Below are 72,089 nucleotides of genomic sequence, written 5' to 3'. Positions count from 1 at the left end.
TCCCAGAGTGTGATAATTTCACTGCTTACCATCGTCAAGGAAACCATACAAATGTAAATAAAAAAAAATACAATCAGGGAGAAATTATGATTTTAAACAAGGAGAAAAATGAAAGACATTTAACTTCAGCTTTGTGTTCCCATCATCACAGCTATTCCAGCAGGTGGGGGTGGGGAGGGAGTGGGATGGGAGAGTGGGGAAGAATTGTCTTCATTCAGACAGAGGTCTTCGCTGAGCTCCTTGCTAAAGTGGAGCAGGGCGTTTCGACGCGTTGCTCTTGCCGTAGTGAATTCTGAACGTCTCTTTTTCTCATCGCTCTTCCCAGACTCTGATTATTTCACAGCTTACTATCATCATGGAAACAATACAAGCTTAGAGGAAATAAATACAATCAACTGCAAAGTCTAAACCACTAAATATTTGAGAGTATACATAGTTGAATGCTGTTGAATGCAATTCTCTCTTTCCTCTAAAAGCTAATAAGCAAACTATGACAAACTATTATAACAGAGATCAATGCTAGTGTTAAACAATTTTTCAGGACTCAAAAAAGCTATTTGTTTAGCTCGCAATACTTCGAGGGTGGCAATTAAGTTTCACTTCAGCAGCTTATTTACATGTTTTCTACAACAGTACTTGGACTTTTCTTTTGTTTAGATGTGGTCTGGCATACAAAATGATTGTATCATCGTTGTTTTTTCTCTCTGTGCAGAATAATCTTAAAACACAGAGGAATAACATTCTGTTAAAACTCATCTTCACACCTCCTCTGTCACTCACAACCGCCTCTCTTGTCCACTAAGTGCTGTTTCACTCCCTCTTCCTCTCTGTTGGTATACTACATTACCTCAAGCTATGTCTGCTAACAATCAAAGCATTTAGCTCCTTGTTGGGCATCATCACAGCGCCCCCAGGTCATGGCACGAGCGGGACTTCTGCCTCAGGAACTTGCTTACTTCTCGCTCCCGTGGGTACCGAGGCACCAAGCTTGACAGGAAACGTTTGGCACGTGAGGTGATGCTTTCACGTTGGCCCCCTCCGATCATGTCCTCTGCACAGGTCCCCGGAGGCCATGGGGGTTGACCCCTGGCTAGCCGTACTGCACACTCCAGGAGTTCTGGGGTACGATGATCCAGGGAGGCGGAGATCTCCAGATACAGACAGTTGAAGAGGGCAGCGCTGGACATGGCTTCTGATGGAGGAGTTGGAGAGATGGGGAACAAATGAAAATGTCAGAACTGTAGGTTTAGATCTGTGGGGTCGTTGGAACCTCAAACATGTTGCAAAAACAACACGTAACACGTGCTGTTTAAACATGTACACATTATCCATCTTTTTAAAATGTGTAATTCTAAAAGAAAAGAACTGGCAAAACTTCATAAGTCAGTACAAAAGGCTTTAAAATGAACATCATGGAAGTTTCCAAAAAAGTGATATTAAGGGGGGATGCTGTACCACTCTGTTAAAGTCTTATGCCTCATTTCCATTATTATCAGCTTATCTCAACTCGTCTCAGCTTGGTCCTGTTTCTTTTCCATTACAATTTAGTACCAGGTCTAAAATGGGCGGGGTTTGTGCGAAATCACTGTGATGTCAGTGTTGTGGATGACAAGCTCTATAACAACACAGGACCAAGAGGCAATCTGTTACTTGGTCTGTGGCTCACCGGTCGCCGACCATAAATTGTATCCATTTGTTGGAACCACTTCCAGTCTCGTCTGTTTGATCCACTCAGACTATTGTGGTCCTTGACCTGCCGATAGTCACTTTGGAGCTTTTTCAGCTTCTCTCCACACTGCTGAAAACTCCGTTACTTGCCGTAGCCATTGATACGGAAAGCTCTTGATAGATTTTTTTCATTTTGTGTCGCTCCATCTAGTTTCCTCTGTATCCTTTCCTCAGCAACCAAGCAAAGAAATGTCTCCACCTCAATGTTGGACCATGGAACAGACTTTTGTTGCACCATTGCTTGTCACGTAATATAATCTTGCGAGTTGGAGACGCTCTTCCAGCGATATCACTCCCTGACCTCTGATTGGCTGCGCCCCTGACCAATAGCGGTATGCAGTCTGGCGACGCCACACACAACCCGACTCAGCTTGCTTAGAACCTGGGTTGATCAGTTACATAAAAAGTACCGGTAAACGGGTACAGAAGCCAAGGCGAGTTCAGTTGAGACGAGCTGATACTAATGGGAAAGGGCTATTAGTGGACCAAATAGTTCCACATAAGAATACAACATTGAAGAATGAATGGATATAAGAAAATGAGGAGAAATGTCTTTGGCAAAGCTATTTTGCATTTTGATCTTGCAGCATGCAGCATTTTAAGAGATCAAACAGTAGTGGCCATCTTGCCTTTGAATAAGGAGGAATTTCAATGGCTTGTGGACCACTACTCCTTGCTCTCTAACACAAAAAAAAAGGCAACAGACCAACTAGCAAAAATGAAAAATAGAGAGATCTCTGCACAAGAGATCAGAGCCACTGTTTGAGCCAAAAATCTTCTAGCCGTGCGCTGACAGTTTTAACCACTGCAGAAATAAAAAAATATTATATATAGAAACAGGATGGAGAAACACTGCCACCAGTCAGCCAGCACATAAGATGCCTGGTATGAAAAGATGTCACGATTTTGATAAACAGAACTGTGTATATACAGAACAAATACACAACTGAATCAAAAAGAAGCAGAGTGGGTGGATGGGGTGTTTGCCAGCTGAGCTTAAAGCGGCTTATGTTGAAATTCGGTATGCAGTTGTTTAATGTTTTGAGCCACACAATTCATTTACTTAAATGGAAAATGTCACGTCAATTTAATGTAACTCTGCAAACAGCGGGTATCTGGACATTAGCTCACCTTAACAAGGCACAAACAGAGCAATGTAATGACTCCAAAACACTTTAAAGATCCAGAAAACACTAAAATACCACGTGCAGGCTCAGTTACACATTCTGGACGCGGTTAAAACTGTATGAATGTGGAGAGGCAGTGCAGTCACAGTGAATACTCTCCAGCTTGAACTGTAATTGTGGCACCCTTCATACTCCCACGCTGCAATTTACATTTACGACAGTGTTTACTGACAGAAAAAGGGCCGAAAACAGCGGCGCCATCGGTGAAAGTGGCAACAAAGCATAAAAGAGGTGAGAGAAAAGGGAATATGAAGAAGATGAAAACAGGAACTTCATCTCACCTTGCGAAGTGACCTCACGCGTGCGAACGAGGTCGCTCTTGTTACCAACAAGGATTATGGGAGTCTGGGGCTGATTCTCTCTCAGGAGAAGTCGGAGTTGAGCGGTGCGGTGAAAACTGCGCCTGTCAGTCACCGAAAACACCAGGACACACACCTCACACTGGAGAGACGACAGGTCCTGTGGGACAAGTGGGGGCAAATATACAGCAAAACGTGATGGCTCAGACTATGTGAGCAGAAGGATTGGTGTGAAATACCTTCAACGGCTATAAAATGTGTCAGAATAAGTACATGAGGAGTATTGCGGTGATGCTGTTAGAAATAAAAGTCTTTTAGAAAAAAAAAAAAAAAGACTTCATCTTCAAATCCTACAGAAAAACAGCAGATTTGCTGCTCGAGAAATTCTAACATTTCCTGATCTAAACTCTGGAAAATGAGAAAACAATGTCGGAGATTACAGAGACTGCAGCAAAGTCTCAGCGGCACACACACACACACACACACACAACCTCAGCCTTTCCAAGCAGTAACAAGTAGCCAACCTCTAAAAATAACTATGCACGAATATATTCCTGAAGAATCCTTCTTAGAAAACAGAATAAACATGAGCCTGCCTTTAGTTGGTGATGCCATCATCCACTGACTTTTAAACTCATAAAATTCACTTAGCTAATGTTCCTAATAAAGCAGAAACTAAAAATGAGCTCTGACAAGACACATTATTATTATCCAGGAATCACATGAGCAAATTCCTCATGGTGCCTCATCAAATATAGTTTGTAGAGTCAAAAGTCACATTTTAGAATCACGACAAAGATGACTGTCGGTGTCATGATGATATCTACAGCCTTTTTACATATTCACCTAAATCAGATACACTTATGCAGTCATGTGGACCACCCACTCTGTGGGCGACTCCAGCTTACATCTAAACAGATGCCTTTAAACTAGACTCAAGGGAAAGAGGAAGAAGCGTGAAAGACAACCTAGAGCTCTCCCAAGAGATGCACATGCAGCAGATTTACTATTTCCTTTCTGTCAGTGTTTCTCTGAGCAAGTCATCATGACTGGCCTTTGCTGTCAGATACGGTGCAGTAAGGATCTGTAATGACAAATTTTCTTTTCTCATTTATTCTTGATGCTTGATACAAATTGTAGATTCATAGACATACTTGTCAAGTATTCTATTTTGGATGGGAAACTCACATTTTTTTTAGCTGTTTTTCCGCATCTTTCTCACACTTTTATTTTCCCGTAAATCTCCCCGATTATGATACGAGCAGAAAAATAAACTGACATGAAGAGACAAACCTCCCGCCCCTGCGAACAATAAACATGTGGCAACCATATCACTTCCATCACCCAGACACACAATAACGCCCCCGCCGGAGCCCGTGACCGACACCTCTCCTTCTCCCACTGCGATCCTCTTGGCGTTTGCCAGAGAATTTCCCTTGTTTAAAAATCCATAACTTGACAAGTATGTTCATGGATGCTTTAAGATTATTGCTTTTCTGCAAATAAAATGAGACAGTCTTAAGCTTCTCTCAAAAAAAAAAAAAAGTCTAAGTCTTCAGCCAAAATATATAAATATCCCACAGTGAAATAGTAAAAAAAAAAAAAAAAAGGGAAAAAAAGTTGCTGAGCATACAGTGAACAGCTGCACAGAGGGCTTAGTGGACTAATGAGGGAGCAGGGAGCAAGGAGAGGGTTGTTTGGCTCACCTGTCTCCAGTTGTCATAGATAATGATGGTGCTCTCCTCGTCATCCATGGTGACTGTGCGAACATAACCCTCCCCTAAGGACCAGGACAGGAGCAGATAGGTCTCAGATGGGAGACGAACGCTGTTATGTATTTACTCACTTCTCATTGCACTATCACCATGCACACCACACCTTCCATCTGCACTTATTCTACCAAAGACACGGTTTTGTACCATCAGAATCCACAGACGCAGTTCTGTCCATGTCCCCGGCAAGGGCGATGGCCAGAGAGGATTTCCCCACACCGTTCTGCCCCAATAGGGCGATTCTTAACGGCCCATCGGGTCGGCCTTCTACAGCCACAATTGGAGTGGCATCCAAGATGGAACTGAAGCTGTTTGGTGAAACCGAAGGTCCAGCTGCACCTGACGTCCAGTCACAGTCATCATGGACAGCTTCTTCTCGCCTGAGTTGGTGCTTTATTGGCAGAGGAGTGCTTCCTCTGCGAACTGTCGGGGTGCTGGACAGAGTCATACTATCACACTAAAGAGAGGAACACGGATGGACTGTCTCATCATTATGCAACACTAAAAGCCACTTTCATTTGATTGAAGTGTTTCCCATAACTTACACTCTCATACAGCTGAGGCATAAAGATGATTACTTTTATAAGACCAAACTATGTTTTTAGAAAATGTGTGATTCACACATTTAAATAAAGTAAATGTTGTCCAAGGTGCTACACAAATAAAACTTGTATTAATTTTATTTACATTATAAATGGAAGAAAAAACACGTGTTTTTCTTAAAAGAGCAAAGTTTTCCATGTAGCCTCTGATTTAAAAAAGCAAAACAAACAACAAAAAACAAAACAAAAAACAACTAGCAGTCACAAATTTCACAATGGAAACAACATCCAGGATGACAATGAATAAATACACATAGCATGTCAGGGTCTGTGCCAATATAATGTGTATCTGTGCCAGTTGTTGGCATAACTTGATCTGAGTCATTTTAAGTAGTGAATTGTGTTTTACTTGTGCTGATTTTGTGTTTAGAGGGGAAAAAAAACTGTGTCAATGGCCAAATTTCTTGTGGTTGCATCTATTTATTAGGGTTAATAAATCCATGTGTAAAATTAAACTGAACCAACATTCTGTTTAGATTAATTTCAAATAATTAAATTACTACAATGGATTATGTTAACTATGAAATAACATAGTTATGACCAGGTTTAAAAGTAATCTGAGCTAGTAATCTGCTATCACCAGAGCTAACACCAGAGATGTTGGCAGAGTTAACCAGAATGATCAAATAAAAGTTAGTAAATAATCAATAATAAACACCAAGTCCACTGAATAAAAAAACAAAACAAAAAAAACATACATATACATCATGCTAATATACAGAATATATATTTTCTGCTTTACAGCTACGGATTCATATAGATTTATATAAAAAATGTCATATTATTATGTTATCTTATTATGAATGCAGTTTCAGATTATGTGGTACCATAAAGTATACACAAAGAAGTACTATTTAAAAAATTCAAGTGAATTTAAAACATCTGCATTATTGAGTCACTGAAACTGATGGGACACAACATTTGACGTTACACCTAGCGAACACAACTATGACAACTTCTGTCATTTTTATTTACAACAAAGTGGAGCTATTTAGGACTAAATACGTTCTTTACATAGATAAGTGTTTGAAATTTGCTTTAAAAACGTCAAACATTACACTAAAGAGAAAAAGAAAACCAGTTTGGGGCTATCTGTGCTAACAGGAGCCGTTAGCTAACTTGTGTCTAACGGTTCCTTTCCACTAAATGCAGGGCCGGATTAAAAGTGCACAGGCCCCTGGGCCCAGAGTGTTCCAGGGGCCCCGCTAAACACCATAATATTGGAAATTATGAATTGTGAAACGACATTTCTAACATCTCTTAGCCAGTGGTTCCAATAGCAATGTGGTGTAACTATCTGGCTTTTATGTACATTTTGTTTCATGGCCAAACCGTTGGTGTATGCCCTACGTGATCCCCACATGGGCCCCAAGAGGGTGTGGGCCCCTGGGCCTGTGTCCATAACGCCCATTGGATAATAATTGGCTTGACTAATTGGCGCGAGCAGACATTGAGCTATTTTTTAAAAAACAGTTTGTAGCAGGGAGGGATGACCACAAACTTAAAGTACAATTTAACAGTGGCGGTGGCTGTGGGGTTCATAATAAAGTTAATAAGTTATTTATTTTTTGCATTCCACATTGTAATAACATGAATCTATTATACATTAGAACCAACACCCAAATGGTTATTTATTTAATTTATTTATACTAAGAAACTCCAGTTCTACTATTTTGTTATGCAGGACACCCACATCCTGCACCACCACCCACCTTCAACACACACATTCATGCACACTGACAATATACAACACTACAAATCACCAGAAACTACAGCAATGCCGCATATTTGCCTGTATTATTCTATTACAAAGGGTTTAACATCTTCCATACCTTGTTCGCATTCTCCTCTTTGCCGAGTCTGTCTTCGGGCACATCTGTCGGCATCTGCAAACTAAAATCAATCATTGCCAACAAAGAATACACAGATTAAACCAAGACTACCTCTCTGTTTAAACCCACCCCACTCACTTTGTGAGCCCCAGCTGAAGTAGTCCGACACGGTCTCTCACCTGTCAGGTGTCTGTCGGCAACTACAAAGTAAGCACGGTATTTCTCCCTCGCGCGCGCTCTCTATGTTCCCTTCCAGGCGTGCTCTCCACCTCTTTCTCCCTCTCTCTCTCTCTTTGCCTGAGTGTATGTCTCTTTCTCTCTCCTACTCTGTGTCCTCAGGTTAGGGCCCAAGTCCAGCTCTGCAGTCAGCACAGTCATTCATCACTCCAGACTAACAGCTGTGTGACTCACTGACTTGACACCTTAATGCTGTCCAGATCCGGATTTTTTTTTTTTTTTCCATGCACAGAAAAGATGAGATTGCACAGCACGAGGACTCGCTACATGTAAGTGTTTGCTGCAGGTGTATGCAGCTCATTATGAAAAATAGAGCAATTAATGCAGACAGACAACGTGAAGTAGTGCTGTAGAAAGATGCTGAATGCCACGAAGCTCTTTTTTTCTTTTAACCTCTTAGATATTGGGGGGGGGCAATTATAGAAAGTGTCCTCTAGGGGGCAGTATAATACAAGCATTCTCCTTACCAATTTGTTAAGCTGAGAAAATGTGCATATCATTGGGGTGATATATGTTTAAATGGTTTCATTAGTGTACCCCCCGCAACCCCCCACTGCAGGATAGTGCTTTGACAAACCATCTACTTGTTAATAAAGACTATCCTGTCATATCCTTTTGGATTCTCCAATAGACACCAATAAGGAACCAAACCTTTTCATAACACTCATTTAAATTGTGTTAAATGAAGTATTTTTCTTTCCAATGGTCCAAAAGGTGTATTTGGATGCATTTTCTGTCAGAATGTGAGTATGAGCACGAGCGGTGGTGTGGCCCTCCCACACAAAGCCACAATAGAGTCCGGCAGTGAGCAGCCAGGGCGCTATTATAGCCCTAATCCTGCTCTTATTATACAGGCCAGAGAGAGAGCGAGAGACACAGGGAGGGAGGTAGAGATGAAGATGAGGTCATCCCAAACAGCGCACACCCAGGGTCACTGCCTCACTATAGAGGCACAGGGGATAAAGAGAGGGATGGAGCCGGGCATGTGGCTGCAGAGAAAAGGAGACTGAACATGGGAGATGCTCAGATAGGGGGATGGAGGAAAAAGAGAGTTAAAACGTACATGCAAAAGGTGTACAAAAACAAAGTGACCCATGACAAAGATGTTAAAGAACTTTGTTTATTTCATAGGCATATGAAACCACACTACAACAGGAGCAGGAAACCATGACAATGGCCATAATTTTTTGTGATAATGTTAATTCTAATCAAAATTGGATAAAAGAATAAAACTGTAGGAAAGTAAAAATACACGCTAATGGAATAAAATCAGTAAAATAATTAGAACCAGTACATAAATAAATGATAAATACTGAATAAATAGGTGAATAAATAAAAGAACAGTTTATTTAACCTACAACCAAACAAAATAAATAGCTCTAATGCATGAAATCTGGCAATAATTTCATGGTACAGTTAAGAAAGTGTCTCCATGAAGTTTTTTTTCTTTTCTTTTTTTTAATCGTTTTGCATTTTTATTTAATCCCTGCAGTGGTCATTTATCATTGAAAGCCCACAGTAACCAAGTCCACAGTGACCAGCTCTGTGGTTCTGCCTTTTACATCAGATATGGTGATTGTCCAGGAAAAAAAAGGAGGTGTTCAATCTGCCCAGAAAAAGCTTTTTTACTCTGGAGAGCTGGACACAACCACACAAATCATGCCACACTTTTTTTTTCCCCCTCTTCTCTATCGTGTCTTTTTTTGGAAATAGCTTCTTAGCTTCTTTCACCAAATGCAGTCACTTTAGTTAAGCACACTACCAGCCGCTTGTCTCTGCGTCAAATGCCAAAACCCACATTTGAGAGCAAATAGCAAGTCTATTCTGTCACTGTTATTGGCTAAAAGTCACCATTTACAACTAGCAAAACGTTTCTTTGCCAAAACACAAGATCAATATCCCGACTATCCATTTAGCACAATCACTGGAAGATCCCTGTGAAAGGTATCCTTGTACATTCTTTCATCTATGATTATTCATTTATTTTACAAAGAATAACAAGTTTTGGTGAGCTTAAACACTTTGGTAGGCAACTGTGAAATATTAGCTGGCAAATATTTAACTGCATGCCATGGACACTTTATCCAAGCCCATACCACTCCACATATCACCACTGCACTACTCAGACTTCTGCAGCTTTAGCAGCTTATTGTAAAAAAAAAAAAAAAGAAAGAAAAAAACTACAGTGAGCCTCAACACTCATTTGGAGAGTACAGTCCAGATATAGTATAATATTGCATAGATAGAATGCTCAGCTGTGCGAGGGACTATGATAGTTTTATTGCAAGATAAAGAGTTTTTGGTGTTTTGTTTTTTAACAGTCATGCATGTTAACTGTTGCATTGATATCACTAGCATTAGAGCTCTTAGTCTTTTTAAAGTATTTTTGCATTCACAGTCAAGTAAATCTGAGTCTTTAAAGCATCCTAGGGGTTAAATCCAACCCCATAAATGAAGTCATTTCCCCTTCGATCACTCAAAGGATGTTTTTTTTTTTCACAGTTGCATAGCCCCAAATAATGACCTGCCAAAACCTCTCTTTCACCTTTTTCTCTCACAACAAACACAAACACGAGTGCACACACATACACATCCTTATTTTCCTCCCAAGTCTGATTACTTGTCAATTATTGCTCCATGTTGGCTGTTTTTTTGTTTTTTTTTCTCCCTCACTTTGTGTATTAAACTCAGAGGAAGTAATCAGGAGGCGGGGAAGGTGGGTTGCTGGTGCGTGTTGGAGGGGCGTCACTGCCAGTGCTGTGGTTTGAGCTGAGGAGCTTCTCGTAGCGAGCCTTGTAGGCGTCTCTCTCCCTCAGCACTCGTGTCAGTTCACACTGTAACTGTTCCAGCTGAAGGGAAGGAGCAGGAAAGAAGAAGAATATCACTGTAGTTTTGTTTTTGTGCTTCGCTGTGCAGCACTGCAGAGAAGATGACTTGGTATGGCATATTTTGGCAGGAATGTGAGCTCAATGTGTCAACAGCAATGTCAGATACTACATGGCTTTCTCTCACCTCATTAAGATTATGATTTATAAATAGTTATGACTGACGTTAGATTTTAAGTAAGTATGAATAAGGACAAATAACACAAATTGTGTGTGTGTGTGTGTGTGTGTGTGTATGTGCTTACCTGTTGTGTGAGGACATGTTTTTCTGACTCCAGAGCATGGCGGTGCTGCAAACGTTTGTACCGGCAGGACTGGGCATAGCCACGGTTCTTTAGCGTGCGGCGTTTCTGCTTCAGGCGCACAACCTCATCCTTGCTCACTCCACGCAGGTGTCGGTTCAGCTCGCGCACCGACAGGCTCACCAGCTGCTCATCAGAAAAGCGCTCGTTCACCCCACACTGCTGAGCAGATGGAGAAAACACACAGAGAGAATATGCTGTTTGTCACCGTTAATTGGCAATGAGACACATGCAGGAAATGACTGGAGGTGTTTGGGGTGTGTGTGTTTGTGTGTGTGTGTGTGTGTGTGTAGTAAAAGGAGTGTGAAGTGAATCTGTCCAACATTCAGATTTATATATGCATGTATATAGAATTGTGATGTGACAACTGTGCATATGATGTGTCAAACTGAGTGTGGGTGTGTGAGCATGTCGGTCTGTCAAGGGGCACATTTCAGCACCACATGTCCATAATCTCTCATGTAATCTGACTAAGTGTGGGTGACAGTTATCAGGATTACACACAGCAATAATAGCAGATATTATCATAAGCTCACACTGTGCTCTATATAAAGAACTATCCAGACATCTTGATCGCCCGGAAGACAGATTACAAACTTTATTTACTCTTTTAAATGATATACATTTAAGGCTGAATTATTACTGATTTACTGAATGTAGCTGCAAGTATAAATACATGGATGTGTTTATCAATGACTCTTTATATTTCTGTGGGTATCAATAAGGAAGCTGCTTTACAACAGCTACTAAATGCTAATGCAGTGAAGGACAGCTAGAAAAATGTTGAATGACATGTCAAATGGTTTCACCATTGTAACACTAAGCATGTGGTTCAAATCTTGTGTGATCAACTACTAAACAATATATTTATATAACATTTGCAAATGTTAATACAGGGTATACTCGGGTAACTTCACAGTATAATTATAAGACTTTGTAATCTAAACTTGTAGCATTACTTGTTTCCCTTTGTTGAAAGCAAAGCTTAAAAAGGTACTTTAGATAGATGCACACTTAAATGACTATGTTCAACTGTCCTAATCCTAATCCTTCATTACACGATCCCTCTCTCCTTCAGACCAGCCCTCACATGCAGCGCTGTCTTCCACTCCACATATTCGCCATTCTTTCCGGATTAAAGCTACTTGTTGATCATGATCATCATCATAAGTTTATCTCATCTAATCTGGATTCATTTGTACCTGACTGACTTGTTGGTGGTGATGATGGTGATGGTTGCCATGCATGGGGTGGTGCGGATGATGCTGGTGATGGTGATGCTGGTGGTGATGAAGGCGGCCCTGAGGGCTGAGGGGTTGAGGGTAGGGACCCGATGCAGGGTTGCTGTTGGGGAGCGAGGGTGGGGCAGATGACAGGAAGACGAGTGGGCGATGGCACATATCTGCTGCCTTGGTGCAGGAGATGTCGCCCCCGCTGTCGCTGCTTGAGTCTCCCAGGTTGCTGCTAGAACTTTGAGAAAGACCTGGGAACTGAAGACGGGGCAGGGAAGAAAACATTGTCAACTCTTCAATGTCTATATTTGGAAGAAAATAGAAAATAGCCTTCATACAGGGATGATTGTCACCTGTGAGCTGACAGCTGCAGCAGCCGAGTTCAGCAAAGCCTCCACAGCATCCTCACAGCCCAGGAAGCCGTTCACTGGCCCCCTCTCTCTGTCCCCTCTCTCTGGCACTCCTCCTAAGGCCCCCAGCAACGTGGCGGGCCCTGTTACCTCACCTCCGAACTGTTGTTGCAGCGCCGCCAGCCAGATCAAGTCCTCCAGCGAGGCAGGAGTGGGACCCTGAGGGCCTCCGTGGGCCGGGCTGCCCTCCATGTTCCCCTGAGAGCCGGAGCTGATGCCAGATGTGAAGCTGTTGGATATGGAGAGCGGGAAGGAGATGGAGGAAGACGATGAGGAGAGGGAGGAAGAGCCTGAGGGCGGTGGGTGGGCATCACTGAGCGTTGGCGAAGGTGGCAACGAATTGTAAGGACTGGAGCTCAAACTGGAATCTTGTGGAGGGTGACTGGTGTACGGAGAGCTGGAAGGGTCATGGGAGAGGCCAGTTTTGGGATATGCGCATGGAGGAGGGAGCGGAGGAGTGTCAGATTTCACCTCAAACTTGAGGAGGTCAAAGTCATTTAGGTACTCCATGGCCAGAGGGCTGGGGGGTAGAGAGGGCATGGGGAGGGAAGGAGAGGACATCGTGTTTGCTGCTGGCAGTGGGAGCTTCAACAGGGTTTTTCCGTATGTCAGGATTGTTGGAAAGCCCACTCTCCTGCCTCAGTGTGGCTCATAGACAGCAGCAGTGGAGATATCAAGAAGTTGAATGGTTTGTTAGTTTCCTCCTTGAGAAACTGAACGTCCACTTTTCCCTCTGTTTGTTTCTTTTGTCCTGAAGAAAGAAATAAAAAGAAAAGTTTTGGATACAAGGTCAATAGGTAGGGATAATCAAATCAGTCACCAGAGAGCTTTATTTGTATTACTTTATGATCAGATTACACTGAGCTGGTAGCTGTACATAACACCTCATCATCAGATTTATCATGTTGTTTTTGGGTGCCCAATTGTAGAACAACTAATTTCATGTGTACTTTTTGGGGGCTACATTACCCAGAATGCATTGCTATTTAGTGTGAAATTGTCCTGACCCAATCTATAACTCTAACAACCTGTCCCCCAACATACTCAGTCCATAACCACCAATAACAAGACTGTCTTTCCCATTTCATTTCGGTTTTCAATCCAATTTAACCTCTGCCTCGTAAGATTAATTTTCCATGCTAACGTTGCCTTAAGCTGCTAGCCTGCCACAGAGATAAGAAGTGGGTTCTGAAGATATAAGAAATTTATCTTCTAGTTTATGAATGTGGTTTTGTTTTATCATAAAATTGTTCTTTTAGTCAGAATTGATGCCTAATCTTACATCTCTTCCAATCTTTTTATATGTGACTTTGAACTGTTTATTCTGAAGCTGCTAAAGGTTTAATACAACTGTTTCGTCACATACAGCTGGACTCTCCACTGCCTTTTATGAGATCAAAAGCCCCTTAAATCCACTGCAGGACCACAATAACTGATTAATAATCAATATATTGATCCAAACTTTCCACAGGCTATACAACTCAAAACAGTAATCTGGAAAGCAACCCTTTAACTTTCAGTAAAAACCTTTATTCATTGCTTTTGACCTTTAAATTATTAAAAAGTGCAACATAATTGTTATAATTTTGTTTGAGTTAGTATCTTAGACCTGTTTGGTTTTGCATTATTGGCAAATTACATTTGAATGCACTTATCTGAAACACACTCCCTCAACCCTCTGTCTTAATGCACACATTTATAGGACTTTACACACATGCACACTCCCATACACGTGCATGTGTACTAAAGTACTACAACGCTATTGTAAAGTCCTGTGGTTTATAACTAAAATATGTTGTTTTTTAATTATTTTGTCAGTGGCAAATCATCATCCCATTTTTACCAAGTAATATAAATTGTAATCTGTTAATCTGTAAATGAAAAATAATTCAAAAATACTTCTAAAGAATGGCCTCTTTGGCCTGTCAGGTGTTACATTTCATACATTTTTATAACAGATTAAGAGTAAATTACATTAACAAAACCATGCATCAATACCTTTAACATTAAATATTTGAAGTAAATAATTTCAATGAACTCATAACTAGCCAAAGGACAAAAACTGAGAAGCGTTGATCATTTTTAATGTCTCAAGAGACTCAATCCAATTACCAAGAAGTTCAGACTTTAATCCAGAGCCAGAGACTTTCTGTAATCAAAATATTTCTATACAGCTAGAAAATAAACATCTATTTTCAGTGACAATTGTTTTTAACTTAGAAGTTACATATAAAGTCTTCGAACTTAGTATTAGAATGGTAAAGACTTGCAGGTGAATTAAAAGTAGAAGAAATGTAGCATTAATCTCACAAGTCCAAAAAACTCAAAGAAAGCTGCACAAGCTGAAACAAACAAGTGTTTCTGACATTGAAAGTCTGTTTCCAGCTATACCGGTAACTACTTCAAAGTACGCTGTGGACGAACAAAGCCTTTTCCACCAACACTAATTACAGGCCTTCAGACTTAATTGTTACTATTATCAAAATCAGCTCCTAATTAAAAATCCACCTTCAACTGCCTCTGCTGCACAACTCATTAGTTTTGCCCCCTGTGGCTCAAAATGGACTGTAAAAGAAAGCAAACAGTGACAGGGCTCCATGGAGGCCTCAGCCTGGCTCTGGAACCAGAGTCACGGCAAAAACACGATTGAGAGAGGAAAAAAAAACGTAGAATGAAAGCAGACAGAGATGAATGTCTGAAATGAAAGACACTCAAACAGTTAGAGTGAATGAAATGATCCTACCGTCGGTCATAGAGATGAAGGATGGTTATAAGTTCCTTTCAACATCCCCACCAGACACACACACGCACACAAAAATAATCGACTGACTGGTTGACTGACACGTTTGGAAAGAGACACAGAGGAAACACAGTGTGTGTGTGTGTGTGTGTGTGTGTGTGTGTGTGCGCATGTGAATGTAGATAGCTCTCTGTCACTGAGTGCCACTGCCCCCTTTCTTTCTCTCCCCTCTGCTGCAAATCCCTGTTTGCAACAATCCCCTCCTCTCTCTGTCTCCCCCCCTCATCCCTCTCTCATGGTTCACAGGCATGTTCACACTCTCTGGCAACGTCTCGCTCGCTCTCTCACTGATGTCTGTCAGTCTGTCTTTATTCTTTTCCTCTTGTCTTGTTTCTTTTCTCTTTTTGTATTGCTCACACTCACACCCACACATCCCCATCCCTCTCCTTTTGTTGCTGCATATTATCTCCTGCACAGAAAACGGAGAATATTTGACAGAGATGTGCTATTTGTGATCAATCTGACTCTTACAATATGCAATTTCTTCACCCCCCCTACACACACACAGACACACACAGACACACACCTCCATAGCATGTTACACTGACAAATTAGATTCTGCTTGTCATTTATAGATTTCTGATTACTCACTCACGGCTGAGTTAAAAAAAATATGTTGTGTTGCCACAAGTTGAACTTTAGACTCTGTGCTGCCTCACTGTGGACGTTCACAACTGGGCTGTGAGGAAATAGATGAGGATATAATGAAGAGGGGTTAAACTATTTGTAACAAAGTGCCCAAAATGACACAAATGTAAACTACATTTTTATATTCCTTCGTTTGTATCAGAGATTTATGTTTCAAATGAGGATTTTAACACACAACATGTACAGACAGGTGGGAAACTATGATAAAACTCAATTAATTAATTAATAAGATAGCTGACCTCCACATGATGCCATGGTGTTCGCTACTTGAGTTGGGGATTTATACTGAGAAAGATGTTCCTTCACATGCAGCGTTTACCGTGGTAGTGGAGAACAGTGTTTAATGCTGCCCCAAAACCTCCTACAGATTTAAAACCAGATTGAAATCCAGTTACTGTGACTTCTGAATCATTTTCCTACTCACCTAACATGTCACCATGTAGCAAACCTTTGTATTTATTTGTAAAACACCTTTCATGTACAAGACAATTCAAAGTGCTTTAAATGACAGATGGCGTAAAAAAAAGAAAAGAAAAGAAAAGAAAAAAATAAAGCAATAAAGTATATAAAACTATGTTCTTTCTTTTCTTGTTAGCTTTTCATAGATTTATACACTCATTATGGAGTTAGGATTCCTTTCTGATCAAAATGAATAATAAACTCTGGGAATCAAGATTGTCTGTCCACACAAACTTTTGTCTTTTGGTCTAAATGCTCTGGATGTCGTTACTAATTGTGATTTGTATTGGCTGTCCCTCCAGCACCCTTTTTATGTCTTGGATGACAGACTTTACTTCCTGAAAGAGTAAAACAGTGAACTCACACCAGGATAGAAATATTTGATCATGGTAGACATCTTATCCCTTGAGCAACATAGTATTGATTTGCAATAACTCTTCTTTATAAAGGAACCAGTGAACCAAAAAAGGAGCAACATCCAACCTTAGGATAGCAAATAAATCTAATCGGTTTCTATAAGTGAAGGATTCAGTGGAGGTTTTTCTTTATTATATATTTGCCATTTAGTGTCATAATGAACTCATAAAGAGTTTGATTATTAATCAAATCAGTGTTTAAAACTACAAATGAATGTACAGCAAATAATTAAACTTTTGTGAGGCATTTTCAGCTAAATATTTTCAAAGTATCATAATTAAAATCTGTGGTGAAATTATGTGCGGGTAAATTCACAGAAATCCAAATATCTCTCGAAATCTATATTTAACTGAATTTAATTACATGCACTCAGTATAGTGGTGAAAAAAAAAAAGAATCATTGTGTTTTTTTATAGGTATTTTTCATATTTCTATTGTATTCTTATGACAATTAATCGAACTTTTGAATATAAGCAAGGCAGCTAAAGCGTCTGTGCTTTTATCACAGTTTTAGGTATTTAATGTGTTTAATATGTGTCAATATAAATTTGATGGATGAATAATTATTATATTACATTTTTTCCTAAATGTCTAATAATGGTGCTACAAACTAAAACATTGCCCCAAAAGAGTAAACATTTTCTCACAAATTAGCTGCCCCCTTTGTGTCCACACCACTCTGCCTCTCACTTCGGGCCCAAAATTGTTCAAATAATTCTGCTTTTTTTCCTCTGTTTTTCTTTTCTTTTTTGACCGTTTAAGTCTGGCAAACAGAGAAATGCACAACAAGCATTTCTCAATGCTCCTTAAAAGCTAAACTTGTTAATCCTGAGTCTCTCCATGTATTAATAGTGTCTCGTTAAGGAATCAGTGAGTTAATAGTGCCTTCACAAATCTGATTTAGATGGTAAACAAAACCTTTAAGGCAAGCAGACATGCTGAGTCATGGAAAAAAAAACACAGAAGAGACAAACAAAAGTTTTATTTCTGAATTTGAAGTAATTTTTTTAATGACATTTACACATTCTGTAATGTTTGCATATATTTGTAGATCTAAAAAAGAATAAATCTTATGGACACACAAATGAAAGAATAATCAATAAAAGGAAGAAAAAAACCTCCTCTCTTTTTTTGTTACCTCTGCTCTCTGTTTTAACCTCTCTATCTGACCGTCATTTGTGTTTCCAGAGAAAGCTTAGCAGCTAAACCAACAGGGCCTCCCGTGAGGGTGAGGGACAAAGAGAGGGAGCGACACAGAGGAACTTACCTCATACTTCATGGCAAACACACCACCACCTCATCTCTAGCATCTACAGCCACACACACACATTTATGCTGCAGCTTCTCAGTGCATCACACATTAAGCTAGGCCGCATGAATCGACTCTTGACAGAATTTAGGTCCCACTTACATAGGTACTCTAGCAATTAGATCTTTTAATAATACAGTACTGTGATTACAATGGGTGCAGATAATAGCAGCAGTAGTGGTTAAATTGATTGAATAAAAATGTATTATTATTATTATTAATTCACTCCCATTCATGAGATTGTGAGACTTGTTCTTAGTAGATGTCATAGACTGTAAGGAATGAAAACTACATGCAGGTAGAAAAGCCAATGCACCAACACTTCTAATCTGCAGGTTGTCTAACAGTTGTAGGTGTCTTCTGTGATTGTACAAAGAAATGATCAGAATTTGGTTCATGACCTGGCTTGTTGAGTGTCACTTTCAGAACTTTTGCAGACTGTCTCACTGACCCCATTGATGGCTAATTTCTTGAATCTTCCCCGTACTGCAAGCTCTTCGACCAGTAAAAGATAGTTTCTGTGTTTATATATATATATATATATATATATATATATATATATATATATATATATATATATATATATATGTATATATATATATATATATATATATATATATATATATATATATATATATATATATATATATATATATATATATATATATATATGTATATGCCAGTTATATATATATATGTATATACATATATATATATATATATATATATATATATATATATATATATATGTATATATATATATATATATATATATATATATATATATATATATATATATATATATATATATATATATATATATATATATATATATATATGTATATATATATATATATATGTATGTATATATATATATATATATATATATATATATATATATATATATATATATATATATATATATATATATATATATATATATATATATATATATATATACATATTCACAAATGCAACAACACAAATTTCCATATGGTTGCAACATTTATTAACCATTCTGAAAGTGGTAGCAGCCAGTGCCTGACTGTTCAGATCTAATAACTTTGATCAGTAGCAGACTGTGTCCAGCTGTTCGGACAGTAACGATGACGACTCCAAGAGCAGCCGCAACTACAGCCTCTCAGGGATCTCTGTGTCAAATGAACCTGCACCTTACTTGTGAGTTCGGGAAGTGTATGTAAATAAACGTCATTTAGATTAAAATAGTTCATAAAAGCAGGGTATGAAGTGTGGAAATACCACTTGAACGAACAGCAGCTATGTGATGTTTATTATACAAACTGAAAGAGCTTTGAATGTAGTTTGCTGCGGTGTAAGACCCAAACAACAAAGATGTTCTTAATTCAGTTCTATGTATGAAATTAAATAAAATAAACAAGCAAACAGAAGATCCTACAGATATTTTGGCTTTGTTTAGTTTTAAAAGTTCTTAGTCAACTGTGCTGGATCCTTGTCTCATTTATAATTTATTTAAAACAACAACCAAAAACACACTTCACAAACCTCCCGTGTATAAGTAAAAAATGCCTTTAAAACCAGTCAGTGAAATCACAAAGCGATGCAATAGCTGCTTTATCAATCTTTTATACCCAGACTTTGGGACATTGACAAAAATCTTCTAGTAAAGTTATTATATTTTGCTTCCTTGTTTCTTTTTGTAACAGGCAACACACACACTTTACTGCATCCAGATAAACACCAGTTCAGCTAACACCCTTCCAATGCTACCCTATTTTTCCACTCAATTTCACAACTCTTAAAACAAAAGATATTAATGAATATTTGACAACATCAGTGAATGTTTTGAACATGCTGTTAGCTAGCTTTATAGCCACTAAAGGCTAACATTCTTTCATTTGTTGATGTTAAGTTAACTGGGAACTGGCATTAGTTTGCATCAAACTGGAAACAAGAACACAAAAAATGACGATGTGCAACTATTTGTATAAATATATATTTTAGTTTCAAGTCTTCATGTTCAGCCATGTTCAGCGTAACAAGATTTGCCATAGACACATGAAAAATGTATTAATCTTGTATTACAAATGAATATACCTTTTCACAAACTAATAAAATCTTGTTTGACCGAGTCACTTAATAGTTCAATAACAGTGCCTTATTTATGCATTAAAAATCTAAGAATGATCTTCAACTTAAGATAAATGAGAAAATATGTTGTGTTAATTTGACTGAACTGACCTTTTAAGCCTCAGCATCTCCCATTATTGCCCAAAACCCCATGAATGGGACGCTGACCCCTCATTCACCCGCTTAACCCTGGTGTCATATCCTTCAGCATTTATCCTCTGACAGGCTCTTGAGGACAAATGAGGACATGAGCCCTCAAAGTAGGAGAAATTCAAAGTGAGGGTGAAATGCAGAACTTTGTCTCTTAGGGTAAAAGAATGGCATGTCAATGATGGCTGAACAAAAAGAATGAGCTGTAATTGAGAGAATGAAGGCCAGAGAGAATGAGAGTGACAGAGCTGAGGGCAGTCCTGTGCTGTTTGGACAGATGGTGTGAGGTGGAGGCTTGTAGGGTCCCACTAACTCGGCCTTATCCCACAGATACATGTCCTAATCCCAACTAACTCTGCTACAAGCAGGAGGCTTACACGTCTCACCTCACAAGGGGCCCCTACCTCCCCCTCCTCCCTCTGTCTTCTTCACTCTTTACACACAGATTGACACACACACACACACACACACACACTCACCAGCATGCACACACAGCAGTGACACAGTGGTGAGAGAAGATATATGACAGAGTCTCATCATCATCTTTTGTCTTAGAAAGACTTCTTAGTTTGACACTTTAACCTGTGTAATTCAGTGAGACTTATCACACAAAACAAAACATTAAAACAATTTTAAATGGTTTGAAAAATGAAAGGTTGAGTAAATAATGCAAACAAGTTGAAACGAATGACATGTTTGGTTATTTGCACCAGGAATAAACTTTTCCCAGGTTTTGGAATTTTGCATCAATTCCAAGACCATGGAAATGTATGAAATTATTCTTCATTATCATAAGAAAGTAGGAAAAACATGCTTTTAAATTTGAGATAACTTTGTAGAAATAATGGATAATTAGGGGATATAAGAGCACGGTCTGTGTGTGTGTGTGTGTGTGTGTGTGTGTGTTCAGTGTTGCTCTCAGTCTGACTAAGATGACATATTTCAAGTTGTTTATCTGTACAGCCTTTACAAAAGCAAAAGCTCATGGATATACATATTCAGCTGAAATGTCACCTTTTATGATTGCTGTGCTATAAATTTGATTTAGATGTTTACTTTTAAACTTTTAAAATAAATGTAGACTCATGTCCCATGAGAGGAAGGACGGGACCGAGACAGAAACTCACCATCGCAACAACATTCATCATGTAGCAACAGAAGTATAATGATGTATTACAAGTTGTAGTTCTTTACACCTAGTCTATGGCAAATACATGCCAAGATGCACTTTTGCATTTAAATTAAAATATAGATTTCAAAGTTGAGTGTAAATCTGAAATTAAATTAGATACGTATTAAACCTGGAACAAATTGAATCTTTCAAACTGATTATACATGAAACTGAGTATGAACAATTCAGTCGATTTGAAAGAACTAAACAATTAATATAAATCTAATTGAAGAGAGTTATTTCATACAAATAGGGGATATAAAAAATTAGTAAAGTGAACTAATGGTTTAAATAAAGACAAATGGTCATCTATGTTGGTGCAACTTAACCTGTTTAGTTTCAGCGTTTGTAAAAACTTAAGAAGTTTAGAGCAATGGTTTTCCATGCAAATTTCTACAAAAACTCAACTCATTTGGGATTACAGTGACAACCTGACCAACTGCAGCAACCTTGGATCATATACTGCCCCAACAGGCTTGTACAATAGTCACTTGGCATGATGGCTGCATCGCTTCATCTGCCTTTCTTCCTACCCTGATCCCTCTGAAACTGTGCTTTTCTTATGACTACACAGCAGTTCAGTCCCAGTCCCTTCAGTTCTATTTGGATTGTGTGTAGAAATGCTTTTATGTTCACTGTTGACCAAAGCACTGCATTCTAAAGTTGTTTTTCTTCACTTTGATTTTACTAGATGATTAACGGACAGCCAATCATTTAGGATTGTTTTCCAGTCCACAATTCTTCCTTTAAGAAGATGACTCCCCATTACCATTCCAGTTTTTAATAATGCATTAATTTCTGCAATCTCTGATGATGTTTCCTCTGTTTGATGCACGATGATGATTTGGCCTTTCTTAACAGATGGACATATTTTCCACACACTCTCAAAAATAGAGGTACAAGATAAGGACATTTCTGTACCTATAGATACATTTTAAAGAAAAGTTCTCTCAAGAGTACAATACTGGTCTTTAAGAGACCAGAAGCACACCTTCAGAGTACGAAAAAGGGTTCAAAGTGACATAAAGTACAAATTTGTACCATTTTAACCACAAGGGTACCTGCAGCATTGAAAAATGTTTGTCGTGACAAAAACTATTGTTAGCAGCAGTGCTTTAAGTGGGCCAGTACACAGCGGTATGTAGTACCGGCACTTTTAAATTCTATCCTTTTGCGTACCTGGACTATTTTTTACAGCGTATGGTGCATACTGGGACTTTTACCAGCTTTTCTTCAGCAATCAGTATATCCCCCTACGACTTCACCACATATTACAACTGATATTTGATGATTTTATTTTTAAAATTTTTAAAAAGTCGCCTCAAAAGAAATGTATTGTTAAGACCGGTTTAGACGTACAACACTTGCTGTAGCCCACAATGTCAGTGTTTTGAGTTTCTGAAGATTATTTCTAGATTAAAGATAAGATAATATTGCTAAGTGGAATGGACCAGACCTAATGCTGTGAAAAACATAAAAAACATAACTTGATAAGGTACAAAAATAGACCAGAACTGAAGGGTACAGAAATGTCTCTCAAAAGAGTACACCCCCAGCGACAAGCATTTGTACCTTTTTAGGTACAAGCTGGTACCTCTATTTTTGAGTGTGCAGCACAGCATCTTTCCACATGATTGTTTAAGAAAAGCTGTATCCCATATGATTAAAATATAGAAAAACAGTGTATCCCTTTGGGTTAAATACCAGGTGAGAGACAGTCACACATGCACTCTATCTATTTGATATCGTATCTATTTTACCTTAGTCTAGGTTGTGATTTTGAACTTTTCTACACTGTATGCAGTGTTGCATAAAGAAGCTAACAGCTATCTTTATGGTTGCAGAACAGGCCATTAAAATAAAATAAACTAAAATAAAATAAAATAAAAAAACAAAATTAAATTAAATTAAATTAAATTAAATTAAATTAAATTAAATTAAATTAAATTAAATTAAATTAAATTAAATTTGGACACTGTCGTAAACAGTCAAATTCAATGTATCTGTCTTTAAGGTAAAATTAAAGTATTTGTACACTAGTATGGATAAAAAACAATACAAAAACAAATCTGTTTATCCACAAAAAAACCTATCCAGTCAACCCCATTTACAAAAAACAAAACGGCATTGATCTGAAATTCCAGACATGCCATGCAGGTAACAGCAATGTCCTGGATGTCTGCAAATGTTCATGCCTCTTATGAGCAAAACTGTCTTCATTCTTCTTTTGTGGACTGTTTTTATGCAACACTGCACTCCATAATGTAACCTAACAACTCTCTTGAGTATAAATTCAGTCATCAAATAGCCGTAGATTTATTTGCAAAACTTGAAAAAATCTTAATAGCATGGTGAGCAATGGCCATCAGCTAAGTCAACTGTTGCCATGGACACAAACATTTCATTAGTGCATTACAAAAAACATTGTGTAATTTATTTTTTGTTAATTGTTTGGGATCAATGACAATCTTTTCTGTGTTTTTCAAAAATTTCAACTTTTCAAAAAATGTACAGATAAATCTGCAGGTATGTCATAGAAACAGAAAATACTTATGTCAGATCCCACAGGCATAAAACAGAGCTTACAGATTATAGGAACAGAAATTAGTATTAGCGAAGGTCTTTAGTGGGCTTCAGGAGTTATTGCTGCAGTGTGGCTTTAAGTTATGACATTTTTACCCCCAGCTAACATATTCTATAACACAGCAACTTTCCTTGTAAACTAAGATGTCAGCCTTTGTTTTAAACTCATTTGATTTATTTATGACTGAATATGCAATTATGAATTTTTGGTTTAATGCTCATGCCATCATTTTTCAGCAAAAACTGTTAGAAAATATTTCCTCAATTTGTCTTCGGAAACATTTGCATTTTGCCTTCAACTTGAAAAATGGCTTTAATAACAGCAGGATGCTTCCTGCCTGTGCGGTTTCTTTCCCGTCTGGCTGACTTGAACATGAAGTAATCAGAAAACAAATGTAGCATGCTATGAAGTGCTCATTAGATGTAACGTTACATTGCCGTTCACTAAAATATGCTGTTTTTACTCTTCTTCCAAGAGCTATGTTTATCAGTTAACTTCCTTCTGCAAGCTTTTCTAATCTGAGTGTTTTTGCAGCAGGCTTGTAATCCATCACTTGAATCTTTAGCTTTAAATTGCCCATTTAAATCTGACTTTGAGCTTGTGTGGTTGAAAGATTACGCATTTCATACCTCTTAAGCTATTTACTGGCTTTTATTGATTTTCATGCCAGACCATCTTACTCATGACTGTGTTGTTTGTGTCTGTGTGTATGCATGCGCATGAGTGTGTTTACTCATGTTGTCCACACGTGGGGTCTCACTGTGAGTGGATTTATCAGGCTAGTCATGGGATTAGCACTGATTCTCCCCCTGAAACTAGTGTCAGATTAACAGATACCCATGCCTACATAAACCGTCTGTAATATACACATAAGCTGTCAGTACTCCTGCTATTACCTCACCCACCCCAGCTTCCACCGTCTATCCCTCCCTCAGATCAATGAACGCTCTTATCTTGATTGATTGTATGATTTCCCTTTATGTACTGCTGCTGCTGCAAGCACAGGTGGATATTAAGGTGTGTGATTTAATGTCTGCCATGAACCAGATTATTATTTGTCTGGAAAAAATGCAATGAACACTAGTCACTTAAAGTGGGATAATTTACATATGGCACATTGACTATAAGTAAATAAACTGTTCATTTGTACCTCCTTTTGTTGGTGTGTTAACTGTTTAGCTAGAGTTATGACAGATGTGTTGCTGGAAGGCTCTAAAACTCCCCAGACAGCTTAATGTGTGCAAGAGAGCAATCTCATGTCAACACCAATCATACGAACAAACACAAAGTATTAGACAACTTTAATCTATAAAAAAAAAAAGATGAAGAGAGATGGAAATCTGGTGTGGCAGCAGACAAAGAGACAGAGACGTGATTGGGGAGGATGAGGAGGAGGAAAAGAGGGATGAACGGATTAAGGTGGTCGATACTTTGGCTGCTCTCCCAGACTGAGAGATGACACTAAATCTGTTAATTCACTCCCCCTCTCCACCCCTCCCTCCTTCCTCACTCACGTAGTTGCTCTGATTCTTCTCCTCCTCCTTCATCCTCTTGTAGGATTAGGATATTTTTACTGTCATTCTTAATGTCACACAAACAAGTCGATAATCAATCAAATATTTAAGGACAACTTTGATTGAAATTTGCACGAATAAAAAAATCTCAACAACTTATATTTAGGAGAGAAAGATTTATTTGTACAGAGTTGTGAAACTGATGGTTCACATGATGTAAAATATTTGTACAAAACTATGCAAATGTCTCGAGCGACTTCTTATTTATTTATAGAAAGCAAATAATTATGCAGTAGATAAGTACAGCAATAAATATAAACATGTGCAAACATGGATGGAAATACAATATATGAGGCAAAAGCATTTTTACTGAGCTTGAAAGTCAGAATTTTATCTGAATATCTTATTCTTTCAGGCAGTGTCAACCCCTTTAGGACAACTTTTTTGTCATTTTTTAAAAAGAAGTCTTCAGGAATACTTCAGGAAGGATATTTTAACATTTTTACTTGGATTTTGGCTGCTTTTTGTTCCGTTCTCTGTCAAGACAATCCCTCAGTAATGCTGAGGCCTGGCCCAGGGGAGGATTCATCACTCTATCAGCCTTGTTGCTACAGATTTTCAGTGCAGTACTTGTGTCATTAAAAATACCTCTTTCTTTTCTCCCTGTTTCCATTCCTGAAGAATGGTTTCTTGACAGCCATGCCCCAAGACACCATTACTGATGAAGCTTCAGTGTATATTAGATGGTTAAACTGAAGGCCCAAATGCATCTCTAACATCCTGTTTCAAGTCTTTGATGTCATTCAGTCTTTCAATGTCATTTTCATTTCTTTTAATTAATGTATTTATTATTTTAGGTTGGATGCATCTTATTTTGTACTCCACCAGCCCAGTGTTATGATGTATTAACGTTTTATGGACACACTTTACACCATGCAGACATATGCCAAGTCTTCAGAGAAGAGCTCGTTGGAAATAAGGTTGGAACAATAATAATAGTTTATGAAAATCAAACTGTCATGTTTGCCATTTTTCACTGATGCAGTGTTAGAAATGTGAAAGAATGATGGGTCCATGCAACAGGCCCAAGCAGCAAATTCCCTAAAGATGCAATTGAAAAATAAGTTCTTTCATAAGTTGTCAAGTAGACACAACACTGGTTAAATAAGTCTGGTGCTGTTTCCTTTCTGTATTTGAAAGATTCTTTGTTCAGTTTTCATTGGATAGAAAAAAAAATCGACACATTTTCATATAAAACTGCTATACTGCAAGAGGTGGATTTAAAATAAAGGAGAAAAAAAAACACTGTCCAAAGAAAAGCTTTTAAAATCATCTGAGGGACTGGAGAACTACTAGCAATTTAAAAGACTAGAAGAAATTCTGGCTTCTTAAAAGTAAAATGTCAAGAAATAAATGGTGGTTTAAGTGTCTCTGTCTGTTAAGGCCGCACTTCCTTTCAACTAATATTACATAACAGTAGAATAACACAGTCTTGATTGATAGTAACCAGTAGTGGAGCAGGTGGTGTTATTAATTTACACATGGAGTAACTAACACAAACCCATTTATGCTGTTTTAAGTCCCTCCTTGGCTTTTAAGCAGAAAGGAGACTCCAAAGGCAGCAGTTCCTGTCGCCTATTAGGGAGACACTGTTCCCATGACAACCTTTCCAGACAGTTCACTTATGACCTTTTGTAGACACGGTTGTAATGACATTAAATTACACTGCATCTTATCATTGCCAGCCTTCGTGAGTCATTTCCTGCGTATAACTGCTGCCCTGACAGCATTCACAGCGCAGATTGCTGTTTAATTAGGCACATGTGTTGGACGTAAGTTTTATTCTACGCCTTTAAAACATGAGCTGAGAGGGCACAGAAGCTTTTTCTCACAGTGGCTGAATCTCACTGCATCTCAGGAGGAAGAGAGGAGCGCTTTGGGTTTGGTGGAGGGGAGGGGTGTTGTGGTGGCTTCGGGGTATTGTGTGAGAATAATCATGAACATTTCTTTGGACTGCATGTACCTTTTGATATTCATGTGTCTTTCTCCTCTACCCACATGCTCTCTTCCTGGCGCCTCTTCCCTCAGCCTTTATGTGATCATGTTGCCTGGTAACAAGCAGAAGAATTATGAGAAGAGTAGGATGTATTCTGATGCCCCCTGTGCGATGTGACGTGTCCTCACATCAGCAGCGAAGAACACAGGGCAGTTCTTGATAACAGCAATATGACATTTACCGTGTTTCACTTTAAAGTTCAGGTGTGAAAAAAAATACTCCTTTGGGTTCAACTTGACCTTATGGCAATCCGTTTTTGGCTTGTGTCTTGTCTACTGGAAAATAGAATTTTTGTCCCCAAAAGAAAAATAAGAAAAAGGGGAAAAGAACTGGATTCAAAATTAGTTAAAATAACCTCTTTTTTCTTTTCTTTTCTTCTTTTTTTTTAAAAAATTTTTTTTAAATGAATTTACTTTCAATTTTAAATCTCTAAGCTTCACTCCTTGGAACGTCTTCACAGGTCATCAGAGGAAGTGGTTGCATTAATCCTTGAATACTATATGTGTTCTGCACTGTCCTTAAGGCTGAGTGGGTGTAAGAGTTGTACTCAAATCAAGTTCATAGATCACTACACTATCATGACTTTGTTGTTGCAATGCTTGGCAATGCACTGCCTTAATCTTACCATAACTCAAAGTTCTAGATATATTTTTTTGGTGCTCAGCCAGGGCCCTGTGACTGAGCTGGCAGTGAATAAATCTTGATTTGTTAACGGTTAGCATAAGCTCATACTATTCACTGAGTTTTCCCAAGCTGAGTTTTAAATACATATATATGTATATACATATATGTATATATGTATATATATATATATATATATATATATATATATATATATATATATATATATATATATATATATAGTTATAAAAATAATTTAAAACAAACAAAAACATCTATGGATCTTAATTACAGCAAATTAGAGCATTTCCTCTTTGCACAGCTGCTTTCTTATTTGTGCCTGAGTCATTAGATATAAAATAAGGTCATAGCACGGTTGCTAATGACAACCTGTTAGACTTCTTCTCTTCTGAAAATTATGTGTGTCTGTGTGTGTGTATTTCTACGAAACCCGTTGATTGCCTCATCTGTAAGGATCAGTCGCCCCCTGCTGTTTCCCATCCTTTGACTTGAAACTACATGATGTTGCCATGACAACCAGAAGGGGCATTTCTGAAGTCAGATGATAAATATAGAACCCAACTGTGATCAAAAAATCAAGTCAGACATTTGGGAGCTTGATGCTGTAAAGCCCTGAGTGCAGATTAGGGAGTTTCCAGTTTTAGTGAGTTAATGAATAGATCATTTGACTAATTGACTTAACAGAAGTTGTAACGTTTTAAACCAATCAGTTAACTGCAATAATGCATTTATCACCACATGAGGGCAGCATAAACAAGCCAGTATTATGTCTAAGTTGGCTGGAGAAGCAACAATTATTCTGACATGCGTTTTTTGTCAACCTGATAAAAATCTTTGTTGTTTTAACTCCGCTTTTACTCTTCAACAACTCAGTGAGGAATATCTAGTCCCAACTAATTACTCAGCTCGACTAAATTCACAGACTTTGTTTTATCTCAGATATTTTATGTACTAGAAAAGCAAACTGAGCAAATTTCCAGACATTTCAGCTCAATAGAGTTGTTAGGAATTGTACACTTAAACACAAGCACTACTTTATACATCCAAACTGTCATCTGATACTTTTGATACATACTTTTATTGAATGTGAAGGAGCTAGTTTTAAACTTTTAGAAAAAAAAATCAACTAAGAAGTCACTAATTTTTTGTCATTTGTTTTATTCATACAGTGAGGGTGCTCATACATGATATTTATTTTCTCTATAAAATATATTACCTTTCAGTTCCTGAAAGCAAAACTAGATATAAATAATCAAGTATCATTTGATAAGAAGCAACTAATTTTCAAGTGTCAATCAAGGAAATGACTTAGTGACTATCAGCGATCAAATGCAATGCAGATTTAGAAATCACATTCTAATAAAAACACTTTTTCCTCTGTCTAGCAAAGCCACAACGCTCAAGCACTCTGCCCACTGTCCACCAACATGTACGACGATGATCTTTTGGGTTTTCTAAAGTAGCAAATACTGTTAAAATTCTGTTGCCACAAAAAGAGGTTTTCATGTGAAAATAAAAACAAGAAAACTCAGTTGGGAAAAAGAGGCAAACAAAATCAGCATTTCAAGGTGATTAATGCTTTACGACGTCTGCTTTGTAGAAGTCTTCTCGCTTGATCTCCCTGTCTGTGCTCTCATTGGATGAAATTCTCCACAGCTGCCATGACAACTGACCAGACACGTTAGGTGAAGTTTTTAGACATCACAACAGCTCACTGTGACCAGGCGCTGAGTTGAAACTGTCTGCACGACGAAACAGAAAGAAAGAGTTGGTTTTACTGAAGTGTGTTTAATGCAAACATCAGATCAAATGTAAGCAAAAAAAATTCAGTCGTTTTTACAGATAGCACTTAAGTTATCACATTTCACAACCGTGATGTCACTGATTCCCTCTGGACTCATAAGTCAGCATTTCTCACACGTATATACAACAAATATACATATAAATAAATATATTATATATATATATATATTATAATATATTATATATATATATATATATATATATATATATATATATATATATATATATATATATATATATATACATATATATATATATATATATAAACACACACATACACACACACACACACACACACACATATATAAAAGCAGAGAGACATGTACCGGACAAGTCCAGTGACTTATTTCTGTTTTGTGGCAGTCTAGGTTTTTTCACAGGGGGTTTGCGATTTGGGGGCTTCTCAACGTTATTAGGACTTTCTCTTTCAGTGCCTGAGTTCAGTGAAGACAGGAAACACAAATTAACTGTTAATCACAAACACAGTACACACAGATCAACAAACAACAAATTCCATCCACAAATGTTTACACAACCCCACGTCCAAAAAATCATGGAACACTTAAGGAAAACAGAACGTATCAGAGAACATTTTACTTCTGCAAGCGTCCACATGCTGAACCGGTCTTTCTGCAGTGCAGGCGTCTCACTCCTTGACTGTGTTTTATATATCAAACAAATATTATTCATACGTCCATTTTCTTAACCACTAAGTTAACTTTAGAACGGCGGTTAGCTGCAGCCATTCCCAGCAAACACTGGACAAGAGGCAGCGTACACCCTGGACAGGTTGCCAGTCCATGACAGGGCCCAAAATACATAACGCTATTCTAATACTGCTAAATGAGGCCCTGACAGTCTGGGGAGCTGAAGTGTTGGGATGGGAACATACAGTATGTTACACATACTACATGGTAAAGAAGTTCATGTATGATGTTCAACACTCTTTGTTGTGTTTTTATGTAAAATTTTCATTGTGTGCAACCTTCTGGAAATGGGGTTGCACTGCAACATCCTGTTGGGTAAATAATGATTACCGGTAAACGTTTAATCATACCTGCATCACAGGACATTGCTTTCCTGTTTCTCTGTGGTTTTACTGGTGCCTGAGGTCTCAGTCCTTCTTCACCTGATCAACACATAGAAAACATAGAAAATAACTGGCATCTGATGGCTTTTTATAAAATATTTTTTTTTATGTTTTTTGTATTTCTCTGCTTGCTCATTCCCTCCTTTCTTCTCTGCAGTCTGCACAGATGTTTACATTCCCATATACATGCACATCCAGCACTTTGTCCCTTCAACACACCTACCTCTGGAACTTTATTGATTTTGCTTTTCAGTGTTAACCCTTTTAATACAAGACGTACTTATGATGCATACTGTTTCTAAGATAAACTGCATAATTTTTTTGGTAGAAACTTTGTTCAAAACCCGACAATTATACATTTTGATACTCGTTTTTTTCCCCTAGTGGTTACCGTGTGCACCATAATTCTGACATTCATTCATTCATTCATTTATTATTATAACCGCTTAATCCAATGAAGGGTTGCAGGGAAGCTGGAGCCTATCCCAGCAGTCTTTGGGTGAAAGCCAGGGTTAATTCTGACATATTGCATGATAATAAACTGTACATATCAGCAAATTGTTTGTCTTTATTTATTTAAAAAAAAAACAAAAAAAAAAAAACAACAACCTTTTGTTGAAAGGCCAAATGAAGACCTCAGATTAAAAAGATGACAATTTTCTATGCATTATATCATTTCTTGAGTCAGGCTTTAAAGACACAATATGTAACTAAAATCTGTGTTCCAGACTCGTTTGATGGTATGACGACATTTATTATGTACATATTTATGGAGCCATATTTATGTTGCGCAGCAACGTCCAGAGGTCGAGAAGCCACCTTTTCTTTCTGGAATGCTGTGTGACGTTACAGCTGACTGAGTTTCGTTTTCTGAAACATCAGCAGACAATAACAAACACACCTTTAATGAAGCAACATTGTCAGGACCAAAACTGTTCTGTAACCATGTGAGATAGTCATGATGTGCTTCAGGAAACAATCTCTTTAGGTTACTGTTCCTAAATGTGATTTTAAAAGCTGCTGAATCGTTGGTTTTTCACACTGATCCTGCATTTTGTTTCAGTTCTTCCTGTCCTGATAAAAAAAAAAAAAAACAACTTAGAATTGAAAGAAGGTGGACTTTTTTTTCTCAAACAAGCGAATGTCTTTATGGGTTTATTTTAACTTCAACCTGTTGCTTTTATGTAAAATAGTATCGATGGTGCAGATACCTTGACTTGCAGATCTGTCTGGCAGCCCGTGTACTGGCTTGTTGAGTGGAGGGGGCACAGGAGGGGGAGGTAAGTTCCTCTCATTGGGTGATTCTTTTGGAAAAGTCACATAGGAAGTGGTCTTTGGCTGGAAGGTGAAATAAAACAGTAAAAAATATTAAGGACTTACAACAACAAGACCAGCATAACCAATTAGGAAATCTTGTAGTGATTAAAACAAACTGATAAAGAATGGAAAGGGTAAAATGGGGTAAACTGGTATTTTTTATTTTTTTTACATAACCCAACTGCATTTAACTATTTATGCCAGTGGAACATGAGCTTTTCTAACTTCACCTTTTCAGGAATTGGAGGGGGCTGACCGTCAGAATCTCGTCTTTTTTCTCTCTTCTCAATCTTTCCAGCATCGTTCTCCTCATCTCCTTCTTAAAAAAAAAAAGAAAAACAAACTGATTGGCATCAAGGTCTGGCTCGGATCCTGCAGCAACAAGCTGCTTGCATGCTGAACTCTCACTCCTCACTTGAAGCACATGATAACATGAGTGACCTTTCCAATACCTGGTAGAGCGTCTGAGCTCTCATGTCGATGTCTCTGCCTCAGCTTGGACAGATTAGGTTTACTGCTTTGTGGTGGGGGATCCGGCTTCGATGCGCAAGGTGTGGCTCGGCTCCTCCAGCCGTCCGTGGAACCGCCACTGAAATCTGAACAGGTGTGTTTGTCTCCCTGCACGTCCTGCGGGTGCCACTCTATTGCTGCCGCCTCGGTGCTTTTCAGAGGATCGCTGTCCTGTTTAGGTGACGGCGTCCTCTCAGAGGGGTACGGAGGCAGTGGTCTTTGAGCCAAATGAAGTGCTGCAACTTGTCTGTCCATTTTTCTCCCTGCGTTTCTGCTCTCAGTCCACTGATTGTCCACCTGTATGTCCGTTGGTCTGATCTCAGACCATGATCTTTCTATCTGCCTGCCGCCCATCCACTGTTTTTCTATTTTCCTGTCAATCTGCCGCTGGGTGTGTCTGTCAACAGTCCACTGCCTCTCCATGTGTCTGTCTGGATGCCTGCTCTCAGTCCAGTACCTGTCAGCATGTCTGTCTGTTGTCTTTGTTTCTCCTAAAGTTCTTTCTTGCAGCCTGTCATCAAAGCGCTGCCTCTCTGCATGTGGATCACTTGGCCGCCTCTCTATCATCCAGTCCTTTTCTGCCTGCAGTACCTCTGTCGTCCTCTGTTTGTCATCTGCCCAGTACTTGTCCGTCTCCACCGGCTTCTCAAACACAGCATCCACTTCAGCTATCTATAAAAAAAACAAAAAAACAACAAAAAACAAAAAGACAACAGACTCTGAAAATTCTGCATTTATTCTGTGAATCTCATAGCTGAAATAGGTTATTCTGACAGTACCTCTCTGGGAGAATAAAAGGGATGTTTGGCTCCTGCCATGCCTGGGTGAGGAATCCCTGGCACTGGCGGCGGACTCAGAACAACAGTGGTTTTTCCCTCACTCATTTTCCAGTCAGCCCCCTCACTGGGAGATCCTGCTCTGGCTGCAGACCATGGAGGCTGGAGGAGTGTGTAAACATTCTCCATTGCTGTCCTACAAGTGGAAAGTTGACAAAAAGTCTCTAAATTATTGAACAAACCGAAAATATGCAATTATACTCTAATATTGTCAGCTTTAAGGGTGAAGTATGTAAGATTTTCAATATTTTCTAAATAAATTAACTAATAAAATAACTACAATCATAATAGATAGTTTTTTGAACATGTAGGTTCCAGTCTGTTCATATTTGATGCGTTATTAAATTACAAGTTTAATTAATGACAAATGACAAAAAGCACTTTTTTTTTTTACTGGTAGGCAAACATTTAAGAAGGGTCTTAGTCATTAATTAAACTTGTAATTTAATAACACATCAAATATGGACAGACTGGAACCTACATGTTTAAAACAACTATCTATTTATGATTGTAGTTACTTTTTTTTGTTAATTTATTTTAAAAATATTGAAAATCTTACATGCTCCACCTTTAAAAACAGGTTAATTAGGAAGTATTGACGTTTTTGACAACAGTCTGATATCTTACTCATAATCTGTGTTTATTATGAAGTGTGTCCAATTTTAATCACTCAGCTGAGTTTTGGATCTGGAACAGAGCCACCAGCTGTCAGCAGTACCTGTGTCTACAGCCCATCTTTGCTTTCGCAGCTATCAGCCGTTTCTCATCCCGCCGGAGAAAAGATAAACATTCAGAGGGAAATCTATGTATTTATGAGTATTTATGAGATTAGTATAAAAAGAAGAGATGATCATCAGAAAACGTTGCGACGTGGAGTAGGATATAAAATAAAATCATCAGTCTGTCTGAGATGTTTTACAAAGTTAATTGGCACATCTCATGGATGTGCTGTTTTGTGTTCAAGGCCATGCCTTACCTAAGAGTGAGCTTTGTGTTTCTCTAATGCACTAACCCTGTGGGTGCTGTAGCAACAGTGTGACATCCATCTCCATAGACTTCTGCATCAGACTCAGGTCCCTGACTGGACGGAGTTTGGTTGCGGTTTTTACGGAAACTGAAGATAGCCAGCATGTTTCTCCTCTTCTTCCTCCTCAGAGAGTGCACTTTGTGCAGAGAGGACAGCTGACTGAAAGAGGTGAGAGAAGTCCAATATCACACACACACACACACACACACACACACACACACACACACACACACACACACACACACACACACACACACACACACAGTCCAATTTAGCAGACTCATCTTGTGTGTTAACACACAAGCTCCTTCTGCTAGCATGTCGCTGAATTCATCACAGCCATCTGGGCTGCTTGTTTGTCTGCTCTGCTGCTGCAGTTCGAGTGTTGCTAGGTTACACCTCTTGGTACACAATGACAAACCTTAAGTGCAGATTTTTTTTTGTAAGGAAAGCAATAAAAAAAGTACTGGTTTAATCTAATGAGACATCTTTTGGAAGAAAACAACATTATTCTGATTAGCTGTAGCTGCTAGTAAAGGATAACAAAATCTTTATTAAACCACCAGTTCAGAATGATTTAGCTTGTTAGTCCTATATTAAGTATAATTGATTATTCTCAATTTATCACACATTTAACTAAATCAAAAGTCTTTTGTGATATTAGGTTATAAACTGCCATTTCTTTTTGTGCTGATGAGCAACATTAAGTCATTAAGACTAAAAAGTGACAAAGTGTATGTCTCTCTTTTCACTAAGCACAGACGAAGGAAAGGAGAATGAAGCGCATCAGATGCTGAATGCATGATCAGCCAGCAGGAAGGCCATGCTCACCATGAAACTCACTGGTGAGAGACACAAAAGTTGCTCTGATTTATATGAAATGAAAACCAAAACATAAGCCAGTCAAGATAGCATAGTTATGGTGCATGGACACAAAGTAAAAAATCAGCATATTTTACAACAGCAGATTAGACACACAGCAGAAACAATCAATGATTTAAGTGGTTGAAAAAGTCCCTTTTTGTTTTGTTTTGTTTTGTTAGATTTGACCTGTGTGAGTGAGGCAATAAAACTTATGTTAATGGAATTATTCTGTTATTAAATTAAGAATGAACATGTAGAGGGTTTAAATGGGTTTGCTAATACATTTTAATGTTACAATATGCTGTAAATGTTAGGACGTGTAATTAGAAGAGAACACAGATGCTCTCAGGAGGCAGCTAAATAAAGAACAGAGGATGAACTTCAGTGAACTTGTTCATGGAACAGAACTAAAGGATGAAGGTTCAAAAGAATAGAAATCCTCTAAACTTTAAAACTGCCAAACAGACAAGATGAAAATGGGAGTGAAACTAACTCATATTAAGACAACAATCTAGCAAAGATGTAAAGCAGGAATCAAAACAAAGAAAAGCAGAAAAAACAGGTAGGATACAGAGAAATGTGGTTACAAATGGACAGGACATTGCAACGGCAAATTAAAGTAACCATAACATCCAAATAAAATAAAAAATACATTAAATTAAGCAGTAAATTAATAAATAAATTATTAAATAAATAAATAAATAATTTAAAGGTACATATTGACTAAAAATACGGATAACAAAATCAATAGATACAATTACACCAAAGTTAAGAACATCTTAAGAAAACAAAAGCTTGAAAAACCTTAAAAATCACTTTTCTTTTCTTCACGGACAACTGTCCTGCATGTTTTACATGTTTTCCCACCGCAACACACCTGACTAAAATGAATGGATCATTAACAAGCTTGTGCAGATAATAAGCTGCTGGTGACCCCTTTCATTTGAATCAGGTGTGTTGCAGCAGGGAAACATCTAAACCTTGTAGGACACTGGCACAAGATGTCCAGAGATTGTGATTCCTGCCACAGACTATCACAGCAAACTCCCCCCCTTCCCTCTTCTTCAAAACGTCTCTCTAAGAGTAAGGAACCATCAAATTTATTTAAACCCCGACTGTGGAGTCGGTATAAGTAAATATCATGAGAAAAGACACTTCAAACACTGTGAAGCTGTTTACATTAAACATTCCTGTGTCATTTAGACACAGAAGGAGAGTCAGTATTTAACCCATCAGTAAGTTTAAACCCACACCCAGAACAGGAAACAGTCACGTGAGAACAGAGCGGGACTGATAGTCTGGGAAAAATACGGTCCCAACACGCCTCTTTAGCCTCCAAGCCACAAGATCTGTAAGATAACCATCCTCTTTCAAAATGTAAAATACCACAGGAAGGTGCCATACTTAACTTTTGTTATACTTTTTGTTGGCTTGCCATAAATACAGTTATTTATTTTTCACATCTTCCAACAAAAATTAATATATTAGTCAGTGAAAAATATTTCTACTGTGATCCATGTTGTTTATTTGTAATTCATTTAATGCCAACAGTGGAATTCTTTTCCCACATTACTGATCTTTTCCAGCATTTCCATTAAAAAATAAAGATGAACACATTATTTTAGACATCTGGATAGAATTTTCACCACAGCTGGAATACCTGGAAAACTTAAGTATTTGCTGTTTACATCCTAAGTAAGCATGAAGTCTTTCTACGACAGGAAAGTCCAGCTCTGGGCCTCGAGGGACACAATCCTGCAAGTTTTCCACGTGCCCCTGCTCCAACACACCTGACTCAAGTTAAGCAGTGAATGTGCAGAACTTCATTGGCTGTCAGATCCATTTAATGGAAGCCAGTTGTGTTGGGAAAACCTGCAGGACAGCGGCCCTTGTGGACTGACTTTAGACATCCCTGTTCTACGAGCTCAGTCTGGTTCGATAGTAATAACAGGAATATTTGCTTAGGAGAGGCTCAGAGACAGCATGTCTGTGACTGAGGAGCAAATTGGTTGAGATGGAAACACGAAAGACACCCTACCTATCAGGTAGAACTCTTTTTGTATAAAAATCTGGCAGTCCGTCATCCAGTGGGCTTATTCCTCCATTTTCACTGCAGTTCTGTGTACAAAGAGACAGAAGTGCACTTTTCAGAGAGGTTAGTTGTGTAAGTTTCTTTCATAAAATGTTATGCAACAAAACAAATGGATGACGGCGCATTCAGTGAAATGAGATAATGCAATTGCAGCCGCGCCTTTTTACATAGATTATGCTTGACAAAGCACTCACTGCCAGGAGGCTCAAGCTTTGGGAAATAGATGGATAAAAAGGTTCAGATTGGCGTGAAAGCAATGTAGACTGAAATTTTTGTGAAAGGATTTTGATATGTGCCAAGAGGATAGGACCGGCCTTACCGTCTCAGCAGGTATGTGCCCTCCCTTGTGCCGCCGAGGAGGCCTGGGCCGAACCCGAGTCACATGATGGAGAGGCAGACCCTGTGTAGGCAGCTCAGACAACCCCTCCCATGAAGCCGATCGGGACAGTGGGGATGAGTATGATGGAACGGATGGGGGTGGAGAGGAGCTGGAGTCGTCACACAGGCCTGATGGCAGCAGAGAGTGGCATAAGGGTTACAGAAGATCTGAAACTCATAAGGAGGTTTTGCAAGACTGAAGACAGAAGGCTTCATTTCAGCAAAACAAACAAACAAAAAAAGATGGAGTGATTTAGAAGATATATGATGATAGTTATTTCCACATGGATTACATCAGTCATTAACAGACTGCAGAGATTGAAAAGAGGGAAAAATGAGACTTAATAAAGTAGTGCAGCTCTGGGAAAACAGGATGTGGTGAAAACTAAACAGAGTGGAGGATAAGAGCAGATACAGCAGGACTCACTCAGCCTTGTAGAGACAGGTCTGATTCTCCTTGTTCTAGAGCTACGCTTCTTAATGGCTATTGTGTCCTGGGAGAAACAAACAAACAAAATGAAAACAAAGTTTAGATGCTGAAAAATAGAGACAGAGAAAGACAGCGTTCTGTCCTCAGGTGCAGTCAATTCAATTCAATTCAATTCAACTTCATTTATATAGCGTCAAATCACGCCAATGCCATTTCAAGACGGTTTACAGACATAGAAGAAACTATAATGAAAGCCAATTCATAATAGCCCATATAAGGAAACCAACAGATTGAGTTGAGTCCAACTCAATCTCCCATCCTGAGCAAGCACACTGGCAACAGTGGGAAGGAAAAAACTCCCTTTTAACAGGAAGGAAACCTCCGGCAGAACCCGGCTTAAGGACAGGCAGCCATCTGCCTCTGCTGTGTGGGGGGAAGAGGACTCATATCAGTTTACAAGTGGACACTGTCGTGAAAATGCTGAAACAAACTAGAGTGATGAGTTTGTAAATGGTTTTTGAAAGAAGATGATTAGAAAGCCATTTGCTTGTTAAGGTTGTTCCTGAGAAGAGAAGTGCAGGGTATGCAAGGCAAAAAGTGTTGCACTGCGTTCAGTTCATATCAACATAACGAATGACATCTCCATCATTCTCAGATGTTGCTCAGTTACACAAAGGCCTGATAAAGGCTGCTTAAGACAGTGTTTAAAGATTAGTAAATAATGCTTGTAGTTGGATTGAAGTGGAATCATTGTAGTACTAAAATGAACTATTTGAATGATTAATTCCTGGAGGACACAGATTAAAAAGAAAACGGCCTACAAGAGATCCTTGAGGGATTCACGTTCACTAGCAGTATTTTAAGTTTAATAGTTAAAATTTATTACAAAAAGTTGTGAGATTTACACCACATGGTGGCCACAAGACCATGTCAGCTGTGACAGCGATAGACTAAAGCCCAAAAAGTGCAGCATTTGCAGGGCTTTGCTTTAAGGCAGCAAGTTGTTACTAATAAATAAGGACACGGCAAATGATTTACAGCAGCTGTAATAACTAGTGAAAAGTGTTGAACCTGTGCATTACTTTTCAGTTATAAATGCTTGAAATTCCTCCCAGGTTTTGCAGGAAGACATCAAGTGTAGAGGTGCTTGACAGGGTAATGACTGCACAGATAGTGATGAAAGACTCCATGGGCTCGCGGCAATCCTTGAGATACTCCCTCAGATTTTTCCTGCTGTCTGGTTAATATTGCACTGCTCTTTTAATGTCTAAACAGAAATTTCCTTTTTTTTTTTTTTTTTTTTTTTTAAATTCGTTTTTCAGACTTGCTTCAGCACAACCAGGCAGGCATCATTAAAATAATACTTAGTTTAAGTTTTCATCACTTCTCAATTTTATAGACAATAAAGAAAAGTTCCAGGTAGAAAAACATGGAAAAATAAGGTTCACTCATGTGTGACAGAGGAAAGGAAGGCTGTAATTTGCAGTAATGAGCAAATGTAAAAACAGCCCACAGCTGAGAGCTCATGTGAAACCTGAAAGGGAAGGAAGTGAGTCTGCCCACTGCACAGACTAAAATTTTTTTTTTTTTCTATTTGTTTGTGTGTGTGTGTGTAATTTCCAAAGTATGACACACCATGAGAAAAGCTAGTAATAAACCAAACAAAATAAGACACAAAATAATAACCATATTTACATGCATGTTTAAATGAATAAGATTACTTGCATACATAATACACATATGGTTATTATTTTGTAGTGTGTCATGTATATCAACATCGTGAGTTTTCTTAAATGTCTATCAGGCATCCAAAGTTGTAATTATAGACCTTCTGCAACACTGACATTCAATGGTGTCCTTCAATCACTCCAATCAACGCATGCTTCTAAAGGCCAGGACACAATTGAATTGACACAACATCATCATTCAAGCATTGTTAAAGCGTCTTCAGCGTAGGAGTCGGAGGCTCTCAAAAATTTTGACCTTTAACTGAAATGCTCCTGTCAGGAAAGTCAGAATAATGTTTCAGACGCTAAAACCCAGAGGGAGAAGCCCTCGTTCCTGCCAGTTCTGTCAAGCCTGAACCGTCAGTTTGATTAGCTGTGATACTCAAGTTTAATTATGTGTTAAACAAGCAGGCGAGTGTGTATCTTATTTGATCACAAAGTAATTTATTCACACGACAAATAACAATAGCAATTCCCAAATCATTTTATTTTTTCATGATGGGTAAAAAATGGAAATGGAATCAGGCCAGAAGATAGCTCAAGGAAGATGAGAAGAATATATGGGAAAGATGCATTAACCCCACCTCAGAGCCCAGGAGAGAATAATATAACACTTAGTGTCCACAGAAGTGAAATTTATACAGTGAGGCTGACAGAAACAAAACAGACGCTGGAGGCGTTTTTAAAAAAGAAAGAAAAATTAAACTATTTCCTGGGCTCTTTAGAAAACACTGATACTCGCAATAGATGGTTAAAGACGCAGTGTTATATCTGGGCAAAATCCTGTATATCTCTTTGAATTATATTTGGCTGTTAGCAAGAAAGCCTCCCACAGCAATGGCTACAGGCAAGAAAAAGATGAATGGACTGAAACTGTCAGAGACTTAAGCTGCATAAATAACACTGAGTTGACAGTATACAGCAGAGGTGTCCAGCTCCGGTCCTCGAGGGCCAGAATCCTGCAGGTTTTCTATGTATCCCTGCTCAGACACACCTGATTCAAATTAATTAGTAGTAGAGCTTAATCAGTTGTGCACGTCATTGGCTGTTTGATCCATTTAGTGGAAGCTAGATATGTTGGAACAGTAATACATGGGAAACCTGCAGGACAGCGGCCCTCGAGGACCGACTTTGACTGTATATACCCGTCAGACTCTGTCGGGGTTTGTGCTGATCGGGTCCCTTTAAAGCATTCACTTAATTTATATTAACCCATTATGTTCTGAAGCACCCTTTGTGCATGGGAACTGGTATCTCTATGTATTACATGATGGCTAACTGAGGTCACATAAATTATTTAAAAAATTAAAAATTCAAATAGTATAAAAACAAACAGCAGCTATAACACTTCATAAGGACAGCACAATCATCAGCCGCTTTATGAGGTACATCCGTTCAATTGCTTTTAACACCAGTAACTAATCAGCCAATCACAGAGCAGCAACTCAGTCAAAGTGAGCATCCGAATGGGGAGAAAAGTAGATTTAAGTAGTACGTGGCATGGTTGTTAGTGCTAGACAGATCGATCTAAGTACTCAAGGAAACTGCTGATCTACTGAGAAGATAAATCTGGTTAAATCAAAAGTATGCACAATACCATCTCTGAACACACAGCATGTCCACCTTTGAAGCAGAAAAACATTGTCAGGTCGGACGAGTGTCTATTTCAGAGGAAACAACATAAAAGCATGGATCCATTCCACCTTGTCTCAATGGTTCACACTGGCGATGGCGGTGTAATGGCGTGGGGGATATTTTATGAGTGCAAATTGGCTCCTTAATACCACCATGTCGTGGTTTAACCACCACAGTCTACTAGAGGATTGTTTCTGTTTCAGTGTTAGCATCTTCTGATGGAAATTTCCAGCAGGACGATGCACCATGTCACAAAGCTCCCATCATCTCTTACTGGTTTCTTTAACATGAGATTGAGTTCACTGTACTCCAGTGACCTCCGCAGTCTCCAGATGTACATCCAACAGAGCACCTTCGGGAGGTTTTCATCATGGATGTGCAGACAACAAAACTGCAGCAACTGTGTGATGCTTCATGGTAATATGGAGCAAAATCAACACCTTGTTGAATCTATGATTACAAGCATTAAAGCAGTTCTGAGGAGAAAAAGGGATCCAACCCTGTACTAGAGAGGTGGGTCTAATATATATAAGTGACCAGGAAATGTATCAATATGTAAAATAAAAATATTAGCTGTTAATATTTAAAAAAAATCTCTCTCTCTCTCTCTCACACACACACACACACAGGTCTGATTGTCAATACTCACTATGCTGGTGCCAAACTCTTCATCTGTGATATCCAGAGAGTCTCTGTGTCTGTTAAACTTCCAAGCTGTCCCATCTTCGCACGTCCCCTCCCAGCTTTTTAGATGAGACACCTGCCGGGTCTGAGACACATGCCGCTCTGAAACTTTTTAAAACCCCCTCATTCAGTCAATCTGCTTCTCTTTCACACTCGTTCAGAGTAAGAGCTTCATGTTTACCAGTGTCTTATGGGTGGTGTAGAGCTCCTGCAGGATTTGATCCACAATGGAGTTGGTGAGATATGAAACCACAGACAGCTTTACTTCTCTGAAGATGATTCGGTTAGAAGAAAGGGAGAGAGCAGTGGTAAGAGTGAGAGCACATCAATATCCTCCTTATCAAATGCAGACTTATTGTTGCCGCTTCATCCTTCTCTTACTCCAAAGCTCTGTGAATGTCCTGCGCCGCTCGTTCCATAAGGGCAGTGCGAATGGCAGAGCGAGGGATGGACACGCGCTCGGAGACAGATGAGAGCGGGGGACTTAATCTCTCAGCTGCAGAGGAAGATAAAGGACAGAGCTCGCGACAGAGAGACACCATTGAGTCGACGATCACCTGCAATGGATGGCAGTTTTCAGTAACTCTATCATCTGTTGTGGCTCACACTGTGAAAGGAGGCGGTCAGATGTACCTGCAGCTCCTTATCTGCAGCTTTGGCGAGTTCACCAGCCAGAGAGTCCAGTCTCTGCCGCACTGGCCCGTCCACAGACAGCACATGAGCCAGCTCGCACAACGAAGGGTACAGCTTAGGAACACCAGAAACAAGAGGTTTGAATGAAAACAAAAGCATGCATAATGCCACACTCACAACATTTCAAGCCACTCACAGCGCGGGAGTTCCTGGCCTCTTTTAGTACTTGTTTAGCTGCTTGAATCTCTTCCATCTCTCCGATGCCTCGTAGCAAACACACCTGCTGCTGGACGCGAACAGAGAGGCGCTCCATCACCTTGGAGACAGACAGGCAGGTCGGTGTTAAAAGCACACACACGCAACAGATGTAAAGGTGAGCAGAGACAGATGAGCGCTACCTGCTCGGCAGTGCTGGTGACCAAGCCCTGGTGCAGCCGCAGAGCCTGTCTTTGAGAGAAGCGCTGGGTCTGGTTGTTTCTCACCAGAGCACGCTGGATCTGTGCAGATTGATAGAAAAAAGTCCGCAAATCACCAAGGAGGAAAAAAGGAATGTGGAGACAGAAGAGATGAGTCACACCTCATCATCTAAGCACTCTGAAGCTTCAGATGTGTTTCCTAAGAGCGTGAAAAATGCTAAAATGTTTTTAATTCCCATATGCAGGAAACTAAAAGTAGAAATCTGAACAAACTGCAACTTCTGGGATATTTTTACTGGTCTTGGTATTTTTTAAGACCTGGTGATGAAATTTAAATTTATGACAAGGAGAAAATTAAATCACTAGTTTAAACTAAAATGATCATCTCTTTTATTAAAACAGCTGATTTTAAGTTTTAGTTATGACACTCCCTGTATTTACAATAGCATAAAAGTATAAAGGTACATGTACCTTAACCAGAAATTTAATCCTCAAGTTGCTGAAATTCCTCTTTTCTGATGTTGCTTTCAGCACCAGCGTGTTTGTGGTTATAAATAAGATAATGAAGAACTGAGAAGTTTGCAGGTTTAATGTGTATTCATACCAAAGAGGTAGGGGTGATACGATGCTTGCTCCTGATCGATTGTGCACTTGGAGACAACTATTTTTTTCTTTCAGCTACAAGGATCCCATTTAATATAAGGTAAGAATCTCTTTTCTAACCCTTTCTTTTGCTTATGATTATTTTAGTAGTAGAGTTTATTCAGTAAAGCACTGTCTTCATTGTACAAAGTCAAGGTGTAGTGTCTGATGTTTGCTGTGTCTTCCATTGCCTGTTGTATCTTTGTCAACAACCTGAATGTTCTCAAAGCATTTGATAGATCAATAAATGGTTCAGATGTAAATGGCAGATGGATAATGTAAATATGCAAAACCAAATGGTCTGCAAACCAAATACATTTTGTTTTATCTGTTAATTTTCAGTCAATCTTCTTGATAGTATTTGTATCATTTACACCGACCTTTGTCAGGGCCTGTTCTGTCTTCTCAGGGGCGCTGCGGTGAGCCTGGCTGATGTCGCTTAGGGGCAGCGGCATGTACTGCAAGGTGAAATTACTGTCAGAAAAGAGAGCAGAAGAGGAGGGACAGGCTAAGTCACTGCAATGGACATTATTGGACTAAAAAGAGATATTAAAGTGAGTTAAAGGTTCCAGGGGGAAGTAAAGGTTAACACCCCCACTGGAAAGAGTCAAAGCCAAAAATATTCCTCTGGTGTCCTGCAACTGGTGAGTAATAATCTAACTTTTTATGTAACTATGTCATCCTTCCCCTTAAGGTGAATCTGGACCATTGGAGATAGCAAAAGGAAAGTAAAACAATTTTTTAATAATTTCTTACATTTTGCATAAGCTAGCCTTCTACTTTGCTGCATACATGTAGTTTGTACAAATGACGTGATGTTAGACTGTTCTTACTGCTCAAGGGCTCGAGCCACATCCAGAAATCCTGCAGCAGAGGTGTTGTTGCGATCCCACGTCACACTCCTGCATGCAAACAACCAAACCACCATACACATCACTGCAAAAGCTGCAAAAATGCAGAAGCAGCCTCGTTTTTACATTCCGCTCTGTACCTCAGTGTGGTGTTTATCTGCAGGGCTTTGCTGAGCATCTTTGCCCCAATGTCATCCATGTTGTTCCCGCTGAGGTCCACTTTTCTCAGGCAGGTGTTGCTACCCAAGGCGTTGACCAGCACTGTTCCCCGAGAGCGCAAGCGTGAGTCAGACAGGGACAGAGACTGCAGTGCCTGGCGAGACGGGAGTAACAAACATGAAAAAATCATACAGGTTTAAGTGTGTGTGCAGAAGATAAAATGCAGTGCAGTGGTGAAATTTACTGCACAGTGATGTGACAGCTCACCAACATGACTTTACATGCCGCATGCATGAATTATTTATAACATGTGTGAGTGGCGATGTAGAAACTGTGCCTACAATCTTAACCGAGGAACACAAATAATTCAACATAGTGACACATCTAAAGTGAAACATAATGAAAAAATCATATGTCCACAAATCCAGACTGATATTTTAAGAGTAGAATAATATGACACGTTTGCCGAACTTACATTTTAATAATGAATGAATAACTGGCATAAACATGATTCACATAGTGAAATAACTAAGTTTATTTATGAAATCAACGTACTAAATTAGTAATATATAATAGGGTTTTATGAGCTTTCGTTTCATCACTCACACATTCCTCTTCCTGTATGAGTTGAACCAGCTTCTGCAGAACTTCATCCAGAACCCTGCAGAGACAAACGCAGACAGGGTTGGATGAGACTGGATAAGTCATTTCTTGCCGCTAGCGGATATTCCTCACAGAAAACAGAAATATGGTCACTAATGTGTTTATTCAAGCTGACATACACACAGCTCATGCTGACATCACACACTCACACATACTGTACAAACCATAAATAACTACAGTAGAGCACCTGTTTTTGATGTTAAAGTTCTTGCCCATGTGAAGGTGCTTCAGGGAGGGGTGTCTTGAAAAGGCAGGGAGCAGCGTCAGCAAGTCGGCATCAAGACCTGTTAATACACACACACACACACACACACACACATATGCGGGACTCAGTATGGCACGATCCATCAGCAGCCCACTCACTCAGCTCTTACTACAGGACAAAAGGTCAAGGTCACAGTGGGATGTGCTGCAGCGTGTCTCAGTACCGTTGTCAGAGATGTCCAGAGTAGCGATGGAGGAGACCCTGGGGAAGAGTTCCTGGATTACAGTAGCTCCTGCAGACCTTAGCTGAAAAGAGACAGAAGGGAAAACCAACATGGACACAGGCATGAATCAGAGTCATTTCAGCTTCAGCCTTTTGGGAATTGTTCTATTTTTTCCACAGTGGGGCAAATTTATGGATGTCTTTCTCTGTCACAGCAAACAGTCCTAATAGTGAGCTTTGCTTTGTGTAAGATCAGTACAAGAGCCTGTTATACTGCACAGTTAGCTTAGCATTTAATACTGACACTGGTAATATCGAGGAACTGATTCTACTTTCAAATATAAGGTTGCAGATCTGAACCTATTCATTTAACAATGCATCATACATCGTCTGCTTTTATTAACATGTAAAAGCTGAGTAATGTAGAAGTTTTATGGTTGGCAGCTGTATTTCACAGTAAAACAGTAGAAACTGATAGATTCAATGACACTTTTAGTGTCTGTTAGGGATATTTTTTTCATTTGGTTGCAAATGAAACAACCATTTATATCAGGTGCTGTAACATGGGCATTACTATAAATGACAGAGATTACACAAGCAGGCTAAAAGGAAAAGAATATTCAGTCAAAAATACACAATTGCAAGGCTATATGCAGCTTTTCCAAAACTGAATTAGTTTTGATACCTTTCCTGTTCTTGATGTGTTTAATATTGTCTCTATAAATGTTTATTTCTTGTAGAAAATTTTCATTTCTGCGCTTAGAGTCCAACCATCTTTCCTTGTGAATGTAGAAATCATCTAGAAGTGAAATCTGCTGACTTATCTATCTATCTATCTATCTATCTATCTATCTATCTATCTATCTATCTATCTATCTATCTATCTATCTATCTATCTATCTATCTATCTATCTATCTATCTATCTATCTATCTATCTATCTATCTATCTGTCTGTCTGTCTGTCTGTCTATCTATCTATCTATCTATCTATCTATCTATCTATCTATCTATCTATCTATCTATCTATCTATCTATTTCTCCTTAACAAAGCTGATCTTTTAATACTCTCGTCTTTCTGGGTTGGGAAGTTTGTATGAATACAAAGGATATCTTCTTGGAAGTTCATATTGAAATTCTGATTCTGATTGTCTTCATTAAACTGTAGAGAATTCTCATCTAGGTCTTTATTTGCTCCAAATACTGACATAGTAAGTCTATTGGCATCTGTTGACGAACACATCTGAAGTTGTGTGTCCTCTGCATAACTGTGATATTTTATGTTGAAGTTTTGTAGCATTTGGGAGCATATGCAAGTTAAACAGAAGAAGTCAGAGAACTGACCCCTGAGGGACTCCATAAGCCATGGTCCCTCGCTTACATTCTTAGCCTGTGATTGTAAAAAATAACTTCAGCCTTATAAATAGGACCTGAACTGGTTAATGGCTGCTCCAGAAAGTCCAACCCAGTTTTTCCGCCTGTGCAACAGAATCCTGGGATCTACAGTACCAAATGCAGCACTGAGATCCAGCAAAACCAAGACTGATACTTGATCAGAAATATATTAAATATAACTTTCTCAATAATCTTGGATGTAAAAGAGAAGTTAGCAGCAGGTCTGTTGATGTTTGTTACAGAAGCACCCAGAGTCCTTCTTTAGGAGTGGCTTAATAGCAGCTATTTTTAGTGACTTCAGAAAAATACCTGATGCCAGTAAGCTGTTGACAATACGCAGGAGGTCACTTTCTACAGAGGTAAAAACTGTTTTTAAAATGTCAGATGTTCATGTCCAGAGTGTTTGTTGTTGATTTCAGATGCCAAACTATTTCTTGTAGGATTTTTAAATCAACAACATGAAATTCTAACATAAGAGTTAATTCTAATTTTTGGCCATAGACTAGTTCTATTTTATTCTACATTCATTTAGCAGACGCTTTTATCAAAGTGACTTACATATGAGTGAGAACAACACAAGCACAAAATATAACAGTAGAGAACATCGTAGGAAGGTGCTGGTGGACTGTCCAGTTGGACGCAGATCCTTCCATGAAGTGCCACAGGCTTGTTTTTTTTGTTGTTTCTTTTTCTCCCTTCCCACCCCACAATATTACCTATGTTAAAATACAAAGAATTAATACCAGGATGTTTTTTTGCAAAGAACTGGGCTAAGTTCTCCAACTTTTCTGACAAATATAGCTAAACTAAATGTGGAAGTGCTCCTTGAAGAGCTGAGTCTTCAGCTTGCTCTTAATAGTAGACAAAAAATAGTTGTCTTACTTGACTATATGACAATAATATTTTGTCTACTTGTTTTATTCTTTGGAAAATTTATTGCATTTCTCAGTGGAAAGGAGCTCTGAGCTGAACTGTTTGGGATGATTTGTAAGTTTTTCTATGATAGAGTGGGAGAATTGTTGACATTCTGAGATAGATACCGCTCTCTAGCTCAGCACAGCTCATTGTTATAATTTTGAAGACTTTTTGTGTTTGTATAATAAATTTAAAGTTTTGTTTTACTCCACTTATATTCAGCTTTTCTGCATTTTCTTTCTTTTTAGAATTGTGGCTATATAGGAATTTTGCCATGGTGTCTTCTGTTTAAGACTCTCTTGATTCTTATCAGTGCAACAGCATCCATCACAGTTAAGATTTTTACATTGAAGCGACCCAGAAGTCCATCAACAAACTGCAGTCGCTGGCAACAGTACTATGGCCTTGATAAACTCTGCACTTGTTTCAGTAATGAACCTCTTTCTAGCCAACAAGCAGGTTGTTTAGACATTCTAGGTGATCAGAAAATCAAACAAGATACAAAATGGTCAGACGAGGCCAAGTCAGTAACTGCAACAAAATAAAAATCAGCACCAGGTCCAGAATGTGACCTCGAACGTGGGTTGTTTTTTTTTTACCCGTTGCCACAAACCAAACATGTCCAATACAGAAGAAAATTCCTTAACATTCATTATTTTTTCTGCCATGATTTCCAAATGAGCCAAATGCTAACCTTTTTCTGTTGACATCTGTTTGTCCTTTTTTTTCAACACTACAAATTTAACAACTCTCCTCCAAATAACAAACCTGTTACACTAGGAAGCATGTGACAAAAAGAAGCAAGTTTATTTAAGGCCAAAGTGTTTAGGCAAAAAAAAAAAAAAAAAACCAAAAAACAATGTCCACCTGTGTGGATGCTGGGTTGAAGGACGTTAAATAAATGATCTGAATGCAGCATCACCACCACTAAAGCTCAGCTAACCCACTTTTTTTTAGGATGCAGTTATTCTGGACTTAAAAACACAAATGGTAACACTTTACAATAATGGTATAAATTATATACTCAAGTAATGTGTAACTCATAATGAACTAATGCATAAATTAATGAAGACTTTATCTTGAATTCCTGTTGCTCATCATGAACTAATGATTATCTCAATGATGATTCATGTGATTCATTGACCCCTAATTGATCATCAATAAATGAACATCAGTTCACTGTTAATTCATCAATATGTTGACATATTTTTCAGTTTTCAGTTTCATTTTTTTTAATTTTATGTAAGACACACTCAAAGACGTTCACTTGGTTGAACATCGATATGTAAAAGCTCTTTCAGTGACTATTAATACAGGTAGATTGTAGCTTTATTTAATTTATTGTTTTGTTGTTTGTAAAGCAGCTATGTATTTGATTTAAAACATTTCCGTATATACCATTACGGTTAATGCAGTGTTTTAAAAACCCTAATAGTCACTCCAAGTGCTTTCACATGTCCATGTTCATCCAAGTAAACTTCTTTGAGTGTGTCTTGTGTTAAATAAAAATGAAAAAAAAAAAGTAGCAGGTAAATAAATGATGTATTTGTATCTAAACAAGCAAATATGTCAACATATTGATGAATTAACAGTAAACTAATGCACATCAATTGATGATCAATTAGTTCATGATAAGCAACAGGAATTTATGATAAAGTCTTCATTAATTAATCCATTAGTTAATTATGAGTTACTCATCACTTAAGTATTTACACCATTATTGTAATGTGTTACCAAACAAATATTATTTTAGCTTGATATGGTCACAGTTGACTTTCTTTTTTTTTTTTTTTTTTTATTATTATTTGTTCGATGCAGCCTATTTTCCAATGAGCACTTCAAAGACGGCGGTGATGTCTAGCACCAGCCTGATTCCAGCCTGATCTCTCTCGTGGAGACTTGCAGGGGTTGCTGTTGTAATAATGTGCTCGGTCACAGGTGAACAGAATTCACTGCAGATTGTGAAAATGAACTCCTACCTCACAGCCGCTGACGTCCAGATGGAGATCAGTGATATGAGGATTGGAGGTTAACCCTGTCAGGAGCGCTCTGTGAACACAAGGAAAAGATAGAGAAAAACTGGTGGAAAGAATTGGGCATATTTATGTCCTTTTTTTGTGCTTTTACTGCAGAAGAATTAAAACAAAAAGAGAGTAGATCTAGGTAGGAAAATGAGAGGCGACATGTCAGATACCTCAACACATCAGGGGGCAGCTTCATAGAGGCCATGCTGACATGAGTGAGGCTGAAAGCCGAGTTGAAGAACTGACGGAACGACGGCAACGTATCCTTCACTTTCCTGTATTTAAGGAAAATAAGAGGAATCATTGAGGTGAGACATGATGCAGGGAGTAAGGATAGCACAAGTCCAGAAACACACACACACACACACACAAGATGAAGCTGAACTGTTTACATGCTGAGTAAATATGAGTAATGGGAGTAATGATAAAGAATGAGAAATACAGCTTTGGTGTAAGAAGAGGGGGTGAGTGGGGTCAAATGATAGATTGCTCTGCTTAGATATTTATAAGTCTTATCTATGCAGGCAGCATCAAGGGAGCTCTGGGTTTAAACTACAGCAGACACACCCACAGAGAGTAAACAATGTTCCAGTTATTCCCACAAAGCTCATTTCTGATGTCCAGTTGCTAAAAGGAAGAGATGAAGATGATGACTAACTCAAAAATTAAACTTAAATGGAAAAAAACAGCATTAAAAAAAAAAACCAGAAGAATAAATGAATAAAAAAAGAATAAAGATCAAGTGGAGGATGCGAGATGAAAGATGAGACTTTCATGGGAAAGTGCAAATGTATCGTCTCAGATTTAGATTTGGAGCTGTCTTTACTGTTCATGTGATCTTAAAGATGACTAACCTGTGGGAGAAGGTATTTTTTGAAAGATTCAGAAAGGAAAGATCAGCGCAACACCCCCTCAGAAGAGCCCCAAATAGCTGCATAAGACATAGGTTGGAAAGAGTTAATCTGAGCTGAGAACTGCACGCAGAGAAATGTATTTCCTTTTAACATAACCAGACAGACTCACAGAGTCAACAGAGCAGTCTGTGCCTGACAGATCCAAGTGGACCAGGCAGTTGGGCTGAGACAAGAAGAGATACAAGTTCTGCAAGCAGAAGCCAGAAGAAGAGAGACGTCACATTAGGGCGTAAAAGAGGCGTTAAAATGGAGCGGTGTGTTTTCTTTTCCAGGTGGATTGTACTGTCTGACCGAAGCATCCTCCCCAGAGAGGACCCCAGGGTTCTTGCTCAAGTCCAGGTGCAGGAGATTGTTGGAGTATTCATCAGTGGAGCATAGAGCCTGAGAGAGAGACACCACGCCTGAGAATAATAGAGAAGACAGAGGACAGGTAGGTAGGTGGGGGAGGGGGGGAATAAAACCCAAGAGAGACAAGAGAAAGAGTGTATAATGTTAAAAGACTGTGAAAACTCTCACAACATTTTGTGTTCTTGCATTATTCATACAGATCTTGGAGCAGAAGCAGCAGGTATCAGTGGATGTTCTGGGAATCAGTGCAATTCAATGCAATATTTAAATTCTCCTCTGGGTATGGGGCAAGATGAGACAGTAACTGGAGGCATTGTGCCTGCAGGGCAACAGGAAACACCATAAGTCAATATGGAGTCATAGCAGGGCCAAAAACATGATACAAAGCTTTCAGGAGGAGAATGATCTGAAACTCTGGAGGTTTTACATCTCTGAACCTAGAATTTCAGCTTCAAGAGCTGTAGGTGAGTCAGCTCATTTTACTGGCTGTGGTGAGATACTGTGATGCTTTTCTGGGAAAGGAGGGGTGGGGTATTCTGTGATTTCTTTTTTTTTTTTTTATCACAGTTTAACTCAATAGATAGAAATAAAGGCAGCAGGTAACTAGAGAGAGAGAGAGAGAGAGAGAGAGAGAGAGAGAGAGAGCTTTACCTTTGGATGTTAGGGAGGTCTTTGACAGATTGAGGAGACGAAGTCCCTTGCTGAGGCGACACACCTGCTGGATTAAGTTGGACACACCTGGATAATGCACAAGACAGACATTAAAAAACTTGAAAGTAGTGTTCAACATGACAAGCTTTCTTACCAGAAAGCTGAGTTCTGCTCACTCAAATACCCTACACATGTAACTGAACCTAAACAAAGTAAATACATATTATTTTCATCATGTTCAAAACAATAAACCACCTTATTTTTTACAGTTTCTTGTGTTTTTTTTTTTTTTTCTTGTTTGTGGTTGGTTAATTATTGTAACACAAGAAAATCAGGCAAAATATTATAAATGTCTCTGCCTTTAATGTACTAACTTATTTTAATGTAATCATATTGAGGGAAGAATGTCTCCAGGATCCTGATTATGCCGTTTGATTCCATCATTTATCAGGCGAGAAGAAGACACCCCTGCCGACTGCTGTTTGACATATTCAGACTTCTCTTAATACAGACATAGCTTGACTTGACCTGAGCTCTTTAAAAGACATCACAAACATTAAAGCAAGTTTTTGATAGCTGCCATAATATATTTCCACATCTCCATTCCCCGAGCTTCCCTGAACTTCTGGGTTTGAACTTTCAGGGAAGGCTTCACACTTTGAAAACCTCTAGCCGCCATTAAAATCAGGACTTGGCTTCCTCTTAAGGTTGTTTAACATCTATAGAGCTAAATTAGCAATTATAAATCAGAAAAAGAGATTGATGCTTCCTGATACCTTGGTTGTCCAGTGAGTTATGGGCCAAGTTGAGTGAGTGAATGACAGAGGCAGGGTTCTCTGAAAGAGCAGCTGACATCTTCTGTGGGAAGTCTCTATATTCAGACACACAGAGAGAAATCGGCGCTACATTATTATTTGCCATTACTCTCATAAGTTACTAAAACATATCAACAATTTGACTGGTTAATGAGGGAAAAGAGCATTTCATAACTTCTGATGTCTATAAGCAACATCGTGAAGTTAAAAGCAGCAACATTTGTTCATTGCATGACTGTCAAATATTAAGGGTGTGACTGTTGCCTTCACTGTCCAGCATCATAAATTATAACTTCCAAGTTTTTTATGGGTCATGCTCCAATAAAACACACACAATTCCCACTGAAACTCCACATCCCTCCCTAATATCACAGTTCTCTTGTTAAAAGCCAAAAAACACTGAAAATCACTGCAGAGTTTAGAGACATAAAAACTCACGATTTTAAACCAGCATTCTCCAGAGTGATCTCCTCGAGACTTGAGGATTTGCTGATGGTATGCAGGACCTGCTCAGTGACCTCTGACCCCTATTTTAAAACAAGATACAATCAAATCCACCTATCTTTAGCCTCGAGACTCAGTCAGTGGCTCAGTAGAAACACAACAAAGAGCAATGGTGAGGTTTATATTTACAATACGAAGGTCTTTGCAGTACAGCTTGGTGAACCAGGTGTTGTACGCCATTGATGCAACAATCACCGCCAAATCTCTGGAAAACATGAGAATGAAGTAAATGAGGCACTGTGTTTGGAGATAATAGTGTTTTCCTTTTTTTTTTTTTTTTTATGCCCCACCTGCTCTCCAAGTGGCTGAAGTCCAGCAGGTTAAACTCTCGGTTGTCCTGGGAGTGATAGATGGTGTCCACATCCTAGGAGCAACACAACCCATGAGCCTGTTTGCTGCAGTGTGTGACCGCTCACTTTGTGCACAGTGCTATGCAGTACGTAACGCTAAAAGCACTCACAGTGGCACAGACACAGTCCCACAGCTCTTACCCACTGCACTTCCTCCTTGCAGCTGATGCCATTATAGTCGCACAGAGCAGCGTAAGTCTCTGAGAAGCCTCCTGAGAGAGGCAGGCGGGAGGGAAGAAACAAGAGAGAAAAAGGGAATCAGAGATGTGAACAGCTGCTTCCATGAGCTGTAAAGAAAGAGAAAAGGCAGGGACACACACACACACACACACACAGAGATGTACACAAACACGAGTTCAAATTATCAATCTTTCATTTGCATGACGGCTCTAAAGGAAACATCTGGGAGACCATTTGTGAAGCATTCGTGCCAGTTTCCTCTGGAGCCAGCCAAGCCGTGTACACGTGCTCATATCACTGCAATTGCATGTGTGTGTGCAAAATCCCATGTTTGATGATAACGTCTTTTTTTTTTTTTTTACCGCAGGCTCTCTGTGTTTCCACTGAAGTCTCAGAGCTGGGTGAGTACTTCCTGCTGCCCTCCGAAAGGTCACTGTCTGAGTGACAGATGGATGGACTGCCGACATAAAAGAAACACAAATACTGTAAGGAGTCGTCTGTCTTTTGATAATTGTGCAAATAAAGGTCAGTCTGCTTTAAGCTCTCCGTTTATCAACCACTGCACAGACCTGGGACAATTTATTCAGATTTTATCTTATGAGACGGAGACACTTACGCAAAGATGGAGTTGTTGAATATTCTCGAGAGAGAAAAATTAATGTGGTTGACCACATGATTTAGGTTCTCGCGTGACTCAAACCTCAGGGAGTAACTTGACTTGTCAGTGTCGATGACAACCTGCACCGAAAATGTAAGAGAAAGTGTGAAAATCAGTCAGGCAAAGAGTTGTCGGAGTCATTAAAACTATTTAAAGGAACGAGACCTGCTCATTCTTTTTTCGTTTACACACAAACAACCAGGTCTGGATGATGGCATTGGAGCCGCTGGTAGTTTTCTTTTACTTTTCTGCCCTTCAGGTCCTCCTTCACCTCGACTTTAAAGTGGCTCTATTATGCACATATGCAAGTCCAGAAGGGTTAGAAATATTTAATCATTTTTCACAAACCCCTTCATTCATTTTATGTCGAACCTCTCAGATCTGCCTCTGCCAGAAACAAGAACAAAGAGAAAGCTCCGCTCGGCTCCCTGCATGCGGGCTGCATCTGATTGGTCAACTGCTAGGCGTATTTGTCAGGACCGATCTATTTTCTTCGTAATGTCAACACCAAACATTAAGTCGCACATGTTCAACCCCGAACCGGAACCCGAAAATGAGAGTGAACAACCGCAGCAATGAATGCAGCAGGACGTATCTGTTTGGTAAATACTTGCCCCTCAGCTATAGTCTGAAATAACAATGTTTGCTGTTTTTCACTCGCCTTTTATAATAGTAAATGTCCCTGTTAATAAGTGTACATGTGATAAATGTCCCACAATACCATCTACATCTATTGTTTTATGTAGCTTTATGCTTTTAGCATGGTCATTTGCATCTCCCCATCTACACCTTTTAAGTTCACGTAGGTTACTATGAGATGTTTTTAGCCCGATCAAAACAAAACCAACAACGTTTATGGGTTAATTTTACTTACAGCTTGTGTCTCATTGGAAATGTGGTCCATGATTGTAAGAAGAGACCTTCCTTTTCAGCAAAAGCCTGGTAGCAACCCCCCCCATGACATTGGCCCCTTGTTTATCCAGCAGTGAAGGGCTGGTCACAACTAAAAATGTTGCAATGCTGTGGCTGGCTCCCAAATACAAATTCCCTCCACTGCTGTGTAGTCGTTGTTTCATTCAGAAATTTGAACAAATGTAACTTTCCCTCACAGCTGAAGAAGCATTTCTTTTGCAACATGTTGGTGCCGAAAACTTCCCGGTGTCCATCAAAGTCTAGCCACTTTCGTCTTACACTGAGAAGTAAATGTGGATGTGGCTTTCTACTCGTGGACATGTGCAACCTATAGAAGATGGGACGTCACTAAAATATCAAAGTAGAAAAAAACTCTCTAAAACCAATTGTTTTCAGCGCCATGGAAACCAAATATAGAGACGTGCTGGAAAACTCAAACTTGTGTTAAAGGTGGAGTATGTAAGATTTTCAATATTTTCAAAATAAATTAACTAAAAAAATAACTACAATCATTATTAGGTAGTTTTTTTTTAAACATGTAGGTTCCAGCCTGTCCATATTTTATGTGTTATTAAATTACAAGTTTAATTAATGACAAAGACTCTTCTTAAATGTTTGCCTACCAGTAAAAAAAAAAGTGCTTTTTGTCATTTATTTTGAAAATATTGAAAATCTTACATACTCCACCTTTAATGTGATAAAAATCTGCGCCGCTCACTTGTTTGATGTGTCTACAACACTAAAACACTGTAAAAAACTCAAAAACTTGAAAGAGCATAACAGAGCCCTTTAAATCTTCCTTTTATTCCACTGTGTCTCAAGAAACCACAGCTTTTTCAGTATGTGTTGTTTTACATGTTTCAGGGGAAATGTTATAAATCTTTCAACATACTTCATACTGAGCAACACACTGGTGCATGTTGCACTTCACAACAGTTCTTACACTGCTTGGATGAAGTTCCCCCCTCCTGCGCAGATCTTACAATCAAGGCCCGAAGACTCTGCCTCAAAGCAGGGATGGGTCACATTTTAAGTTATTAATTATTCATAAAAATGAAAAGTCCTACTTATGCATTACTAACTGACCGTTGCTAATATTAAATAAGTAATATTTTACAGTGTGTAAACACTTTATGTTAAATAAAAAAATCAATCCAAATCTTGGCTGTGACTTGGCTGTGACTGTGATTTTGTCATTTCGTTTGTTCTGCCTTGAAGGCCAAAGCTACGGCATAGCTCAGCGAAACAACACGGCTGTAACAGTGAAGCATGGCTCATACTGGGTCAAGAATGACATGAATATTTACCTGGTGGTCAGGGTGAGAGTTCAAGGCTCGAATCTCCAAGAAGTTAAATGTAGTTTCCACCTGTTGTCAAAGTTGACAAAAATGTCAGCAAGATAGGAAAAGCCTCATACTGTATAGCCATTCCCTCAAAGAGCTTTAAGAAATACCTTCGCAGGAATCTTTGAAGCCAGGAAATAGAGACGCCACGTTGCAAGGACCTAAAACAACAGAAACAACAACAACAAAAAACAATAAGGAAATAAAGCAAATGGAGTCAAGATTGTGGAAAAGTTCACTGCACAGTGAGACTCCCTATGGGGAGAAAATAGTCCCAAGAGTTTCCATGGTAATAATGAGAGGAAAATACTCTTGTATTGATCCAGCTAAAAGCCCTCTATTTCAGAAACACATTGTCTGACATTAACAGATTAACATCCTACAATACAAGCTGACAAATAGTGACATGTTTTGATATTTTAATTGTAATTTATACAAATATGAGACTTCATTTAGTAAGTATTATATTACTTATGTGTTGGACAAATGTATGAGTGTCTCATATATTTAATGAAGGCAGAGTGGCTTTGCACACAATAAGCAATCTCTTTTGGTCATTTAGCTTCTGCCCAGAGCTATATGACAAGTTAAAGGCTAGAATATAAAATATCATGACTAAAAATATCTTTCTCCATCCTTCAAGTCACTGCATATGGTTCAAACACAATACATGGTCATGGTTGTGTTGACTCGGACTGAGAAATTGCCATTTTTTTCTGTTTCACCTGAGCTGTGAAGGTTCACTGTTAGATCAATGCAAAACTGAGGGGAGTTTGGATACCAAAGACCCCGAACTCATTTGTGAATCTCACAAATCTGAACGACTGATTGCAGCTCTGCGTGCTCTGCTTATTTTCGATGTGGAAACATTTGTGTAATGCTGCTCTTAGTTTAAACTGATTCTATCCCAATTTGTCTTAGTTAGCAGCAACATCCTTTTTTTGGCAACAACACACCCTGGAAATATCGGTTTCTCTCCATCAAGACAAACAAAGGCTACTGATTCTTTGGCATTTTGCTGCTCTCTGCTAACCCCTGAGTACTGCCCTCTGCTCTTTCTCTTCTCCTCGTCTGCTCCGTCGCTCCCAATCATTTACTCCATTCTCTCAGATGGCCGCACTAAAACACCCCCTGAGGACATAACATCCCCACAATGTGTCTCTCTCCAATGAAAAGCAGTAATTAAATTACTATTCTCCCACTCTGTTCTTGTTGTTTTTTGGTGGAGAGGAGCTTGACACAGGTCTGTTTGAAGCACACACTGACAGCCTCTTACACCCACACTGCAAAATGTGCATGTGAGATGGAGAAAATCGGGGACGAGGGGGGGGGGGGGGGGGGGGGGGGGGGGGGGGGATCTGTAACTTCACTTCAAAGACTGTCTGAAAGAGTTGATTGGAAAGACCAGATTGTATCACATTACAGTGATGAGTCTGGGCTACGGCTGGTTGTTAAGAGAGAGTATGAGTCAACAGAAATAAATCACACTGTTGCAGCAGGCAAGAGAGACACTAATTCAAATATTTCACATCATCTAGGGAACGTACATGCAATGTGCTTATTGTATATTCTAATTATGCAAGCGGCTACAGAAGAGATGTTCTAACCTTTTTTCTATTTGACAGTTCAGGGGTGCCTTTGTAAAAAATTCACCAAGATAAATCCTTTCAACCCACAAAAGCACAGATCTCAACTAAAAATAAGCTTCACACCTCACTTCCAACCCTTTCAAAGACATATGAACACAAAACCTTAACACGTTTAAGCTTCTTTTTCGCCCGCCAAATGCTAACCTAGCACGTTTGATCAAACTCCAATCTTTTTCTGTCTTTTGTGTGCACCCAGCAGGAGACGGACCCATTGCTTTCCAGTTCAGCTTTTGAGAGGAAACAGTAAATGAGACATGGACTGGAATGAGATTATTGGAAAGATGTTGCTGGCAGATAGACATATCAAAGTCTCTGAATATCAAAGGATGTGCACGCAGAAGCTAACTGCCCATCCTCGCCACATGATGAATCATTAAAGCATCCATTGAGTGGAGCTCTACTCTGCCAAAGCGAAGAGGCCATCTGCAAAAGCTCATTTGCTCATTGAGGGACTACAGAAGAAGCAACAGGAGTCCCCAGTCTGTTAAGCAATATAAAAACTACATTGATTGTACTGCAGTTGCACTGGGTATTGTATATCATGCTTATGCAGTCCTGAGGTTTAGTTGCTTCACTTAATGGAGCTGTTCATCAATTAAAGCAGTAGGTAAGCTCAGTGTATGTTAACCCTGTGCATAAGCTCCATCATGCATGGGGTGTGTGCGGCAGGAATGCGCCGCATTTAGCAAACACTGGCATCCATTCAAAGTCCACTCTAAGTTCTAGTCCACAGTGTAAAAGCTGACTGCCCCAGATTTCATACAGACATCTGGCTGCGATTTGCTCACTTGCAGAGATTTCATATCTGCTCCATATTCTCTGATGAAAGCACCCTTGGATCAAACGTAGCTCAGCCCCCTTCACCGACACTGCTCCAACCGCATGGCTCATGAACACAAGGGAATCCACACACACTCCCACAGATACCGTCTATCCAATATTCTTCCTGCCAGGCTGCCAACAGCAGTCACAGACAAGGGGCACGCCGTTAGTAAGTGACCATGGAAGCGTGGCATTTGCTGTCGCTTTTAAATCATGATCATCGTTTTTTTTCTGCCGTGGTGAATATCAGCACTGTGATCCAGGAAGGCTGCAGTGGAAGTTCACATCAAAGATATTGAACATGCATGATGCATGGACCGAGCAGCTCATGCAGCAGTATTATGTTGCTCATTATCGAAATAAGAATAAAAGGAAAAGCTCATGAAGATGGAACAACCATTAACGACAGAGAGAAGCGACTTACCAGAATTCTGTCCTCTGTTTTGCCATTTTTGGTGTCAAGCTTAATGCTACATACAAACTTTATGGATGCTTTATCAATAATCTTCCTGATGCTTTCTGTGGATGAAAGTAAACAAACATATATAATTAACATTATATCTCTGCATCTTTGCACATTTCATAGCAGTTCATAAAAACTTTACTGTGTTTCGGTTCTTTCCAGACTAATTCCTTCAGTCATTAAACAATATTAAATTAGACTGGTAATAACACAAACGTGCTCTGTGTGTCTACATTGTAAGGCTCTTCAATATCCTACAAGAGCGACATCAGTTTGATGAACATAAAATGAGACGTAACATTCACTGTGCAGGATTATTTACAGAACCTGCTGTCTCTACACATTGGTTTTTATTTGGCTGAAGGTGCCTGAAGGGATACAGTGCAAAAAACCTTCAGAAATCGAAAACATCACAGCATAATTTCAAGAATGACTGATAATATTAAAAAAAAAAAAAAAAAGCATGGAATTCTTGTAAAATGTGCTGCAATATTGAGGAAAAATATAAAAATAAGATCCCTTCATCAAACTGGGCAGTAAAATAGTAGTTTTAGTAGCTGTATCTACATTTTTGTCTAACAAAATGTATCAATGCTTTTGAAATTATCTAACATTTAACAAAATTACTGTATATGTTTCAAATATAAATACAAAATAAGAAATACAAATTTAATTCAGCAGCATCATTTATTCAGCAGAAACATGGGCAGTCTTTTATATTTGGCTCTAAATCTCAGAGCCTCTCAGCAGGAAATAAAGTTAATTTTCATGGATTTCTCCTCAAGGCTCTTTCAAAGCAGCTCTGTCTTGCAGTATTATAAAACCACCCTTGAGAATTTGCTTCAGCATTCTGGCACACAGGACCAACATGGCACCTTGAGCATTATGATCTCTGATTCACTGAGAATTGTTCCTGTCAAACAGCATCACTGCTGGTGCTGTGACCCTTGACTTGCATACGGCACATAATCTACTTGCTGCACCAGAACAAGCACCTTACTCACTTGGTGGTGGGGGCACGCGGCAGCAGCGGGCTATCACAGAGACACACAGTCGCTGGCAGGAATAACATGATTCAGCGTCTCAATTTCTGTGGCCGCTGAGCATCCCCACTGGCGAGTTTATGATGAAACTGATGCTGAAGCTGGGGCCCTTGGATTCTGGACACTCTGGACAATAGGCCTCTGAAGAAGCAACGTCAAGTATTGCATGTGCTTCATTTCAGTATTATCCTGATTGGTTCCATTGATTTCAGCAGAAATATGGCACATTTTCCATTTTTATGTCATGCCATATCTGTTTAGATGCTGTCTGACAACCATAATTCCAGTAATTTACAACACCTTTAAAATTATGTTCACATTTGCATGAAACAGCCTGTCATCATGACTTGAAATGCACCAGTCCAAACACTTTAAGAGCTATTAGGGAGAAACATTGTTATAAATAACATAAAGTTCATCCAAATAAAAAATTGTAACTTAAACTTAATCCAGGTGACCTTGTGCGGACCTGCAGGCCACCAGGTGCCCCAACCCCTGACAACCAGTGCATCCAGGGCAGCAGGAGGCGGTGCAGGTGACTGAAGGGAGAGGCTGGGATTCCACTGGATTAATCATTACTGAGAGCCTAATAGAGCCATTAAGAGATATTAACACAACAGCAGATTCCCTGCTACCCTGAGCATGTGTGCAGTCGGTGATTGTGCAGCTGTGCGCGCGTGTGCACGAAAATATATTCGCAGAAAATCGTTGACTTTGGCGAATGTAAGCTGTTGCTATTTGAAAGGGGGAAAGGTGAATAAATATTTGTGTACTCAGCATCCCCTCCTCCCCTTTAGGTTTGTCTAGTCCATGCATTTTTTTTCTCTTTGGCAATATACAGTGAACATCTGCTTTATCAGTTCCCCTTCTCCACACTTTGCCATGCACGCGAACACGCGCAATCACAACAACGCTCAGGCTGGTCGGGCTGCAGAAAAAAAAAGCAAAAACAGAATGCAAAAAAAAGCACTATAGGTGGAAAACACGTTGTGAAATATCTGCTAAGAACAAAACCATGTCAGATCCACGAGTCCACACCATTATTTCCACAACGCCCCTTTTTCTCTCTGGCCTAAGGCTGGGCTTTTTATTGCCTAATCCTCCCGAGAGGTGCAGAATTAAAACAGAGCAGGTAAATTTCTCTGCAATGTAAATAATTAATCTGCACATGAAGTAAATTCACGTGCTCCGCGAATGAAAGAGCCGCCCCGGAAAGCTTCAGGACAAACCATGAAGGTGCAGCTCATCACAGGCATCCAATGCGTCTGCACGGTCGCAGCCTCCAGGAGCCGCGCGCGGAGGAAAAGCATCCCGACCCCGACCGCATGCGCGCCGGAGGCGAAGAAAGGGATAAGACATGCCGGGAGGCACAACAAATCAAGCTTTACCCACCTGTGATATCCTTGCTCACACTGACAAAACCAGAGGCAGTGATCTCTTTAGAAGCCATGTCTGTTTCTCTGTCCTATCGCGTCCCTTCTTCCTTTTCCTCCCTTCCACCTCCTCCCTGCTGGATCTCTCTGTCTCCCTCTCTCTCTTTCAGCAATGGACAGAAAGGATGGTCTCTCTCCCAGGCATTCCAGCATAGCATACGACTGGCCAACGAGCTTCCTAGAATTAAGCCCTGTAAAGGTTGGGAGGCTGGATGTGGGAGCAATGGGAGGTGGAGAGAGGAATGATGATGATGATGATGAGGAGGAGGAGGAGAATATGAAGGCGGGGATCACTAAATGAGACTGTTGTTAGGTTACCTGTTAAAAGTTATAAAAGGTTCAGAAAAATGCTGATGAAATCTAAACTGAAATGACTCCATATGTCATCACACAAATGTAAAATCTTATATAATTGTAGAAAATATTATCCAGCACTAAAGAAGAAGAGAGGGATCTTCAGAAGGATGAAGATACAGGAATGCTGATGCAGACCAAAATCCTACATGATCACAAAAATTAAGCCAGAAGAAACAAGTTGTTCATTCATTTTTTCATTCATTATTCTAACGGCTTAGTCCAATGAACGGTCGCGGGGGAGCTGGAGCCTATCCCAGCAGTCTTTGGGCAAAAGGCAGGGTACACCCTGGACAGCTCGCCAGTCCATTGCAGGGCATGAAACAGGTCATGATATGAATTATGCCACCAGAAAAGTCCCAAACATACTGTCCTAACTGGATAGTCTGCCACATCAGATTATCATACACAGCTTTTGTTCCGAAAGCAGCTAAATGTTCTTATTCTCCACAAAAACAGGTAAAAATCTGCACATTCTGAACCTGCCAAAATCTGGCAACCATTAGTGGAACAGAGCTGCTTCAGGTAAAGCAAGACAAGGCAGAACACAGCTGAATGCACCGTTACACAATCTCAAGGCTGAATTACCAAACTCACAGCATTTAAAAATCTGTAAATGCTCAATAAAAAATGCACAACATTTAACAACTCTACTTGCACTTTGAGCTTAACACTTATTCTGCTCATCCACAGTCACCAAGTCTCAGTCCAACAGAGCAGCGTTTGGATGTGGTGGAACGCAGGATTCTCATCATGGAAATCTGCATTAGCTGCATAATGTCACTAGGAGGTGGTGGAGGTGAGGACCGAAATACAGGACTGGAGGCCAAAATGCAGAATCTAGACGTTTATTCCAAAAACTTAACAAATGAATACAATGCAACTTTATTTATTACATACTTTAAAAACAAAAATGTTGACCAAGTTGCCACATTGTGGTGGGGGGTTAAAAAAAAAAAACCCAACAGAATAAATAACATACACGAGAACAATTAAAAAAATTTGTCATCTAAAAGCAATCAAATTAAAACAATCGAAATAAAATCTGATCTAAAGAGTCATCTTATTGTGAAAAAGCCACCTTAAATAAATGGGTCTTCTGAAAAGATTTAAAAGCAGATACAGAGGAGGGCTGTCTAATTTGTAAAGGAAGCTCATTCCACAGTTTAGGTGCTGCCACCGCAAAGACTCGGTCCCCTCTGAGCTTCTGTTTCATCCTCAGTACAGACAGAAGTAGTTGGTCAGCTGACCTGAGAGACCGAGAGGGCGTGTAGGGATGGAGAGATACAATGGGGCAGCACTATTCAGACATTTAAAAAAAAAAAAAAAAAAAAATGAACACACGAAGCAAACCACACATCATGACACATGATGCTATCATGTCATTATGGAGGAAAATCTCTGAAGTATTTTTCCAAAAATCTATGACAACAAGAATTAAGGCAGTTCTGAAGGAAAAATTAATCCAACCGAGGAGTAGTAAGGTTGAATTAGACATCTCATTAGTTAACAAAAAGTACATCATCTGTCATTTCCTGCCAGATGAGTCAAAACATCTTTTTTTCAGGCACAACATTAATGTCTTTATCAATCTATTAAACAAAAACACACACACATGCAATGTATGTGCTTCAGACACAGGAACCTTTTATATGTTATTCATACATACCTGTGACATTGATGAACAAAGCTCCAGTGTGTGCACAATAAATACTTGACATTTGTGTGGCATTGGGTAGTAAATCAAGTGATTTACTATTCAGCTACTATAACAATATGTCATGTTGACATAAATAAAGCTATCAACTGTTGTGAAAGGACATTGACTTTGACTTTACTTTGGTTAACCGTTTCCACCAGTACCTCTTGTCTGCTCTTGTTATTATTACATAAAACTGAGAGGCTTCAAATGCCTGGAATGGTCTGGTGACCTGTCCAGAATGAAGCTGCTGGGAGAAGCTCCAGTCCTTTCACAATCCTGCACTGAAATAAACAAGTACAGATGATGAATGGATGGATAGGCTGCAAACACAGATCAACTGAAATTTTCTCTTTCATTTTATTCAGACACTGAAATATTGATAAGATTCTGTATCTGATCATAGATGAGAAACCATGGAATAGCCTTCAGTCTTATTTTTTTTTATTTTATTTTTTTTCCTTATATGATATATGATACTTTTTTTTTTTTACAAGACAGAACATATGATGAGGTCCATCAACCCTAACTGTTGAATCTCTTAATCTATCAATCAATCAATCGATCGATCAATCAACCAATCAATCAATCAATCAATCAATCAATCAATCAATCAATCAATCAATCAATCAATCAATCAATCACATGCTTATTTATAAAGCACTTTTAATATCAAAATGTAGCACAAAGTGCTTTAAATTAAAAGCAAAGGAAAGAGAAAAAACGTATTAAACCTAAACAATATTACCCATCAAATCCTCCTGAATCAACAACCCATTAAACCTACACATCCACAACACAGCTAATATGTAAAATTATGTCTAATGAGGTGCTGTCCCAAACCCATTAACTGTATCGGGCAGCTAAAAAACTGGAAAAGTTAGCCAAAATAAAAATGTAAGAGAATAAAAACATCAAACATGACAATAAAGATATAGTAAGAAACACTAAAAGACACGTAAAAATATTAAGATGAAATTACAAATCAGAAGAATAAAAACATCATGCCTAAGAGTCAACATATAGTAGAATAATAAACTAAACGTAAAATAGGACGAAAACAGCTATATATATAGTCTCAGAAATGATAAAACAAAAGCTTTACTAAAAAGGTACGTTTTAAACTCTCTTAAAGATGTCAACACTCTAATGTCAAGGCTGTTTCACAGACGAAGACCATAAACACTATAAGATGCTTCTCCATGTGTCCTGGTCGTCACCATATGGATGAACAGGAGACCAGCCCCCGATGACCTGAGAGCCCTGGGAGGTCAATAAGCTAAAAGCAAGTCTTATAATACCTCGGGCTTAGACCTTTAAGAGCTTTTAAAACTAATAAGAGTATTTTTAAAAATCAAGACGGAAGCACACAGGAAGCCATGCACAGATTTTAAAACTGGTGTATTGTGAGCTCTCTTTTTGGTCTTCGTCAGTAGAAGAGAGGCTAAATTTTTGTCAAAGCTGCTGTGGATTTATAGTCTTTTTAGGATGATCAGAAAGAAGTGTATTACAGAGGAAGAGAGTTTTCTGCCATCCAAGTCCTCTTATATAAAATATAATTTAAAAGGTCGTCTATATGGCGAGTGTCATTAGGTAACACAGTCATGTAGAGCTGTGTATCATCTGCATATCTATGGAAGTTAATGCCTTGTCTCCTGACAACGTCCCCAAGGGACAGCATGTAGGTATTAAAAAGAGTTGGGCCTAAAATTGAGCCTTGGGGAACGCCATAAATCATCTTGTATTTCCCAGAAACTGACTCGTTAATGTTTATAAAAATTCCCTGTCTGTCAGATAAGACATGAACCGATGTCAAACAGTACCAGAAAGCCCAGCCTGGTTCTGGAGTCAGTGTAAGAGAATGCCATGATCCACCCTAACAAAGGCATCACTGAGATCAAGCAGGACAAAAACTGATGGATATTTTTTGTCTAGACAGTTTCTGATGTTATTTATGACTTTTACCAGTGCTGTCTCCGTGCCATGTTTTTCCCTGAACCAAAACTGGTAGTCCTCAAAGATACTGTTGTCTTTCATAAAATCATTAAGTTGGTTAAAAACAACTAACTAACTTGGATACAGGTCTGTAACTGTGACAGCAGCTTTCTTGTTACACCAAGACTGCTCCCAAGAATATTGTTGGTGCCTTTGATCAGTACTTAAATTTTAATCCTTAGATCACTGTTGTGGAAAAAAGCTGCAACTGTTGTGGAAAAAATGACGAGAAGTCTGGTTCTGAAGTGAAAAAGTCTACAAGGTTTATTAAACAGAAAATAAGAACAGAATAATATTAACTGCAATTTGGAGAGACAGTTCAGAGGTCCAACGGGGCGGAAAGTCTGGAAATGCTCTAACTGAGTTCCGGACTGAACCATCCTTTTACCCTCGCATAAAGGTGTCAAATGCCTGCCTTGAATCTATGTCATTCTAAACAAGAATGGTCTGTTATTGGCATAGACTGTATGTAATGAGATGGATAGAGCTTCCGTGACATCACCCATAGCTTTCTGAAGAGCTGAATTGAAGCTCGGTGGGCGGTTTCTTACCATCGCCATCTTGGCAACGTCATGCGTGTCGTCTCTCCCGGGCGAAAATACAAATATGGACAAAAAGGTGGAGCTGAGAGGGGGGCTGGTAGTGTCATGGTGGATGATTGACATCGAGCGAACGCTGAGCTTTCTGTAGCTAAAAGCTAACTGAGCTAACTCGGAGCTAACAGGAGCTAACCAGCTAATGGAGGTAAGCGGGCTAAAGCTAAGTCACGTTGCTAACCGTCTTAAAACCGCGGTTGTTCTACATTCTTCTTACTTGAAGCCAGAGATTGGTACCTGTCAATCAAAAGGACACGCCCCTAAATCTGCCGAACTTCGAGATTAAATTACTTTTAAACGGGCAAATTAGAAAAAAATTCACTCCCCCCACAGTTGTCATCAAGGTAAACCTGACCTATAAACCGAAAATGGATTTTTGAACCAGCCTGTAAACATGTTTATTTCTGCCGTGAAGTTGGTCTTTTCAACATGGGAGTCATGGGGTTTTGCTCTGTTTTGGAGCCCCTAGTGGATGAAGGGGGAACTGCAGTTTTATGCACTTCCACATAGGCTTCACTTTTAACCGCCAGAGGTTGCTGCTTGGTTATTAGCTGTAACACTCTTCCAAGGAAGAGTGTGCTCTAGTTAATCAGATCCCAGTTGTCTGAATGCAGACATCTCAGGGCATTACACATTAACTATGTCTGTAATAAGCAGACACTGTGTAACTAAGCTTAAGTTCTTAAGTTTATCATGACCTTTACAGAAAGCCCGCAAAGCCATAATCAAAAATTAAAATATGCTGAGGATTATGAACTATATAAAAATCTAAGTTAGAATATAAAATTTCCATAACAATCACAAACGTAATTCAATATGGTTTTCTTTAGTGGAGAACAAATCTCTTAGCGAGCAAACTTGTAGAAATCTCTGGTGCTCATCCTAGTTTTCTCCTGTGTTCACTACTGTTACTCAGCATGAAACAATTTGTCAGCTTTTACAAAATGAAATAGTTGTGACTGTCTTTTTCTCCTCCCTCCTCAGTACAGCCCTCCTCCTCTCTAAGTCTGACACCCAACAGCAGACTGACCACTACTTTCCTGTCTTACTCGTTTCTGTTATTAGTTGGCCCAAAATCCAGCACCCAGACTGCAAATCCAAACTGAAAGATTTACATCAGGCTTGATTTTAGCCTTATTTTAATAGCTACTGCCCCTTTCTTCATGCTAGGTCACTTTGAACTCCTGATCAAGACCCCTTATCTCTAACTTATTAAAACCAGGAGTAATCAAACTTATAAAGGTGATGCCTCTAAACTGTGGAACATCATTCTCCACATTCCTCCACATTCACATTGTCTCTACCTGTTCTTATTTTCTGTACTTGGTCATAAGTTCTTATATTTGACTGGACAAAAAGATCTTGTTTGCTTCAGATGCAGTTTTCTTAGATGTATGTTCATGAGTGTGTTTGTATGTATGCTTCCAATGACATATTCCTATCACATTGGTCTCATAAGGCTTAGTTTTAAAATGTGTTTTTTTTTTTTTTTTTTAAAGAATTCTTCTTCTCCTTCTACTTAAATCTCCTACATCTGATTGTGCATGCAAGCTGTTCAACATGACTGCATGCAGGTCAAACTCTTACATAGAGCTTTTACATAGATTACAGCACTTATTCAGACATGAAAGACAAAGCTCTCCACACACAGCTGAGTCTGCCAGGAGTGTGAGTTAATGGCCACAAATCAAACTTGACATATTGACATTTTGACCCACTGGTGATGCTGTATCAAAAGTGAACGCATTTTTACAGCTCCTCTTAATGAGGGTCAAGAAAATTATACCACCTTTACAATGGCTGTCAAGACATTTCAGTCTAAAAACAATGCCAGCCTGCTGGAGGCACCATAGAAAGGTCAAGGAATCATTAAGGTCATCAGGCTTCATGTGAAGGTGACAATGAACACTGTTCAAAACTGTCCCAGTTTCTGTATCGCTTTATCAATTTCTAAAACTTGCTGTTAGATAAGTCTTGAGATTATCTAGGCTACTTATCCATATTTTATTCCAAATCATTTAATATTTCTTGAAATATTTCAGTCAAGACCAAAATGCTGAGCTGTGCTGCACAGTGGGTAAACACTAATACACAGAGGATTCTCTTTTATGTGTCTCCATTATACTAAGTAAAAAGAAATGCTCCCTTAGAGAAGATGAGGATCTATGTCAGCCAAAGTAAGTCTGAAAAAAAAATTAGGATGTTAAGAGAGCGAACTAAAGATAAGAAAAACAATCAACAACCTGAATGATTACATAAAAATAGGAAAATGCAGGAATGCAATTTATTTGGGTTATGAAGAAAAACCCACTAAAACTGAGCAAAGACATTTGAGACCAGGCGTAAAAAACATTTCAGTTTCAGACAAGCTTATGATGTTGTTTGAAAACTTCAGCACTCAATTCTGCCGTCAGATGTTCCTGCTTGTTAACTCGTCCTGAGAGGAAGGAAATGTCTCCACCAAGATGACCATCTCTGTCTGCGGTTTGCTGTGGCACTTGCTCCTCCACACACACTGTAATTCTCTGCCTCTAAAATGAAGCAGCCTCCACAAAACAACTTTGGACCTTTGAAAAATCCTTCATTTTAGATATTAAAATAAATAGCTTTTCTTGCCTTTTTTTTTTTTTTTTAAACAACAGAGGAGTACCACATCTATTTCTGGACACCCAGCCCTCAAAAAAATGAACATCATCCTCGTTTCTTCGCTGTTGGGTGAGTACCACAGACTACTTAACTTACAGTCACAGACAGGCTTCTGCTGCAAACCTACAAGAAATAATCACATTTTCATAAAGAGAAAGTTAAAGACCTTTAAGAAACTTCGGCATTCTGCTGACAAAGCAGCATTGATAAAGATCCAAAGTTGGGCTCTTTGGCTGTATTTGGTGCAGATATCAGTATTATGATATGCAGGGTTATAAATTTTACCAGGCTATTAGCCTGAAGCTGGAAATTTCAGAGTGCTAAATTAAAATGCTGCACACCAGCCAGAATCTGAATGGAGCTAATGGAAATGATTTGGACCGAGCTGCCAAATCACTGTGTCGGCTATTCCAGTCCCTGACATCCCTGAGTTATGATTCAAACTATATGATCATAGTAAAACTATGTTGCTCTGCTCTGCAGTGTGGGTGTCTAGCATGAGAACACGGCAAATATGTGTACATTACTTCTGCTCCCATGAGGAGGATAACAGCCTAAACTGTCTCATTAAGGAACTCGAAGCTCAGCTCTTTGACACACTGAGGCAGTGCTTCTGTTGTGTGTCTGTGTGTGAGGCTAAAAAAAAGAGAAAAAAAGCAGCTCAGATGGGATTCAAAATGACGTCTTAGCAGGCAAGGGATTGATGTGTTTCACAGACACAATCATGTCGCTGTAAGATATATTTAAATTGCTTGTAATGATGTCACAATGTGGGAATGATCCCTGCTGCCTGCTGTGTTCCAAGCATGATTGTGTGGAACAAAATGGCTGGTTGTGATCAGATTTGTGTGTCTGTGTGAAAAAAAAAAAGCTTCTTTGTATTTCAGGTCTTGCTGCATTTATTCTCCACATTGCTGCAAATAAAGGTATGAAAGAAGCTCAACACATGAAGGCAAGCTGCACATGTGGCTCGCACATCAGCAGTATATCACTGGCACCTGCATGAGAAAGACTGTAATAAAGTTTTCCTGCCCCTGCAGCACTTCCACAGACCGTTGTGTCTGTTTGGCCTCCAGGGCCAAACTTCTACCTTGGTGAGTATGTGGTTCTGCATTGCAGAGTGGAGTCCAATTCCACTTTTGCCTGGACTTATCATTGGTACAAAGCACATCCTTTGACTAAAGAGGACCCAAGGCACCTTGTCTCTGGAGAAAACTACTCTATCACAGGTTTAAGAAGAGAGGATGTGGACTACTACTGGTGCAAAGCAGAGGAAAAGGAGAGCAACACTACAGCTACTGAGGCTTCGGTTATGCTTAATGTATCAGGTAAGCAGCAGCAGCTACGACCCCTGCAGCATGGCATCAGGTTTCTGCTATGCATAAGACAACATGCAAGAGTATGTATAATATAATCCAGAGCTGACTCCTAATGCAACACATCTGCAGCTGCTTTTGTGTTTTTCTCAAATATATGACCAGTGGTCTTTGTTATCATCCAACAATGTTTATTCCTAAGATTTTCATTTGAATCTATATAAAAACTAAATGAATTTTTTAAGTAGAAGCCAACAAACAGAAAAGTAAAAATGTGCTGGATTTAGGAATACTCTGGATAAATTTACTTTCTGATCAGTGGGAATTAAACATTCATGCAATAATTTACATTTATTTTATTTTTTAGGAAATTTGACATTGTATTTGGTTAATTTAGGAAAAAAAACTATAATTTCATACTGAATATTTAGAAAAAATGTAGATGTTTACTAATTATCTGAGTAAAACAGATAATGTGCAGAAAGAATTTTAATATTTTTTATCTTGTGTAAAATAAATTATATAAACATACACGAC

At 38.9% G+C, this 72,089-nt stretch overlaps 3 protein-coding genes across 4 annotated transcripts; all 3 read right to left on the bottom strand.

The window, feature by feature from the left end:
* Positions 1-674: 674 nt before the first annotated feature.
* On the bottom strand, positions 675-7,682 carry LOC306759693 (GTP-binding protein REM 2-like). 2 transcript variants are annotated; one of them, XM_079245406.1, is made up of 6 exons: positions 7,559-7,682; positions 7,421-7,481; positions 5,134-5,443; positions 4,921-4,994; positions 3,197-3,374; positions 675-1,192 (listed from the first exon to the last, which is right to left on the bottom strand). In XM_079245406.1, exons 2-6 carry the CDS (start codon positions 7,472-7,474, stop codon positions 900-902), a joined length of 909 nt encoding a protein of 302 aa, XP_079101532.1. In that variant the 5' UTR covers positions 7,475-7,481; positions 7,559-7,682; the 3' UTR covers positions 675-899. The 2 variants fall into 2 exon arrangements, with proteins under 2 accessions (XP_079101532.1, XP_079101533.1); XM_079245407.1 differs by having other exon boundaries at positions 7,600-7,668.
* Positions 7,683-10,344: 2,662 nt separating this feature from the next.
* nrl (neural retina leucine zipper) lies at positions 10,345-13,047 on the bottom strand (the record flags this gene model as incomplete). The annotated part of the gene is made up of 4 exons (XM_079244471.1): positions 10,345-10,506; positions 10,788-11,003; positions 12,047-12,334; positions 12,430-13,047. 4 exons carry the CDS (start codon positions 13,045-13,047, stop codon positions 10,345-10,347), a joined length of 1,284 nt encoding a protein of 427 aa, XP_079100597.1.
* Positions 13,048-30,046: 16,999 nt separating this feature from the next.
* Positions 30,047-62,963, bottom strand: LOC306759021 (capping protein, Arp2/3 and myosin-I linker protein 3-like; the record flags this gene model as incomplete). The annotated part of the gene is made up of 40 exons (XM_079244499.1): positions 30,047-30,087; positions 30,475-30,582; positions 31,206-31,277; positions 32,450-32,576; positions 32,786-32,874; positions 33,008-33,737; positions 33,845-34,037; positions 34,914-35,087; positions 37,831-37,910; positions 38,204-38,391; positions 38,690-38,756; positions 42,704-42,823; positions 42,920-43,007; positions 43,120-43,295; positions 43,372-43,485; positions 43,568-43,687; positions 43,770-43,868; positions 44,810-44,903; positions 45,263-45,331; positions 45,421-45,593; positions 46,046-46,100; positions 46,290-46,386; positions 46,531-46,612; positions 50,817-50,886; positions 51,032-51,136; positions 51,716-51,792; positions 51,885-51,962; positions 52,067-52,176; positions 52,775-52,861; positions 53,551-53,645; positions 54,028-54,116; positions 54,223-54,298; positions 54,384-54,457; positions 54,585-54,655; positions 54,986-55,080; positions 55,240-55,361; positions 57,501-57,560; positions 57,647-57,697; positions 60,432-60,526; positions 62,906-62,963. The coding sequence occupies 40 exons, from the start codon at positions 62,961-62,963 to the stop codon at positions 30,047-30,049; spliced, it is 4,569 nt and encodes a 1,522-aa protein (XP_079100625.1).
* Positions 62,964-72,089: the final 9,126 nt, after the last annotated feature.

The sequence above is a fragment of the Telmatherina bonti genome (genome assembly GCF_933228915.1).
Source record: "Telmatherina bonti genome assembly, chromosome: 8".
Lineage (NCBI taxonomy): Eukaryota > Metazoa > Chordata > Actinopteri > Atheriniformes > Telmatherinidae > Telmatherina > Telmatherina bonti.
The sequence above is the reverse complement of the archived record's forward strand: the minus strand, read 5'-3'. Positions and strand labels throughout refer to the sequence as shown.

Coding starts and splice junctions, on each gene's coding strand:
- LOC306759693 (XM_079245406.1), bottom strand. CDS start 7,474: ATGCCGACAGATGTGCCCGAAGACAGACTCGGCAAAGAGGAGAATGCG. Junction 4,995..5,133: donor TGCGTCTGTGGATTCTGATG/GTACAAAACCGT, acceptor CCTGGTCCTTAG/GGGAGGGTTATGTTCGCACA. Junction 1,193..3,196: donor GCGTGAGGTCACTTCGCAAG/GTGAGATGAAGT, acceptor CTCCTCCATCAG/AAGCCATGTCCAGCGCTGCC.